General features: G+C 52.0%; 1 protein-coding gene across 1 annotated transcript; it reads left to right on the top strand.

The window, feature by feature from the left end:
• Positions 1–17,146: 17,146 nt before the first annotated feature.
• MUC5AC (mucin 5AC, oligomeric mucus/gel-forming) lies at positions 17,147–68,084 on the top strand. The gene is made up of 46 exons (XM_072637958.1): positions 17,147–17,231; positions 20,113–20,172; positions 20,666–20,915; positions 21,029–21,355; positions 21,860–21,974; positions 22,910–23,000; positions 23,315–23,424; positions 23,551–23,764; positions 23,883–24,008; positions 24,719–24,836; positions 25,439–25,577; positions 26,430–26,540; positions 26,973–27,042; positions 27,160–27,297; positions 27,386–27,550; positions 29,105–29,199; positions 29,970–30,096; positions 30,481–30,736; positions 30,822–30,874; positions 31,312–31,412; positions 32,458–32,609; positions 33,043–33,181; positions 33,720–33,833; positions 34,070–34,252; positions 34,789–35,028; positions 35,319–35,475; positions 35,800–35,928; positions 36,940–37,084; positions 37,724–37,767; positions 37,868–38,059; positions 38,635–56,688; positions 57,060–57,334; positions 58,015–58,189; positions 58,908–59,158; positions 59,670–59,853; positions 60,321–60,525; positions 61,161–61,339; positions 62,034–62,130; positions 62,363–62,463; positions 62,807–62,892; positions 64,046–64,168; positions 64,270–64,368; positions 65,287–65,406; positions 65,820–65,880; positions 66,168–66,282; positions 67,144–68,084. The coding sequence occupies exons 1-46, from the start codon at positions 17,147–17,149 to the stop codon at positions 67,442–67,444; spliced, it is 24,672 nt and encodes an 8,223-aa protein (XP_072494059.1). The 3' UTR covers positions 67,445–68,084.
• The last annotated feature ends 3,368 nt before the right edge of the window (positions 68,085–71,452 follow it).

Genomic DNA, 71,452 nt, shown 5'->3' with positions numbered 1-71,452 from the left:
CAGGATATGATGGAGGGAAATACAGTTAGTCTTACACAACATGACTATTATGGAAGTCATTTGCAAAACTACACATATATAGCCTATATTGAATTGCTTGCCTTCCCAGTGGGGATGGGTAGGGAGGGAGGAAGGAAGAGAAGTTGAAACTCAAAGTTTTAGGAACAACTGTTGAGTATTGTTCTTGCATACAACTGGGAAGCAAGAAATACAGGTAATAGAATATAGAAATTTATCTTGCCCTGCAGGACAAGAGAGAAGATGGGGATAAGGGAAGGGAGGGATGTTAGAAGGGAAGGCAGATTGGTGGTAGGGGCAATTAGAATGCTTTTCACTGTGGGGTGGGGGGAGGGGAGAGATGGGGAGAAAATTTGGAACTCAAAATTTTGTGGAAATGAATGTTGAAAACAAAATAAATAAATTTTTTTTAAAAAGAAAAAATGCTCTGCATCACTATTGATTAGAGATATGCAAACCAAAACAACTCTGAGGTACCATACCACACCTATCAGATTGGATAACATGATAAGACAGGAAAATTATAAATGTTGGAGAATATGTAGGAGAGTTGGAACACCAATTTGTTATTGGTGGGGCTGTTAGCTGATCCAACCATTCTGGAGAGAAATTTGGAACTATGCCCAAAATACTATAAAAATGTGTATGCCCTTTGACCCAGTGGTACCTCTTCTCGGGCTATATCCCAAAGAGATCATGAAAAGGGATAAGTGCTCACATGTACAAAAATATTTATAGCAGCTCTTTTGGTGGTGGCCAAGAAAAGGAAATTGAGGGGTTAGCCATCAGTTGGGGAATGGCTGAAGAAGTGGTATATGAATGTAATGGAATACTATTGTGCTGTAAGAAATGATGGACAGGAGGACTTCTGAAAAACCTGGAAAGACTTAGATGAACTGATGCTGAGTGAAGTGAGGAGAACCAGGAGGACATTATACACAGTAACAGTCACAGTGTCTGAGGATTGATTTTGATAAACTTAGCTCTTTGCAGCAATGCAAGGACCTAAAACATTTCCAGAGGACTCATGACGCAAAATGCCATCCACATCCAGAGAAAGAACTATGGAGTCAGAATGCAGAATGAAGCAGACTTTTTCTCTTTTGTTATGTTTTGTTTAGTCTGGTTTTTCTCATGGTTTCTCCCATTTGTTTTAATTTTTCTATGCAACATGACTAATATGAAAATGTGTTTAATAGAAATGTATGTGTAGAGCCCATATAAGATTGCATGTTGTCTTGGGGAGGGCGAGAAAATTTAAAACTTATGAAAGTGATCGTTGAAAACTGAAAACAAATAAATTAATTAATTTGGAAAAAATAAAAAAAATAATATTGACAACCCCCTGTCAATAATATTACAGAGAATACATTGGGTTAGATGGTCTGAGATCTCTTGAGTCTCAAGTCTATTTACTTCTTTGGGTCTCAGTTTCCCCATCTGTAAAATGAGACATTTGGGTTGGACTGTCTCCAGGGATCCCTATCTTCTTGACATCCTATTGTCTTTCCCTCCACCTCCTCCCCAAGTGTTCCATCGGCATGAGCCTGACCAGTACCAGGGTGTTCCAGAAAATGTATCTGGACACAGAGAAACTGTAGAAGAGTTCAGAGAGAAAGGCAGGTGGCCTCTTGTCCACCCCAGTCAGGGCACCCAGGGCTGCTGGGAGGGTTCCCCATCAGTGGAGTTGGATTATTGGACTGTGATCTAACCACAAGGTGACAGCTCATTTGTGCCATCATAGTGCCCCTCCCCCCATTCTCGGTTGGCCTAAGCCCTGGCTGGGATCCCTATAAGCTCACTGTACATAAGAAATATATTTTTGTTTTTTGGGTACCTGACCCTTTGCTCTCCATGGGCCTGGGGTGTCTGGAGGGGGGTCCAGCCTCCTAGATGGGTGGGCCCTGGATGCACAGATATGAGAGACAGCGCATGGACTTGAGTGACTCACCTGAGTTTGAATAGCACTCTGATCTTGGGCCAGTGAGGGGCTGGTCCTCAGTGATCTCTCGGGCTTCTCAGAGCTCTGGGTCCTGTGGTTCAGTGACTTGGGATCAGAGGTCAGATGATAAGCTTGAATAAATAGTCCATGGATTTTCCTCATTAGCTTCATTAGTCAGTGAAGAAAAAATGCTCCAGGACGGTCCAAGGGAAGCCTTCCTTGAGACCCAGGCTTTGTTAAAAATGGCAGAGACAGGAGTCACTGTGCCTTGTACCACCTCTGCCCAAAGGAGACCCTGAGGTCTTGTTGTGGGGGGACATTGGGTGGGAGGAGTCCCAGGACTGCCCCTGGACCAGACCCTCAGGGTACCTGGGTTAGTGCCTCCCAGGTCAGTAACACACCTTAAATGTGGAGGAGCTTTGTCTTCTTCAGTGTCTGACAGTCAAGGGCCTCTCCCTTTTGTCCAATCTGCTCCCTAAATGCTCCCTTCTTGTAGGAGGCTATGACTCCTCTTTTGCCTTGGCCAAATCTGCCCTGTGTAGCCAGAATCATCTTCCTGCCTAGATCCCTTCCCTGTCCCCCATCCATCACCTCTGTGAGTCTTGCCCACCATTCAAGGCTCAGGTGAAGTCACTTCCTCCTTCCCTGATGATTTCATATCAGGGTCAGTACGTCACATAAGCACTGAATTATCTTGTTATATCTTTCAGGAGGGTTAATGCTCCCTTGAGCTGTGCGCTCCCTGACAGAAGGACCTGCGTCTTCTGTTCTTGTCCCTGCCTCTCCCCCAAACCTCAGCGTTAGTCTGGGTACACAGAACGAGTGATGGTTAGCAAAGACACTTTGATTGAATGGCAAGGGAGGGAACTGATGGAAAGGGAGAGGAAGGAGCAGTTCTGGGCAGCCAGGTCGTAATGTTTTCTGCCCAGGCCAGGCCTCTGCTTCAGCCTTGGGTTGTGTTGTAGGCTGACTGTGTTTAAAAAATCATGTTGATAAGTTGAATAGTGGTGATAAGTCAATGGGGAGAATAGAGGTGAGGATAGGGATGGATGGAGGTGAAGTCAGAGATGGATGGAGGTGAGGATGAGAAGAACAGCGAGGATGGTGGGAAGATGACCCAAATCTAGTGAGATGAAATTCACTAGGGACCAATGTCAAGCCTAGTACTTAGTCAGCATCACTGTTTCAAGTTGGGGAGGTAGCACCAGGTAGCAGCATTTCTTTTGGATGAGCTCTCAGGTTTTAGTGGCTCAGTGGACTGCAAGATCCCTAGGGGTCCACATAGGGTGGAGTGGTAGCCAGAACTCAGAGGAAGGATTTCCTTCAAGCATGTCTGCTTGGCTTGACCAGGGGCGAGGTAGGGGAAGAGCAGCTATGAACAGGTTTTGGCTTGATGTGAGGAAGGACGTCCTAATGATCCTAGTCCAAAGAGGGAGGGAGGCACTGAAGGTTTCACACAGAGGCCTGGGGACCACTTGTCCAGGGTGGTATAGACAGGGCACAGGTTGCACCAAGGGGCTTCTGGTGTCCCATCCAGCTCAGAGATTCTGCTGATTTCTGAACTTTGTGTCAGCTACCCAGGCCTCTACTTCCCAGAGCTGGTTGGGCATTTAAGATTTTCCTGGGCGGTGGCCAGCTAATCTCCCCCATGGTGGGAACTGTGTAGCTAGAAGCAATGTGAGATGCTGATTGAGTGCAGGGGTGGAGTTCTAGGCCCCTTTATTTACTCACACATTCTTTCTCCAGCTTTCTCAGGGTTGTGTGTGAGAGAGTGGGATGGAGGTGGGAGGGTCTGTTTGCCAAGGAGGGGCCAAAGTCATTCACTCTTCCTTTAACACCTTGGCTTCCTGAAGCTGCTTTGCACTTACTCCCTCTCCTCACCCCCAATGGAGTCTTGGGGAAAAATGATGCGAGAAGGGCTTAGAGCAGATCGTGTCAGCTCTCAGCACCAGACTTTCAAATGGGCATTCAGGCAGGTGGGGTGCCCTGCCCTGGCAGGGGGAGGAGCATGACCACCAAGCTGGTTCAGGTTCTTAACACTTCTGCCCATTTTCCCATGACAGCCTCCCATCTGCCCTCCTGAACTCTCCAATCACAAATACTAACACTCTTTGCTTAAGGCACAGGTGTGACGGCATCACTCCCTTGCTCAAAAGCCTTTACTAACTCCCTATGATTCTAGAATAAAATTCACTATCTGCTCCTTGCCTGCCTTTCCAGGTACATTCCATAGGATTTCCTTTCATGAAAGCTACATTCCATTCCAAGTGGTTAATTTGCTTTTCTCTCATGTCAGCTTTCTAGGAGGGATTCCACCTTCCATCTCCCACCTGATCCTGTAGCTCTTACCCTGAAGTTCTACTCTCCTGATTGGAAGGAGTTCCCCATATCTAACTGGCCCTGAACCCACCAAGCTGCACGTAAACCATCTTCCTGTCCCACTGTCTCCTTCTTCCCCCTCCCATCTCTTGCTCTGAAAGCAATAATCAATCAATCACTTTTTCATGGCTCCTGGGAAAGGCATCATGATGATCAGATGCCCCTAGGCCCTACTCACATCTCAGTGATCTCCCAGACCTGACTACCCTCCCTGGCAACCCATCCATCCTTCCATCCACCCACCCATCCACCCATTCACCCACCCACCCATCTACCCACTCATCCATCCATCCATTCATCTATGCCATACATCTGTTCTTCCATCAACCCACCAATCCACCCATCCATCCACTCATACATCCATGCATCCTTCCATCCATCCAATCATCCATTCTTTTATCCATCTATCCATCCACTCATTCATCCATCCTTCTACTCACCCACCTATCTATCCATCCATCCACCCACTCATTCATCCTTACTAACTCATACACCCATTCCCTCAAGCATCCATCTGCCTACAATCCACTCATCCACCCACTCATCCATCCATCCATCCATCCACCTATCCACAATCCACTCCTATCAATCTACCTTTCCATTCCTCCACTTATCTATCCATCATCCACCCACTCACCCATCCACCCACGCATCCATCCACCCACAATTCACCCATTCATCTATCCAGCCAGTTGGCCAGACATTCTTTCTTCCACTCATCCCCACAGGCTGTCTTTTATGCTGGGAATGAGTTCTCTCTTCAACTTGACACCTCTCAGAATTCCTAGTTCCCTTCAAGCTCAGCTCACATGTCCCCTCCTCCTTGAGAGCTCCATCTCATGGTCCATATTTTACTTAAGCACTGAATTACCTTATTTATGTTTCATGAGTGTTAATCTCCCTTTCCCAACCTTGGTTGTGAGCTCATCTTCTGCCCCTGCTCCTTTCTCTCACCCAGCCCCCAGCCTGGGCATATAGGATCAGGGAAGGTCAGAAACAACACTTTGAGTGACCACTGACAAGATCTGCTTTGGGGGCAGAAGGAGCTGATCTGAGTAGCTAGGTTATAATGTTCTCTGCCCTGGACCAGTTACTGCTTTAGTCTTGAGCTCCTCTCTAGGCTGGCTGTGTTGTGATCACTCCAAGCAACTAGGGGGTCCCACAGTGCCCAGAGCAGGAGTTAGGAAGGTTTCATCACTGTCTGCCTCAATTTCCTCATCTGTGAAATGGTGATAGTAATAGGACCCACCTCCCAGGGTTGTTGTGAGGATCAAAGGAGACAAAAATTGTAAGGTAGTTAGCCCAGTGCCTGGCACATAGTAGGGGCTTCATAAATGTGTGTTCCCTTGTTCTTATTTTCATCTGCGTCATGTGAGCCCTGGATTAAACAGACTCTAGAGTTTCTTTCCACTCTGTGAGCCCATCACTGAGGGATCTAAAGAGTTCAATAAGTGAATAAATGTTCATTAGGCAGTCTACTTTGTGCCTAGAACTGGGCTAAGCACCTTGGAAAAGGACAGCAATGTACAGTCTAGTGGGATTGTGTCTTAAAGAGTTAAAAAGACACAGGAGACTTATTGGCAGAATTATGGCTCAAGACAAGTACAGATAGGGTTGGGAAGTGTTTTGGGACCAGCTATCAGTAAAGAGAATAGATTGTAAGAGTCAGAGGAGCAGTGATATGAGGAAGGACAGGTCAGTCAAGCATTGATTAAGCACCTACTGTGTTCCAAGCACTGTATTAAGTACTGATAATGCAAAAAAGACAAGAAGACAATCCCCAATCTTGAGAAGCATCCTGTCTGATGGAGAAGACAATATGCAAACAACTCACATTGACACAAGTTCTAGACAGGATACGTTGGATCTAATCAAAGGGGAAGAAAGCACTAAGATTAAGATTTTTAAGGAGAGATTTTAACTGAGAACCTGAGGAAGTCAATGAAGCTGGGAGGCAGAGATGAGGAGGGAGAGTGTTTCAGGCATGGAAGGCAGAAAATACCTTGAGTTGAAAGAGTGAGGGATGTGTTTAAGGAACAGCAAAACAGCCAGTGTCACTGGATTCTAGTGCATGTGTGGTAGCGGGGAGGCAGAATAAGATGTAAGAAGGTTGGAAACATAGGAAGAGTCAGGGGATGAAGGGCTTTAAAAAAAGGGCTTTAAATCTTCAAATAGAAGATTTTATATTTGCTTGTCACTGGAGTTTATTGAAGAAGGAGATGTTAGGAAGAGCTATTTGACAATTAAATGGAGGATGAACTGGAGGAGAGAGACTTGAGGCAGGCAGACTACCTCCCTTTCCCCCAACAGCCATTTCCATAGTCCAGGCATGAGGTGATGAGGGTCTGCACCAGGGTGGGGTCAATGTCAGAGGAGAGAAGGAGGCATATTCAAGAGATGCTGCAGAGGTGAAATGGACCAGAGGTGAAATGGAAATGGACCAGGGAAGTGACAGAGGTGAAATGGACCAGGGAAGGGACAGAGGTGAAATGGACCAGAGAGGTGACAGAGGTGAAATGGACCAGGGAAGGGACAGAGGTGAAATGGACCAGGGAAGGGACAGAGGTGAAATGGACCAGAGAGGTGACAGAGGTGAAATGGACCAGGGATGTGACAGAGGTGAAATGGACCAGGGAAGTGACAGAGGTGAAATGGACCAGAGAGGTGACAGAGGTGAAATGGACCAGGGAAGTGACAGAGGTGAAATGGACCAGGGAAGTGACAGAGGTGAAATGGACCAGGGAAGTGACAGAGGTGAAATGGACCAGGGATGTGACAGAGGTGAAATGGACCAGGGAAGTGACAGAGGTGAAATGGACCAGAGAGGTGACAGAGGTGAAATGGACCAGGGATGTGACAGAGGTGAAATGGACCAGGGAAGTGACAGAGGTGAAATGGACCAGGGAAGGGACAGAGGTGAAATGGACCAGGGATGTGACAGAGGTGAAATGGACCAGGGAAGTGACAGAGGTGAAATGGACCAGGGAAGGGACAGAGGTGAAATGGACCAGAGAGGTGACAGAGGTGAAATGGACCAGGGATGTGACAGAGGTGAAATGGACCAGAGAGGTGACAGAGGTGAAATGGACCAGGGAAGTGACAGAGGTGAAATGGACCAGAGAGGTGACAGAGGTGAAATGGACCAGGGATGTGACAGAGGTGAAATGGACCAGGGATGTGACAGAGGTGAAATAGACAGGCCTTGGCTCAATATTGGATGGGGGTGTGTGTGACAGAAAGAAAATGAAGAGTCAGTGTTGTGCCTATACCGATGTTGTGAGCTTGAGGGATTGGTAAAATGGTGATGTAAGCACAGTGGTTGGAGAATTGGAGAGACAGCTTGGGGAGGAGTCCAATTTTAGGTATGTTGTGTTTAAGATGTCTATAGGACATCCAGTTTAAGATGTCTGTTGAGACAGAAATTATTTGGGGAAGGTTTCATGTCTTGCAATTGACAGACTGGGGAAGAAAAAAGGGGGAGACATTGTAAAAGTAGGGCTTTGTGATGTAGCCCTACTTTCCAAAGGCTCATGGCCTAGTTGTAAAGGCTACATGCCCACATGAGAAAGTTGGAGGACAGCTACAAGAAGACTCTAATTAAGAACTATGTGACACGGGGAAAGGACTGGCTGAGCCTAGAGCTGGGAGCTGAGTCTGGGGAGAAAGGCAATAGAAATATGCTGGAGACAGAGAAGGCCAGCCAGACAACCAGTAGGTGGGTAGGCAGGATGAGTGGTCAATGAAGTATAGAAAGGACAGGAAGGGACATTGCCCAGGTTCTGACCAGGAGCTGCTTTATCTCCCTAGTGGAACAGAACAAGAGGGAAGCCATACACATCACAACTAATAGTCCTGGGCAATGAGGATTGTCCTGGGTAGGACCCAGGGAAAAATGGGAGCTCCCTGGCCATTTGTAAGTTTTTGATCCTCTCCCATGAAGATGGCACAGGTACCACCTTCACTGAGGGGCCCACCATTTAGTCTCTGGATAAGAGACTGACACAATCTGAGCCAGGCTCCAAAGTGATGGGGAGGCAGGCCCATCCATCCTCCTCCCAGGAAGACTCACTGAAGATGTTTCAGGAGATGGACCATCCCAGCATAACTACATAAAGAAAAGTCTTCCCTATAGAGTTTAGAGAGGAGGGGAGAGGGTTTCCAGGGTCTCGTGGCTTATGTGATGGCTTTAGGAGGTCACACCTCCAGGATCCAATTTCTGAATCCATTCCAGGCCTTGGAAGGAATTCTGTTTGCTGTATGATTCAGAGAAAATACATACGTATACAAGGGTGTTTCAAATCAGTGAGACCCCACCAGAAAGTTAAATTTACTCTCCAATTGTTCTCCCTGCACTGAAGCAAGGGGCCCAGCACTTTGGGGGATTCTGCTCTAATCACTGCACCTCTCTCCCCATAGTCCACGGATCAAGGTTCTGTCTTGTGTTGAGTAAAGTGCTCTCCTCCTCCCTGGGCCCTGACCCCTGACCCCTGATCCCTTAATGACTCTCAGTAACCCTATTGGGAACAATGGGAAATCTGAAACACCTGTGTGTTTATCAAGGAAGTGCGTGAAGTGATAAGATCCACAGGCCAGTCCTGCCCCTTCTGTCAATATTAATCTGTGATAATTCCTGTGGGGTTTGTCAGCCACAATGCTGCTGTCCTGTGGGACTTCATCTCCAGTCTCCAGCTATTTCCTTTTTCAGAGATGAGGAAGGTAGTGTGACTTCCATATGACGTTCAAATTTGCAAAAAATCACTGTTATTTTCCTAAGTGAAAACCTTGTCTTCATAAATGCTAATTGGTTAACTGATGGGTATAGGGGAGTATGCTGGTCCTTGATGGACACATGGGCAAAAGTGGGATGTTCTGGACAGAGAGGCAGTGAGTGACCTATCTCCAGCTCTCCCAGCAGAGGCCAGAGGGGCTCCTTTCCTTTGTCAAGTATAGGTTGGACTAGAGAGTCTTGTCTGATGAGTGGATCAAACCAAGCCAAGAGTTCTGTTCCTCAGAGCCCAGGACAATGGGTCAGGATGGCACTAGCCACAGCTTCCCCTTTTAAAGAAGGATGACTGGGGAACAGAGATGTGGGGGTGTGGGGGTGTGGTAGATACCTACTCTGCTCTGTCCTAGAGTTTGCCTGACAGTCATGGGCTTCCCTTGCTCTCTGGCCATAATGTCAGAGGCCCTGGATGGGGCTGGGTTTACATTGGACCAAAATTGGCACTGAGAAGTCAGACAAGAGTGGACCTTCAGAGGAGAGACATTGGGGCCAAATGGGTCTCCTTCCCAGCTGCCCACGAAATGGGATGAAACCAGGCTTGTGTGCCATCTCCAGATGCTTGCATGTACACATGCATTTTCGCCCTACCTCCTCTGGGGGATCTGGGATAAAATTGGTGACTTCACCTGGTGGGGTTTTCCTCAGTGCCAGAGGAGGAGGAGGGCATCTGATTTGCCTCACCTGGCTTTAGCTAAAGTCAGAGGCACACACTCAGGTCTCCCTCCTGATCTTCCTCAGTTACCAGATGTTCACCCAGGACCTCATCCCAGTCCTCCACAAAAGAAGAGACAGTACTATATCCTGAGATCCCTAAAGGCTGGCAGCTTTTCCCAGAGCTTCCTGGGCTGTGCCCAGAGCCAGCACTCCAAAAGATGCGTGCACTCACAACATGCTCGCACACACCATACATGCTCACAAATGCTTATACTTTTCCATACACACTCATGCAGACTCCTTCACATGTGTACACATTCATTCACTTGTATACACATGCCCTAAGCCATCCGTTAGAAGACAGGCTTTGAACAATTTGCAGAGAAAATGTAGACAAAGAAATCCCTCAGTCCCTGAGTGTAAGCAGCAGAGCAGAAGAAGGGAAAAAAACCATCAACCCCAAGGCCTGGGAACATGCCCCAGTGCATTGCTTCCTCCTTCCCCATCCTGGTATGGCCAAAGTAGGATAGATTATCTGTGACCCATAGCCCTCAGAGGGACAACTGCTTCACAAATGATCCTGGGCTAATTGGGTCTCAAGGGAGTTGTGAGGAGTCAGACCTCAAAATTTCTGCCAACCTGATCCAGAGCTCCTTCCACCTCCATGCCATCTTTCCACCCCCAACATGTTCCTATTCCTGTCCCCAGAAATAGCCCTCCACAGCCCCCATTAAGTGCTTTGGACATTAAACCCAGATCTGGAAACTGACTAAGCTCAGGAGAGGAGCCCCAGTGGGAAGAGGGTCTTGGCCTAGGGCTGGGTGCTGGCCCCAGTGGCCACACCAGCAATTGGCACTTTCTTAGATGGTTGGCCAGATTTTGAATCACTGGGAAACAGGAGAGAGGTTAGTAGGCAGCAGGGACATAGAGCCTCACTGTTGGCCTTTGGACAGATTCTCCAGTGGGTCCCACCCAGGAACATGTAGACAGTGATGTGTCCTCTCTCTGTACCATGAGGAGCCCCTCATGAATTGTGAGTCCTTTTTAGCCTTGTGCCAGTCCTAGATCCTAGATCCTGAGACATCCTTTCCTTTGTGGGTCACATTGGCAAGGAAAGCCCTGCTCGGACAAATGCCAGGCACTTGACGGGCTTTCCAGATTACCTGAATCATTACCAAGGGACAGACGTAGATGAAGGCAAACAGTAGATAAGGGGTCAGACCTGTCGGTCATTTTCAAAAGAGGAAATGCAAGCAATCCACAGCGACATGAAAGATGATTATGGCCACTAGAAACTGAAGAAATGTAAACAGAGCAGCTCTGAGGATCCACCTTGCACTCATTCAATTGGCCACAAAAGAGGAAAAGATGCACGTTGGAGAGGCTGTGGGAAGACAGGCACCTTATGGAGCTGTGGCATGTTCCAGCTACTCTAGAAAGCCATTGAAAATATGCTGTCAAAGGCATATGTTCTCTGACCCAGAAGTAACACTACTAGATGTAGCCCTACTAGGTAAAGACCCCTTGTGGGTCTTTGATGCCTGGATCAGCAATGGGAAAAAAAAATCACAGATTCTAGAGCAGAGAGATTCAGCTCAACCTCTTTCTTTTACAGAGGGGGTAACTGAGGGCAGGGAAAGGGGAAAGGCTTGCCTGGGTCATAAAGGTGATAAATATGAGGAACAATTGAAGGAACTAAAGATAGTTATGTTGGAGAAGAGGAGAGAAGAGAAGAGAAGAGAGGACGAAAAGATGGAGAGAGAGATGCAAGGACAGAGAGACAGAGGGAAGGGACAGAGACAGAGAGAGAAAGGGAGGGAGAGAGGGAGGAGAGAGAGATAGAGAGAGAGACACAGAGAGATACACAGAGAGAGAGAGACACAGAGAGAGAGGGAGGGAGGGAGAGGAGAGACAGAAACAGAGAGAGACAGAGAGACAGAGACACACACAAAGAGAGAGACAGAGAGAAACAGAGAGAGAGAGACAGAGACAGAAAGGAAGAGGAGGAGGGGATGGAGGCTCATTTTACTTGGTACTTGGAGAAGAATTAAAAGAGGTGAATCCAGATTTGACATCAGGAAACAAACTGATCCAAACGGTCACAACTAGTGCTGTCCTAGCATGGAAAGGGCCTCTGGTGGAGAGAGTGGCCACCCTTCATGGGGCTCAAGCAGAGGCTGGAGGATCACTTGTCAGGGATGCCTGTGCTCCACTCAAGGCCCCCACAGTCGTTTCCAACTCAGAGGACTCAGAAATGGCGGCAGGGCCAGTGTTGGCAACCACTATCCTTCCCTTTGCCTGCTGTCTCCTAATTTCAGGGGTAATTAGCCCAGGCAGCTCAGTCCACCCCACTGGGTACTGCAGGTGCACTAATCGTAGAACTGAGCCTGAGGGCCTGCAAGGGCTCCCTGAAGCCCACAACGCCTTCCTTTTACCATGGTGACGAAAAGGTGATCTTTGGCCTTGCAGTGTGAAAAGGGATTCTTCACATTTTTGAAGCTTCTCTCCGTTAGATTGCCAAAGGTCCCCAAAAGACCAGGGAGCCTCTGTCCCCTAGAGAAGGGACTGGGTCTGAGGCCTTGGGTTTGAATCTCCCCTTTGGCTCTGCCTGAAAGCCAAACTCTAGCCCTCGTGGCCCTGGGCGCCTGCTGACTCCACTTTCCATCTAGCTCAAGGCTGGGCCCCACCTCAGCCTTTTCCCATCTCTGGCTGCAGCAGAAGCAGCCCCACCTTGGTTTTGGATGAGTATCTCAGGTGCTTAGCACTGTGTTGAGCACATCTGTTACTGCTCAGGCATTTCAGTTACATCCAAGTCTTCATGATCCCCTTTGGGGTTTTCTTGGCAGACATACTGGGGCAGTTTGCCACTTCCTTCTCCAGTCCATTTTGTAGATGAGGAAACTGAGGCAAACAAGGTGAAGTGACTTGCCCAAGGTTATGCAGCTAGAAAGTGTCTGAGGTCAAATTTGAACTTGGGAGGATGAGTCTTCCTAACTCCAGGCCCAAAGGTGCTTTATTCACTGAGGTGCCACCTTGAAAACAACCACTGCCACCAGAATACACCCACATACACACACATACGCAAATCTAGATGTATATTTTATATGCGTATATGTACGTGTATGTATGTATGTATATATATGTACATGTGTAAATAACCAGGCACAGGGAGAAGGGCTGGGCACATAGCCCTAACTCTGGACTTTCTTTTTTCCTTAGTTACTTCATTTCTACATGTTCATGGGCATATTCTTAGGATCCAGTTGCCCTGGGAGGACCCCGCTGGCTTGGACTAGGGCAGGTCAGCCCTACCTTGGCCTTTGTTTCTGGCACCCCAAGTCCCTCAGGGCAGAGCAGAGGGAGAAGCCCCTCCTCTTAGAACGGGAAGGTCCCGGGGGCCCTCAAGGGGCCCTGGCACATGGCCGGATTCCAGGTTCTCAGCATCCAGGCTTCACTCCAGCCTGAGTAGTCAGTGTCAGCCACAAACCAGGACAAAGTTGGGCTTTCTAGAGCCGGCTCCATGGCCAGGGAAGGGTGGCTTGGCTTAAAACCCAGTAGCTTTTTTTCTGTGATGCTCTCTGACATCAAAGTAACTGGCTCTGGTCTCTCCAGCTGGTCAGCATTCTTGTCTGGCCTCCTTCAGGCTCTGCTGATGTTTCCCCCTTCCAGCATCATGCCCAGGGAGCCATTAGTGGAGAGACTGGCTATCCCTCTCCCCTGCCCCCTGCCCCCTGTCCCCTCCCACATCTTTATTTCCCACCAGGAAACTCCAGCTTTGTATCAGCCATTCGAGAATTAGTGCTGGAGCCCTCAGGGGCCTGGGGGAAGAGACACACTGAAGGAATGTGTTTCTTGGACAATAATTAGTCATTCAGTTAGTCACCAAGAACTGGTCTGTGCCAGGAATACAAAAGTGAAGTCGCCCCTGCTCATCCTGGTGTGAGGGTGGCGTCATGTCCACAGATAAGGAAACACCCAATCATTTCAGGAGAAAGAGAGTGTCCGGTTGTGGAAGAATCAGAGGTGGCTTCCTGGAGGAGGTGTTGTCTGAGGGGACAGAAGCAGGAGGGAGAAGCAGGGCTTCACTGTGGAGAGGTCTCTGATGGGAGGCCCCCAGGGAGGTGGGAGGCCTCTTGCCCAGACTGTTCCTTCACCTAAGGGAGGCTCTAATGCATTTGGAAAGTTTTTCCTACTTAGCTTCAATCTACCCGAATCTACCTTGGTCTCCCGGGTCCTCCCTTTCTCAGAGGATGAGTCTCATCCTATCCCCACCCCCCACCACCAAGTATCCTCTTTTCTGGGATAAACACTCTCAGTTCCTTCAGATGACCCTTAAGTGATGTCTCCAGACGTTTCCCCACCCTGGCCTCTGGGAACTCTTCAGAGCATCGATGTCTTTCCTAAAGGGGGTTCTCTAAAACTGAGCCTGCTCTTGAAGGAGAGACCCTTCAAAGGAGAAGGCTCATGGGGTCACGTCTCTGAGGTTTTGTAGGTTAGTTCTGCCAGTAACTTCTCTTATTGCTAAGGAAGTAGACATCCCCCAAGAAAGCTAGGGCCTTGGCCAAAGGCTCACAGGTTTTGTGACTCCTTAGCCATTTCTCTTCTCTTGGCACCATGGGTGCACAGGGTGACCTTGGGTCACTTGTTGAGCCTCCCCCAAAGTCAATTTTCCAACTCTCTATTGCCCATCCTGAAATGCCCAGTTGAAAACATCTGACCTCTGCAATCTGAAGGCTGGGAACTCCCAGACTGGGCAGGGGTCCTGCCCTTTGCAGCCTGTGGAGCACCCTGGAAGACCACCAGAAGTTTTTCTGGGTAGGAATCTGCCAAAGGGAAAGAAGTTGTCCCAAGAAATGAGGGGTATTGCCTGGAGATTATCAGTGTTACCTCAACTCTCCAGGGTATCTGCTTCCATTCAACCCAGATCAAGTGGCCCTGACAGTGACTCAAGGTCCAAACCCCTGCTCCCTAGGGTATGGGGCCATCAGGCAGCAAGTTCAGGGACACTTGACAAACCCCTCGAGTCTGTGCTGTACCTCTGCCAGGAAGTCCCAGCCACACAGCCCTAACACTCTGAGTGCAGGGATAGAAGTCCCCTTTATGAGCCTCTAGAGGGTCCTCCCAGGCCTGCCGGGTACACACTTTCCCCAGTGGAGTGGGGAGATACCCATCCCTCCATCTCCTATACCTCTCCTGGCACCCCAGAAGGAAGTGACTCTGGAGGTCCAGCTACCAATGGAACCTCATCTCTCTTGGAGGTTCTGCCCATTAGAGAAGAGTTCCACAGCCAGAGGTCAGCCCTGGAGCCAATGGTCTCAGTGTGCTTGGCTCAGGTCCAGCCCCATTTCCCAGGAGTCAGGTAAGGAGGGGGATCTACACACCATCAACAATGTCCCTCACAAAGGCTCCTCCAGGGATGGAGAACTCACTCGGTCCTGAGAGGGCGCTGCCATGGGAGGAAGTTTTTCCTAATATCCTGCTGAAGTAAGACTCTGCACCCTCCCTCATCATTCCCTGGTACTGCCTTCTGGGGTCAAGCAGAACCAGGATCACCCCTCCACTCACCACACAGCCCTCGCTCCCCTTCCTTCCTTCCACAGTTCCTTGTCTGTTCTCATCTTTAGGCCCTCCTCCCAGCCCATCTGCCCTCTTTGGGACATTCTCAAACAGATCCAATTCTTTCCTAAACTGTGGTGCCCAGAGTCTGATCCTTGAGGCTATCTCATTGGGAGCTTCCTTACTCTTTGATGTAATGCCTTTATGAACACAACCTACCACTGCATTAGTTTTCTTGGGTCTTATCACACCCCTGTTTTATCTTGAACTTATAGTGCACTACAGACCCCAGATCCTCTTCTCCAAAAGTGGTAATTTGTGCTGATTTAATTGAACCCAAAGGTGAGATTACATGTATCCCAGATTCCATTTGGTCCAATATCACATGGCCCATTGAGATAGGATTGGTTGCTTGAAGCAAGGACAATGAGGTGTCAATGGAGAATGGGATTTGGGATCAGAAAGACCCAGGTTTGAATCCTGCCCCAGAGGAAAGTTCCAAAGCCTCTCTATGCTCCAGGGTCCTCATTTGTAAAAGGAGGGGACTGGACTGGCTGACTTCATCCACTGTGCTGTGCCAGCCCGTACTGACTCGGACAAGGCATTGTCTCTGGGGTCATGGAAGCTTCTAGAAATGAACTCTATTTGGAATTTGGTTTCACCTATCTGTGGGAGAGTGTACCCTCCCTTCCCCCCCAATCTCTCTGGGGGCAAGGGAAGCCTTCACTGTCTTGGCATCCCTAGCTCTCAGCTCAGGGGCTGGCACACAGGAGATGCCATGTAAGTCTGCCTGCCCTCAAGGGGCATACAGGCTGGGACCAGAGCAGAGACTGTCCAGGAATGACTGGCCCAAGGCCAAGTTCGCCAGGTTGGTGGGAGGGGGCGGTCCTGGGCAATAATGTCCAACGGAGGCCTCTTTGGGGAAGAGTAAGGATGCTTGGCCATGCAGGAGGGTGACTGTTGAACGGGGTTGGGGGGTAACAGTGTGGTGCAGGGTGTCTTGTCTGTGGCGCTGGGCTGAGAGAGCTCCTGTGCGAAGTAGCTTTGGTCAGGCTCCAAGTCTTTGTTTCCTGGTCATGGTGCACACTTCTGCATGGTGCCTCTGATTCAAAGACAGACCTATTCGAAGGCTTTATTCATCTTGTACCTGGGTACGGCAGACACCCCGAGCCAAGCATGGAGAGAGAAGAGCAGCAGTGAAAGTAGCCCCCTGGGGACGGATGGACACAGAGATCACTGACTCCCTGCCAGGCCCTTGTCCCTCCTTGCGGCTGAGGTGCTGAAGCCAAGCCCCATTCATGGAGAGCTAGGGGCCTTGGTGTTTCACAGGTTTGCAGTGGAGCAGGCCCATGGTCTGTCTTCAGCCATTGGAGTAATGCCCGAGTCCCCAGAGGCTGGCAGGTGCTTGTGTGCAGCCAGAATGAAGACATCAGTGTCGAGTGAGGCCTCCAGGAACTGCAGGGTCAGGATGTTGGGGATGAGGATAGTTAATGCATGAGAGATGCTCTCCGGGCCCCATGATGAAGTGCTGAGAGGGAAGGGGAAGTGGAAGGGGGAGTCCCCATGGTTGGTTTGGACCCTCCTCCTTGTGTGCAAACATGCCCGGCCAGGTGCCAGGCTTCCCCCCGCCACCTGCACATCCACTGTTTGCTGGAGGGAGAGGCAGAGTGGCAGGCCCCACCCTCACCTCACCCTCCCAGCCCATGTAAGCTGGGCTGGGGCCAAAGAGAGCTCCTGGGCCTACATAAGGCTCTTCCTGGGGCAGCTGCCTTTGCAGAGGCCAGTCCTTCTCCCTGTGGTGGAGCTCAGCCACCATGGGTGCCCGCCAGTGGCAAGCCCTGCCCCTCTGGGCCCTTCTCCTACTTGCCTCTTCCTCCAGGCAGCAACAGCAGCAGCCAGGTAGGGTCCTCTCCGCCTGACTGGTCAGCCTCCCAATCTGCAGAGCCTTGTCCCCTCTGGGAGACGTCTCTGCAACCCTTGCCCTTCTCTACTTGTCAGAGTGGCAGCCATATGCTTTCAGGGCACCCTTGTCATGACCCAAGACCCCGTGGCTAGCATGGGTGCCAAGGGTGGGCATGCAGGTCTGCCAGGGCTCCTCAGATGGTCTCAGGGGGCTGGCAGGCTGCTCCTTCCCTCCACAACTCCTCAGGATGGGAAGGAGGGATGGCTGGTTCAAGATGGGATGGGAGGCCCACACTGCCATTGCCAGAGCTCCATCTCCATCCCAGTGTTTCTCGGTAGGAACCAGAGAGCGGCAGGGCTGGATATCTGGGTCCCTCTGCCCACTATTCCTGCTGATTTCTTCTGTACCTGGGAAGTGTCCACAGCCCTCTCAGACTGAGATCCAGAAGGGGCCCACGCAGCCTCTATCCAGACACCCACAGATGAGGGGGAAGGTAGATTCCCAAAGCTGATCAGGCTCTGATGTTCATACATGTGTACTTATGTGTACATGTATATGATACATATGATGTATGTGCATGCAGCCTTCACACATCAGTAGAAGGTCCCTGAGCCAGCAGACCATAGTTTGGGGGTCACTTCCCCTGTCCCCTGCCAGTGACTAAATGTGCTGGGTGCTCCTTTGGCCATCTGTCTGGGCTTGTTCTAGCCCAGCCCCTCTAGACCTCTCCCCTGTGATGGCCCAGGGTTCAGCCTCCAGACCCTGCTCTCTGCCCATCCCAAGTAACAGCTGGCCAGCCCACTCAAGTCCAGTCTTAGTGACAGTCCCCAATTTTGAATGGAACCCTTCTGGAGACATTGGCTCCACCCTCCTGAGCTAAGCCAAAGGGGTTCTCCCCAAGGATCTCAGGCCGCAAGGAGCTGAGCCCAGGGCCACAGAAGGACTTGCTGGTGTCTCTCCAATCAAACTACATAGGTGCCTACCCGCTCTTGCAGTGACATCCAACAGGCCGAAATGCTGGGCATTCCTCCCTCACTTTGGGCTCTTGGCATTCCTTCATGGACTAGCTAGTGGGGGCTTGGAGTGTCCATCCCTAGTCTTGGCATTGCCTCCCTGGGCCATGCCCTTCCTTCCTGAGTTAGAACCAGTGATGATTCAGGCCTTACAAATCCCCTGCCACCTCCAGATCATGGTAGCTAAGTGTCAGCTCTTTCCCAGGGCCCAGGCAGGTCACCAATCTTATCAGAAATGGGGTGGGACTGCACCAATGGGATGGAAAGAGAAAGGCTGGGAGGGAGGGGTGTCACGTCTGCCCGGCTCTTAAAGGCCCCTGAGAAGCAAGGCTCAACTTCCCTTCCTCAAACTGAGAGGGTCTCTCTACTCGGTGGGAGAGCAAGGATGGGAGCAATAGTGGTACAGTGCTGAATGGGGGAGAAGCTGCAAAGTCAGGCTGTCTTGGTCTGTTTAGGTAGTGAGTTCCCCATCCCTGGGGAATCTCCAAGCAGTGGTTGCATGGCCACTCATCAGGGATGTGGAGGTACCTGGGTTTGAATCCCTCTCTCTCATTATGCTTGGACTCTGCCACATTTTGTCTCAGTTTCCTTCTCTGAAAAGTGGTGGGTCGCCCTAGATGCCCTCTGCTCTCTCTGGCCTCCAAGGTCACCTCCTTGGCCCATGTGGGCTCCACCATGGCAGGAGAGGCTATGAGCCACTGCCTCTGGTCAGCACAGGCATGTCTGCAGGGCTTCCAGGATTGCAAAGCAGGGAAGAGAAGGCAAAGCGAATACGCAATTATGAAGTGCCTACTGTGTGCCAGGTACTCTGCTAAGCACTTTGCAAATAGTGTATTCATTTGACCTTACTCTAAGGAAGGACTTTTGAACATAGGACACAGAAGAGTCAGAGCTGGGAGGGACCTCAGAACGTGGAACATGAAATGTCAGAGCTGTGCAGAACCCTAAAACACAGAGTATGGACTGTCAGAGTTGGGAGGCACCTCAGAATGTGGAACATGAAATGTCAGAGCTGTGCAGAACCCTAGAACACACAGCATGGAATGTCACAGCTGGGAGGGACCTTAGAACATGGAACATGGAATATCAGAGCTGTGAAGAACCCTAGAACACAGAGTATGGACTGTCAGAGTTGGGAGGGACCTCAGAACGTGGAACATGAAATATCAGAGCTGTGCAGAACCCTAGAACATGCAGCATGGAATGTCACAGCTGGGAGGGACCTTAGAACATGGAACATGGAATATCAGAGCTGTGAAGAACCCTAGAACACAGAGTATGGACTGTCAGAGCTGGGAGGGACCTTAGAACATAGAACCTAGGGAGAGGAAGGCTGGTCCAAGGAGAAGCAGGAAGTCTGGCTGAGCTGGGATCCAACCCTACATCAGCTCATTATGGGGTGCCAGCTCATGTGTTTCTGGGGCCTCATTTTTCCCAGGCCCAGTGGCTCATGCCTTCTGCTGCAGCAGCAAGGTTGGATGGGCCAGGCTGGCACTGAGCAGCCTCTGCCCTTGTGGGGGGTAGGGAGGAGAAGCTGGCCTTTCTTGCCTCCTTGTGATTCTCACTGCATGTTTCCATGTGTATCCTGGCCCGGGGGTTGAGGGGAGGGATCAATGCCGTGCCCTCTCTGAGCCAATCCAACGATGCCTGTTCAGGCTGAGTCTGAGGCAGGCTGGGTGGCCCAGGGAAGGAATCTCATACTCACGTGAGAAGACAAGATCTTCTGGATGTTCACGGCATAGGCAGCCTTGGCCTCTTGAGCCACAGCTTCCCCTCCATCTGAAGAGGGCATTGGGTTGGATGATGCCTGAGGTCCCCACTGGGTCCCCACTGAGAGAAGGTCCCTTGTCTCTTTGGGCTTCAGGGCAGGCTCAGCACGATGCGTCGGACCTCATGTATGACCATCATGCCATACTTCAGGATGGTGAGTGATCAGAAGACCTTTCCAGACTGGGTCCACTCTGTGGGGCCCAGCTCTCCTCCCTCCACTGCATGCTCCCTGGGGGTGGGGGAGGGAGGCTGGGGGAAGACAGTGGAGCCCCAGCTGCCCCATATGGGGAGACACAGTCAGAGAATGACTGCAGACAGCATTGGAGCCAACCCCCTCTAAACTGCCTTCAGGCCAGTAGCCTTGGCCCAGTCTCTTAACCCAGATCGGGAGACCCTTAAAGCAATTTCAGGCCAGCTGAATGTATGCAAACAAGGGTCCAGGATGAGCTGAAGGTGCCTGTGTAGACACATCAGCTTCCAGAAATGTCAGCAGGAGGCCTGTGGGAGGAGGAGGTTGTGGGAGCAAACCCCGCTAGAGAATTCCCATCCTCACATGTAGCACTCATGTTTGATGTGTATGCATGTGCATGCATGTGTCCATGGTTGAGCCTATGGTGCCCAGGCAGACAGGGGCTCTCTCTCTCCAGCTTCCTCAGTTAGCCTGCTTGGAATCACCGTGCCTGTGATGACCACCATCCCTCCCATAAAGGGTGAGTATGGACCCTGGGGGCAGGGTCTGGTTGGTGTGCTGGTTCCTGGGAGAGGCTCAGGGCTACACCCAGGGTGTCTCAGTGGACAAGGCCCCTGCAGCCCCAAATCCAGAGGCTGGGGCCCAGGCTCCCTGGGGCTGTGCTTACACTTCTGCCTTATGGGGCTCCTGGAGCATGAGACAGTCCCGTCTGGGCTGAGGGCAGGAGGAAGTCGGAGGCCTGGCCCAGATCTGACACAGAGTTGCTGAGAGACCCTGGGGAGGTCTCTGTCCTGTCCTTCACCTCCTTCCCCACATAAAGGGGGCAGCTGCTCCTGTGGTGGGTGTGGGGGCCAGGTCCTCACACCTGTGTGGTCCCCACAGCTTACAGCCCTTCACACAATCACCGAGTGTGTAGCACATGGGGCAGCTTTCATTACAAGACTTTCGATGGGGTCGTCTTCCGCTTCCCCGGCCTCTGCAACTACGTCTTCTCCTCCCACTGCAAGTCTGCCTATGAGGACTTCAACATCCAAATGCGGCGCTCACCTGGGCCCAATGCCACCACGGTGGTGAGCCACGTCACCCTGAAGGTGGAAGGGACCGTGGTAGAAATGAGCCCGGGCACCATCCTGGTCAACAACAAGCTGTGAGTGTGGGCCGGTGCCGGGCCAGAGGGATGGGCGCCCCTCACCCTGACAAAGGGCAGAGGGACGGGTGCCCCTCACCCTGACAAAGGGCAGAGGGACCCCCTGGGCTGAGTTCCCTCCCAGCAGAGGGCAGAGGGTCATCCCCAGATCCCCCTGGGCAGAGACCCGGCTCCATCACCACCTTGGAATTCTGTGGCTTTGGGCAAGCCCCCTCCTACTTCCCAGCCTTGGTGCCTGGTCAGACCAGATGACCTCTAGGCTCTCATGCCCCTTCTCCTCACTAGACCTTGGTTTCTTCATCTGTAAAATAACGAATCTCCAAGACATGAGGTGGAGGTGGGGTGGGAAGTGTCCCTCCTCTCCATGTCTGGCCAGGCCATAGGGCAGAGGGACCCCCTTCCCAGGACAGCTCCTGAGAAGGCTTAGTCTGGGCTACTGTTCCTGGGGAGTCTAGCCCGTCCCCTCCCCTTCCCTGCCTCCTGAAGACCCTGCTTTCTCCACAGGGTTCAGCTGCCTTTCAGCCAATCTGGCATCCTGATTGAAAACAGCGGCACCTACGTGAAGGTCCTGGCCAAGCTGGGCCTCACATTTATGTGGAGCCAAGATGACGGGATCCTGGTAAGGGTAGCCTCCTGCATCCCTGCACTGTTGATCCCCAGGACTCTTCTCACTGGGTGGGGAGGGACCCTCCTCATGGGCAGGGGCTACTCTTTTCTGGACCCCCCTTGTTTATAGAACAACTGTTTACTAACAATGGCCCGCACCATGGCGGGGGGGGGGGGGTATCAGGAAGGGATGAAAGGAGGCCCATTGTCCAGAGATGGGTGGCTCTGTGCTGGGGAAGGTCTGGACATGGCACTTCTGGGGTGCAGGTCAGAGAACGTGGGGAGGCTGAGCCTGGGATGGAGCAGAGCAGCCTTCAGGAGTGTGAGAGGCTGCCAGGGTTAGGGATTAGCCTTGTTCTGCTGGACCCAGAGGCAGAACCAAGGCCATGCTGCAAAGGACCCAAGGCCTGGATCTAGGCTGGCCAGAAGGCAAACCTCTCAGCCACCATCCCTAGGAGGGAGGGTGAGGCAAGGGAGGGGCAGCTCCTCCCCTTTGAAGGCCTTCCTGCAGAGGGGGCAGATGTCCACTTGTCAGGGAGAGTGTGGAGGGCTGCTTGAGCAGCTAAACTTAGCTGAAGGTCACCAGGCACCCTGTGGCTCATCCATGTGTCTAGCCTAGAGACAGAACCCTGGGGTGCTTGTCTGGGGAACTTGATTTGGAGGCTGATGAAGGCTGAACTCCTACCCAGAGGATTTTGGGGGCAAAGCCCACCCATTCTTGGAGGTTCCAGCCCTGAATCTGGTCCTGATGCCCACGGGGAAGCCACACCTCATTCCTGCCCTCTGGCTTGTCTGGTCCAGTCCCTTGGGGTCTCAGGCTCCCTCCCCAGAATGGGTTTCTTGTCCAGCCTCTCTTCCCTCTACGGCTCACCTGTAAGGGCTGCCAGGCCACAGCAAGATGCCGCAGGGCCTTAGCCCTGCCAACATCTTCCTACCACTTTGTTGTAGCTGGAACTGGATGACAAGTACGCCAATCAGACCTGTGGCCTCTGTGGGGACTTCAACGGCATCCCCACCTACAATGAGTTCTTCTCCAACAGTAAGGAAGCCTTCAGGACCCAAGGCCTTTGGGGCTGAGGCTCCAGGGAGGGCTGGGGAGGAGGGAGGATCACATCTTTTCTCACCCTCCTCCTAAGTGCAGGGAGAGCAGGTGTGTGTGTGTATGTGTGTATATGTGTGTATGTGTATGTGTGGTGTGTGTGTATAGCAGTGGGCAGACAGAACCCTATACTCTCTGGCAGACGCCATATGTGGCCATTTTGGCTTGGGGAGTGCCCAGATGGTTCACACCACTGCAGTGCTCAGGGATGCCTGCTGTGGAAATTGAGGCTGATCTTTGCTTGCTTCCTACAGATGTCAGGCTGAGTGCAGTCCAGTTTGGGAATATGCAGAAGATGGATGGACCCATGGAACAGTGCCAAGACCCCCTGCCAACAGCCCTGCACAACTGCACAGCTGTCTCTGTAAGCCCACCTTAGTCGGAGGGACAGGCCCTCTCCTGGTCCCTCCAGGGGTTCCTTTGGGACAGATGAGGGAGGGTAGAGAAGGGTAGGCCTCTCACCAACAGGGCTGCCTTCCTGTTTCCCCAGGATGTCTGTGAGACCATCCTCAACAGTGCCCCCTTCTTCGCCTGCCACGCCCTGGTAGATGTCAGCAGCTACGTGGAGGCCTGCCGACAGGACGTGTGCCTCTGTGAGGAAGGCCACCACACCTCCTGTATCTGCAGCACCCTCACTGAGTACTCCCGGCAGTGTGCCCACGCTGGTGGGCTGCCCATGAACTGGAGGGCCCCCAATCTGTGCCGTGAGTAGCTCTGCCCCTCAGCCCCTAGACCCAGAAGTTCTTGAGTCCAATTGTCCCTGGTTGCTCAGGATGGACATTAAGCTGGGGACCTTCTGTCTCTCCTTCTATCTTGTTTCAGCCAAGACCTGTTCGCTGAATATGCAATACCATGAATGTCGGTCCCCATGCATGGATACCTGCTCCAACCCTGAGCAGTCAGCATTCTGTGAAGAACACTGCATGGACGGCTGCTTCTGTCCCCCAGGTGAGTGCCCGTCACCTCCACACAGACAGCACCGAGGATCTCCTTGTCCTGCCTGGGTCTGCTCATGCAGCACCCACAGGGCCCAACCTGGGAGTCGTCTCTGGCCCATGCTCAGGTGAGGGGGGGCATCCTGCCCCGAGACCATTGTCCCTTCAGAAAGAATCCCTAGTCCAGCCTGTGCCTGACCAAGAATTTCCTCTCCAATGCTCCTGATAAATGCTTCTGCAACTTATGCTCTGAGCTCTCCTAGGTGGGAGCCCCCCGCCCCCAGCACCTTGTGAGGAAGCCCCTCCTATGCTGGGGCAACTCTCTGTGTGGAGTCATTTCCCCTGACGTTTGCTGCACTTTCACTTTGCTTAGGAGACACACACACACACACACAGATAGAGACAGACGGATAATGCATTGATGGAGTGCTCACATACGGTATTAATGACGCTGTGGTCAGTGGCAGTTCCATAGAACTGAGTCACAAAAGGTGTCTAAGGGGCAATGCCCACCAACTCCCACCCCCCACCAGCCCTGAGTTAGTGAGCTGGATGGGGCTTGGCCTCAAGGAAAGGACGTAGAGTGGGTGTGTCTGGAAGCCCATCAGGAGCCTGAAGGTCGGTCCTGATGATGGCCCTTTCGTCCCTGCTGAGGGACAAGACCAAGGTCTGGGCAGCAGGGTACGAGGGCTCCAAAGCAGTCACTCTCTTGGCTTCTTTTAGGAACTGTCTTGGACGATATCAGCAGCCAAGGCTGCATCCCAGTGAATCAGTGCTTCTGCACACGCAATGGACAATCCTACTCCCCTGGAACCTTCTACTCCACCAAATGCACCAACTGGTGAGTGAGTGAGTAGGTTCATTCCAGGCAGTGGCTGCCCATGACCATGGGGAAGTGAGTTGAAGGGGGAGTCTGGACACGGGTTCAAATTTTACTACTGACATTGACTAGCCTTGTGACCATGGGCAAGTCCCTCCACCTGTCAGCATCTCCTTGGACTGAGAGAGGGTGGGGCCTCTAGTCCAGAGTCATCATTTTACAGAGAAGGGCCATAGACACACAGCCAGCAACTCCCAGAGGCAAGGTTGGAACTGGGACCCTCTGATTCTAAACCCAACCCTCTTCTTTGCCTGTCTTACCTCTGCTTCTCCAGCTATAAAATGAGGACAGCCAGGCTTGCCCCAGTCCCTCAAAGGGTCCTGGAGAGGCACATGCTTATCGAGCTTTTGAGGACTTTAGAACTGGGTGGCTCCCTGTGATCAGTGTGAGCCCAGAGCTGGTGGTTCTTGGCTTTCCCAGAGCTGTGACTATCTGCTCTGAACTCCCCAAAGGCTGCACATCTCCACTGAGAAGGTCCCTGGGGATGGCCCTTTGTGGGGAGCTGGCAATGCTGCCTCCCATCAGGGTGCACTGGGCTCCTGAAAGTCTCCCTTGTCCACTAGCACCTGCTCTGGAGGCCAGTGGAACTGCCAGGATCTCCCCTGCCCTGGAACCTGCTCCGTGACTGGCGGCTCTCACTTCTCCACCTTTGATGAGAAACACTACACTGTCCATGGGGACTGCAGCTATGTCTTGGTCAAGGTAAAGGCCCTCAGGTGCCAGGAGCCCCTTCAGAAGAGGGGTTCCAGTGGGGCAAAACAGGGCAGAGGAAGCACCTTGGTACCAGCCAGAGGCCTGGGGGTGGGGGGAGCCCTGCCTCTTGAAACATAGAAAGGTGAGCTCTTCCCATTGTATGAATTCCCTGGTCTCTCAGAGACTCAATTTCCCTCAGTGCCAAAATGAAGGGCTTGTATCCTGGGCTGCTGCGAGGAAGCAGCATTAGGAAGGACAGCCAGCCTGTCAAAATTGCCAATGACACTGAGCTGGGAGGAGCTAAAATGCTGGGGACTAAGTCAGGGCCCCCAGAAATCCAGGCTGAATCTAGAAGGGGAAATTCATGAAAGGGAAATGTAAAGTCTGACACAAAGTCAAGTAACAAACCTCCCAAGCATGAGATGGGGGTGCACATACCACTAGATAGCAACTTATCTGAAGAGTGTCTGAGGCACAGGTGAATTCCTTAGAGCTTCACTCCTCCACCCACACTGGGACAAAACCACAGGAAGTGTCCCACAGCACATGGGAAGCTCTCCCTACCTCCTGCCCCATCTCCACTTGGAGCCCACATCAGCTGTTCCCAAGAAGCCCCTCTTCTCTCCTGCTGCTTTATTTCTAGGCAAGTTGAGGTCTGCCTTATCTAAGGCATAAGCATTGGAAGCACCTGCTCAGAAACCTCCTGAGATGGTGCTAATTTGGGACAGGATTGTTCCAGGTTGTTCAGGAAAGTGGGAATCAGAGGCCAGCCAGGTGGCCCTCTCTAGCCCAGCCTTGCTGCCCAGGGCCTGTGTACAAAGGGGTTTTCACAGGTTGTCTGGGGGCTTTTCCACTCTGTAGCCCTGTGATGACAAGGCCTTTACTGTCCTGACGGAGCTTCGAAAGTGTGGACTGACTGACAGTGAGACCTGCCTCAAAAGTGTGTCCCTCAGTGTTGGTGATGGGCAGACCGTAAGTACACCCTACATGAGGAGATGAGAGGATGAGGATGAGGAAGGAGGCACTCCTGCTCTGGGGAAGTGAGGGGATCCAGGATGAGGAGGGAGGCCCAGGCATACCACTCTGGGAAGTGAGGCCCCCAAGTCTGCTCTCATGGAGCAGAGGCTGGGCCCTGGATATCTTTACCAAACATTACTATGGCCTCCAGGGGTTTCAGTGACTTCCCCAAGTTTACCACAGTCAGTTTAGTCAATCAATCAGCCATTGGCATTTCTTGTGCACCTTGCCCCTCCAACCAATGTGTGGGGAAGCTGACTGGCATCCTCTGGAGAGGGCAGGCCATGTTGGTCTAGGGAGGTTCCCCTCTGGAGGGTTCTCTCCGGAAGCCCAGGCAGGGAGAGGGCCATCCCTCACCACCTGCTCTCTGCTCCCTCTCCTGTGCAGGTGATCGTGGTCAAGTCCACCGGGGAGGTGTTTGTGAATTCTATTTACACCCAGCTTCCTGTCTCAGTAGGTGAGTGGAACTTCCATCCCTTAGTAATCAGGAGAGCAGGGCCATGACTGGTATGGCATGGGAGGGTGTGACAGGGGCTTCCCCCCATCCCATGCTAACCGTGCTCTCTGTCCGCAGGCAATGCCACCCTCTTCAGGCCTTCGTCCTCCTTCATCATTGTTCAGACCAACCTGGGGCTCCAGCTGACCATCCAGCTTGTTCCCATCATGCAAGTCTTTGTAAGACTGGAGCCGTCCCTGCGGGGGCTGACCTGCGGTATGTGGAGGATGCCCATCCTCTAGCCCTTCCTGAGGGCTCTGGCAGATGGATGGCCTTATGCTCACTGGACTCTTGCTTCCTCCAGGTCTCTGTGGGAATTTCAACAGCATCCAGGCTGATGATTTCAAGACCATGAGTGGGGTGGTAGAAGGCACAGCTGCTGCCTTTGTCAACACCTACAAGACGCAAGCCGATTGCCCCAACGTCAAGAATCACTTTGAAGACCCGTGCTCACTCAGTGTGGAGAATGGTAAGAAGGCTGTGTAGTGGTGGGGGTGGGATGGGGGAACCTGTATTCCGCAACACAGAGACTGGGGAACAGCTGGGGGATGGGGAAAGGGGCCCCTGACTGGCCCCTGACCAAGGGGCCAGTTCTTCGTTGGTATTGGGAGCTCCCAGGTGATGAAACTGCCCCCATCAATGCAGGTCGGCTTCTTCTCAGAGAGCCTTGCCCAGGATAATACAGTCAGTGTGGGTCAGAGGCAGGGCATCAACCTTGCGTCCCTGCACTAGGCTGTCCATTGTCCCCACATCAAGACCTGGGGGGCTGGTTATTTCACTGAACCACAAACTCTCAGGGTTAGCAGGGTCTTCATAGATGTCAGGGTCCAACACCCTCCTTGCCCCCTGTCTGAGAGAGCAGGACCCTGAGGGAGCCCAAAGAGGGAAGAGACTGGGTTAGGGTCACACAGTGAATCAGCGGGGAGGTGAGATAAGAGACAAACCCAGAGCCTTCTCCTCTTAGACCGCCCTCCCCAGTCTAGCTGGTTTGTAAGACTAGGGTCCTGTTTGTTGGGCATGTGATGTCAACATTAGGGCTTCCCAGAACTTAGCATGTGCACAGAAAATTACCAGTGATAGGAGAGGAAAGAATCCAGGGACTGGGAAGAAAGATTTCTTTAAAGATTATAAAAATTGAATAAGGAAAAATGTAATGTCTTACACTTGGCTAAAAATTTTGTTTTTACAAATATAAGACTAGAAGAGAGTAGATAGCAGCTCATCTGACAAAGGTCTAGTAGACAGTGGACTCCAAGCTCAACAAATGGACCCCGCAGCAGCATGATACAAACCTCTTGGGCTATGCCCAGAGGCAGAGCTTCTGGGAATTGGGAGGCATCAGGTCCTCTCTTCCCTGCCAGGGTCAGACCCAGAGCTAGCTTTTAAACCCAGCTGAGAGGACCTACACTTCTAATGCCAAGTTTGTGATTTTCAAGTTATCTCTCTGCCTACTGTCTGAATTCACACCTGTTCACATCAGCCCCTCCTCTGGAGGCCTGGACCCTGCTCTGAGAGCTGTGGTTTAGGAAGCACACTCGATGAGCTGGGCAATATCTGGGGCAGGGAACAGGCTGGGGAGAGGCCTCAAGCTCGTGGAATGTCAGGATCACTTAAAGGGACTGGGGGCATTGAGGCTGTGGAACAGAAAAGCCAGGGTATGCGTGAGTGCCATCTGAATGTGTATGAAAGACTGTCTTGTGGGGGAGGCATCAGTCTTACTCTGCTCAGCCCCAGAGGGGCTGTGCCACCAAGAGCCACCCAAGAGTGACGGGGGGAAGTCGTAAGATGGACTCAGAATGAACTGCCCAAATGGGAGAGCGGCCCCAGCATGGAAGGGGCTTCCTGGGGAGGGCTCTCATAGGAGCCTGTGTTGGCGATAGTGTTCAGGAATTCTCAGGCAGGCACAGACTGCCTATGGGATGGATCCTGGGATCATAGTCCACATGAGCACAGATCCTGGGGAGACTTGCAGCCTGTGAGTCTCAGCTCCCAACAAAAAGTCCCCTGTCCTTTTTGTCTGCAGAGAAGTATGCACAGCGCTGGTGTGGATTGCTTACTGACCCTCAGGGACTCTTTGCCAAGTGCCACACAGTGGTCAGCCCTGACCTTTACCACTCGGTAATTAGCTACCAGTCATCTTTGGGCAAAGCCAAGTGGCTGAGGCTCTCACAGGGTTCAGAGAAAAAGGAGGGCAGGGAGGGAGGGCTGGGCACAAAGAGAGGAACCAGCATCCTTCCCTCCCCTCCTGCAGAGCTCCTCAACATTCCCCAAATCCCCTCATTGCTCACACCAGCCTGGTGAGGCAGGGGTCTGGGTCCTTGTGTCCTCTGATTATGTTTGAGGTGGTGGGGAGAATGGCACCAGAGGTAGAGGCACCTGTTCAAGGTCCTACAGCTGCAAAGGGCTTAAGATGAGTCTCCAGGCCCCAAACTCAGAACTTCCCATTGGATCAGATGAGTGGTACAAGTACAAAGCAGGCTCCTGAGGGCAGGTCACCACTCCTGGATAGGTGTGCTTTGTGCAGACCCCGAGCATGGTGTCTTTCCTCTGGGATTAGACTGCTCTGACTCTCCTCTCCCCACCCTCTAACATGGTCCTGGCCCCTACCCTAGATGGGAGACCAGACCCTGGAGTACCCTCACCGCCTCCTAGGGTTGGTAATAAGGAACCCACGGGTTTGGAATCCAATGGAATAATGAGGAACATGCCTCTCAGTGGTGAAGGATAATGGGAGTTCCTTCCGTCCCCATCAAGCCTCCGAATGGGGAACTTTGGCTTGGCTCCCGGGCCAGTCTCAGGTCTCTGGCTGGAGAAACCTGGGCTTGAGGAATTCCTGGGATCCCTGAGGGCAGTATGGGGAGCCACTGAGGGCCTTTTCTGCTCCCCAGAATTGCATGTTTGACACGTGCAACTGTGAGAAGAGTGAAGACTGTCTGTGTGCGGCACTCTCCTCCTATGTTCAAGCCTGTGCTGCCCAAGGAGTGCTGCTGAGCGGTTGGAGAGATGGGGTCTGCAGTAAGTGTGCAGGGGACTTGACCTGGGCAACACAGAGAGGGAATGATAGAGGGAATGGGATGATCATGTGATGGAGAGGCTGTTATTATTCCCATTTCACAGTTGAGGAGGTTGAGTCAGAAAGAGGTTAAGTGACTTGTCCAAGGTAACCCAGCTAGTATGTGTCTGAGGCTGGATTTGGATTCGGGTTCTCCTGACTTGGACCCAGTGCTCTCTCCACTGTGCCCCCAGCTGGCTCTGTATGAAGAAATGGTCAGGAATTCCAGAGAACTGGTGGGGAGGGGAGGTGCTTTACCCAAGGCAGTCCCCACAGTCTCAAGAGCTTTGGGAGGACCAGCACATGGCCTGCATTCTGACTAACTCCAGTGCCTTTCTCATCTGCAGCCAAACCCATGACCTCCTGCCCCAAGTCCCTGACTTACCGCTATAACATCACCACCTGCCAGCCAACCTGCCGCTCGCTCAGTGAGCCCGACGTCACCTGCAGTATCAAGTTCAGCCCTGTGGATGGCTGTGCCTGCCAGGAAGGCACATTCCTGGATGACACTGGCAAATGTGTGCCCGCAGCCAGCTGCCCGTGCTACTATCACGGATCTACTGTTCCCAACGGAGAGTCTGTCCATGAAAATGGGGCCATGTGGTAAGAAGCCTGCCCCTTCCTGTGCCCTGCAGCATCGAGAGAGGGGAGGCCCCCAAAAAGGCTCAGTCTGCTTCTTTCTTTCCAGCACTTGTACCCAGGGCAGACTGACCTGCATCGGAGGCCAGGTCTCAAAGCCAGGTAAGTGCTTGGTATTATGGTCTGCCCCACTGAGGGCCATGCCTTGGCCCTTTGGTCAAGTGGCCAGGCTGCCATCAGGGGCCTGCTAAAAGCCCAAGCCCAGAAGAGCAAGCACCCATCAGGAAGGATCCCAGATCAGGGGCGTGGGCTGACACAGGCACTCTAAGGGGCCCTGGAGGCCCCCAAGGGCCATCTCCTCATTTTCCAGAGCTCCATGAATGACTTGCAGCCTGGCAACCTTTGCACATCTGCCCCATTCCTGCACCTCAATCAGCCTGCCTGTGTGGAAGCTGAGGCAAGATAGCTGAACTATGAGCTGAGAGCAAGGGTCCTCATGGCAGCCTGACTCCTGTCCCTGCCCCAGCCCATGAGAATGAATTCTACAGGCCCATAGCTCCCAGACAGGCTCACAACATGCCTTTCCCCTTCTATTCCAGCCTGCACTGCTCCCATGGTCTACTTTGACTGCAACAAGGCCTCTGCAGGACAGACAGGGGCTGAGTGTCAAAAAAGCTGCCACACCCTGGACATGGCCTGTGTGAGTGTCCCATGAAGCTTTGGCCCCCCTTCTCTCAGGGAGCTTCTCCCAGGGAGCACCCAGCCCTGCCCAGGCCTATTCCAACACAGGGCCCTACATTACTCACTCTACCGCCCCTGCACTGTACATGCACACAGGAGTGAGAAGTAGGATCAAGGGGTCAGGCAAAAGGTTTTGTGCCCCTGTACCCTAACACAGGCATGTACACACTCACATCCACTTACATTTACTATTACATGCGCACGCGCACACACACAGACACACACACACACACACACACACACACACACACACAGAACCTGCCTGGTCATGCAACCAGTCCACCCCCATTCTCACTCCTTGCCTGCTCAGGACAGGTCTGGCACACTTCCTCATGACAGAGTCATGAATAAGCAGGGCAGATTGGTCCTCCTCTGCCCACATCTTTGCTGCTGGCCATTTCCTGCCTGGTGGCATCTGGACCATCTGGAGAGCCTTAGAGCAGGACAGAGGCCTGAGCCTCTGGGAAATGACCTCCCATTTCCTTCACACTACCTCAAGGCTGCCCAGCACAGGCAGGGAGGGGAAGCCCATGGGGCACAGAGTCCGGGCCTCTGTTGCCAAAGGCAGTGAACTCACTGGAAGTCTTTACTGAGGGTCTTTTCAACACCTTATTTTACCTCTAGCTTACAGTGCTTTCAGCTTTCTGTCTGAGCAGTGTATGTCCTCACGGGGCTGATGGGCAAGTCAGCAATCTGTCTGCCTATCTGCCTGCCTCTCTGTCACTATCTGTCTGCCTCTGTGTTGGTCTGCCTGTCAGTCAGTCTGTCTGCCTCTCTATCTGTTAGTCGGTCTGCCTGTCTGCCTACCTCTTTGTCTATCAGTGTGTCTGTCTGCCTGTCAGTCTGTCTACCTGTCTCTCTGTCAGCCTGTCTATCTGTTTGCCTGCCTCTTTCTGTCTGTCTACCTCTGTTTGTTAGTCTGTCTGCCTTTGTCTGTCAGTCTGTCTGTCTGCCTCTCTGGATCTGTCAGGCTTTTGATGTGAGTCTTTTCTCACACACAACAGTATAGCAGCCAGTGTGTCTCTGGTTGCATGTGTCCGGCTGGGCTGGTGTCTGATGGCGAAGGAGGCTGCATCCACAAGGATCAGTGCCCGTGTGTCCACAATGAAGCCAGCTACCAGGCTGGTGAGACCATTCAGGTGGAGTGCAACATCTGGTAGGTGCCCTTAGCTTCCAGGGGGACTTGCCCTCGCCCTCCACACAGCTGTTCAAAGATACCTTGTAGGTGAGGTATCCCAGTCAAAGGCCAGGGAGTGCTTTTTCCAGAAGAGGGGTACAGCCCAGCTTTCCAAACACACACCTCCCAGGACTCTCTGGTGCTTTGCCATTCCCCAAAGAGTTTTCCTGCTGACCACTAGAGGAGGCAGAAAAAGTGTGGGTTTGAGCTGGGCCTCCCCTGACTCCAAAGCCAACTCTCTGACAGCTGCCCAACCTCCCCAAGGAAGAAGCCAGTCCTGGCAGCATATAGCCCAGGAGGGAGGAGGCTCTGGCCAGCTCTCCCTCCCCCAGCCCATTCTCACCATCAGGCAGCCTGGCCCACATAGGTCTGAAGGACATCTCTGACCCCCTTTCTTCCTTTTTCCTCTCAGCACCTGCAAGAATCGAATGTGGCAATGTACTAATGAGCCCTGCATGGGCACATGTGCTGTATATGGTGATGGTCACTACATCACCTTTGACAGTCAGCGCTACACCTTCAGTGGGGCCTGCGAGTACACACTGGCCCAGGTGAGAGGGCGCACCTTGCTGACCATGTCTTTCTCCCTCCCTGACTTCCTTCACCTCTCTCTCAGAACATTCATGGACCTTCTCCTTCTGGAGGTTCCCTCTGATGTTTCCCTACCTGTGCAGTTGACCCCAAGGGCAGAATGGAAGGGAGACTCTGGCCACTCCTATTAATGGGGTTGGGGGTTGGGAATTGCCTAGGGTCCTGACCTAGGCTGTTGTCCAACAGCCAGCCTACTCCATTCAGAGGCCTGCCCCAGGTTAGCTCCAGTGTGGGGAGGCAGGCCATTTTTGAAGTGCTAGGGGACACTGTCTGGGTCGGAGATTTTGGGAGCCACCACGTAGGCAGAAGCCCAGAACACACTCTGTGAGATTTCATGGAAGATCAGAAAGGCAACCTTAGTCACTCTATCTGTCACTTCCCAGACAGGGAAAATGTGAGGGAATCACTGGCTCAAGGACCCAGGTTCTTGGCAGTGGGTGTCCCCTGGTCCTGGAGCCCCTGGAGTTCCCTTCACTGATAGAGCCCTTCCCTTGGCAGGACCACTGTGGGACAAACAGCAGCGCCAAGGGGACTTTCCGAGTCACCACGGAGAACATTCCCTGCGGGACCACAGGCACCACTTGCTCCAAGGCCATCAAGATCTTTCTGGGGGTGGGTCTCTACTTGGGAAAGAACTCGAGAACAAAGCTGCCCAAGGAGAGTCTTGGGCAGGGTCTGGGGCCAGCCTTGGCTAGGCATGACTTCCCAACAAAGTAAGAAGGAGAAGGGGGCACACCCCTGGGAGGCACTGGTCCTGTGCCCTGAATGTGGTCCCCATCACGTCCATCCCTGATGCTTCTGTGGGTCTGAGTGCAGGCCCTGAGCAGCCTTTGGTCTTTTTTATCCAGAGTTATGAGCTGAAACTCAGCAATGGGAAGGTGGAAGTGACAGAGAAGATAGGGGCCAAGGGGAAACTGCCTTACAGCATCCGCCAGATGGGCATCTACCTGATTGTAGACACCAATAGTGGGCTGGTGCTGTTGTGGGACAAGAAGACCAGCATCTTCATCCAACTCAGCCCAGACTTCAAGGTATTGTGGCTGTGAAGCCAACTCCATGTCCTTGTAGATGCAGGCTGCCCTGGAGAGGGCTTGATGGAGGCCAAGGAAATCAAATGCCTCTGTGTGTGCATGTATGTGCATGCGTGCACACAGGTATTCATGTACATTGTGAGCATGTGTTCAGTGCGCTGCATCCACACAAGTGTGCATGTGTGCACTGTGCGTGCATGCATAGGTATGCACATGCACGTGTGTGCATGAATGTACACAGGTATGCATGCTCATTGTGTGCATGTGTTCAGTGCACTGTGCTCACACATGTGAGTGCATACATGGGCATGTGTGTGTTGGTTCCCATGTATGTGCACATTTCTATGTCATCCAGAGGCTAAGGGCAGGACTCACACACTGAAATGCATAGAGTGCCAGGCACTGAGGGATTGGCTAAACTCACCCCAGGGGATGGGTGGGGAGTGAGGCAGTGCTCTTCTCCAGGCTACCATGGGTACACGGGCAGACGGGGGCCTGTGTTATTCCTTCCTGACCTTGTCTTTCCCTCTGGGCAGGGGAAGGTCTGCGGTCTCTGTGGGAACTATGATGGCAGCAGTGCCAATGACTTCACCACCAGGAGCCTCTCGGTGGTGGGCGACGTGCGGGAGTTTGGTAACAGCTGGAAGGTCTCTCCCTCCTGCCCGGACGCCATCCCTGCCAGGGACCCCTGCACCACCAACCCTTACCGCAAGGCCTGGGCCCAGAAGCAGTGCAGCATCATCAACAGTGTTGTCTTTGCCACCTGCCATCCTCACGTAAGGCAGAACTCCAGGGGCTGTGACGATTTCTGTCCTGAGACATGGGTATCCCCCCTGTGTCTCCTGAGCATCCCTGGCACACAAGAACCTCAATCTATTCTTGGGAAGGATGTGGCTTCTCTGTCAGCTAAAGAACTTAAGTCAGTCTTGGGGTCACTCTTTACCCCACCCCCATAATCTTCCTATTGTAAATAGAAGGCAGGAGATGAAGTCCTGGCTGACTTTGGGGTTCACCACTGCTCCTTCTGGGGAGCAAGAAACACCAATATCAACTTTTCTCTTCGTAGGTTGAACCCACCAAATACTATGAGGCTTGTGTGTCAGATGCTTGTGCCTGCGACACGGGGGGAGATTGTGAATGCTTCTGCACAGCTGTGGCTGCTTATGCCCAAGCCTGCAATGAGATCAACGTCTGCATCTCCTGGAGGACGCCTAGTATCTGTCGTGAGTCTCTGAGCCCCCCATAGGACCCAAGCAGGCTTGGCCTGTAGACCTGCTCCCCTGCAAAGCTCTACACAGCAAGGGGGGAGAAGCCAATGGCTGGGGCTTCACAATTAAGGCCATGCCAGGCTACACCTTGAGGCACAGTGAGATGTGGGAGAAAGAAACTTCAAGTGGCCCACCATCCTAGCTCTGCTCTCTGCATTGTTGTTCTGCCTTTGAGGTCTGCTCAAGAATCACCCCTGAGGTCAAGCGGGAAGAGGAGGAGGGCTGATGCCCAACTGCCCTCACTGCTGCCTCAGCACACACTCGGGCTCTCCCTTTCAGCTCTGTTCTGTGACTACTACAACTCCAATGGCTCCTGTGAATGGCACTACCAACCCTGTGGTGCCCCCTGCATGAAGACCTGTCACAACCCAAGTGGCAAATGCATCCATAACATCCGGGGACTGGAAGGTAAAACAGTGGAACCCCACCCCCCAGGGAACTCAAAGAGTTCCCAAGACCTTAGGTGACTTGTCATGCCCCTGGTATGGCCTAATAACACTTTCTGCCTTTAGCCACCACCAAAGAATAAGAGCCAAGTGCTTTGTCTGAGATCAAATGGAGGAGGAGGAGAGAAGGGTGAAGAGGAGGAAGAGGAAAGTGGGGAGGAAGGAGAGGAGGATGGGAAGGAGGGAGAGGAGGGAAAGTGGAGAAGGAGAAGATGGAAAAGAGAATGGGGAAGGAAGAAGGGAGCTCCCAAAGTCTCTGGGGTCTAATACCTGCCAGGGCCCCTTACCTTATCTTCCCTTGCCTCCACTTCACGCAGTCCTTTCCCTAGGAAGCTAGGAGGAGCTCAGGATCCCATGACTCAGATATATGGAATAAGACTGACTCTGACATTCCTGACAATTTGCACATCATCTCTCCCTCATCCACTGCATATGTATGCTACCTAGGAGGCCTCTGTTATCCAGGGGGCTACGGGGTTCCTGGGCTCCTCATTTACGCTTGCACATAGAGTCACCCATGTAATCCTAACCAGGAGGAGTCCCCCCTTAAACATCTGCCTCTTTCTATGTGATCCATTCCCAGAGCAGACTCATTGCATTCACTCATCCTCCTTCCAGGACAGTGATCCATTTCCCAGACCACAGGGAACCCTGGAAGCACTCCACCTCACCCTAAGCCCAGGGACTTCTAGGCACCTGCTTCGCCTAGCAGCCTCCTGGCACACAGAGATCCTGTACCCCCAGCCCCACCCCAAGTTCCACAGCCACCCCAGCTCTAGACAATAGCTTTCCAAGCAGTCCCTGGGCAGGATTCACCTGTCAAATTCTATTGCTCAAGTCACAAATTCTGTTGCTACAAAAACCACCAAGAAGGTGTAGTCATTTGGCCATGAACTTTGGTCAGAGGTGAGGCTTGAGGAGAGCCAGGCAGTCCAACAAAATTTGAGAGCAATTCCTCTTCTTGGCCCTGCAGGTTGCTACCCTAAATGTCCTCCAAAGACCCCCATCTTTGATGAGGATAAGATGGCATGCGTCCAGAGTTGTGCTCCCTGCTACATCGAAGGAAGGTACTACCCACCAGGCTCCCCAGTACCCTTGGACAAGAACTGCCACTCATGGTAAGAGCCCATGTACTCAGGGTGGTGAGTGAATAATATCTGCCTCACCCAGTTCTGCTATGATTGGGATTGTCTGGGACCCTGAAAATCTGACAACCTCATACCCTCCACCCTGACTTGTTCCATGAGATCTTAATGATCTCCAACCAATGCCCGTTGGACAGAGGCAAATGTGTCCCTCATAATGGAGGTGCCAGTAGTTTGGAGCCTTTCACCTAAAATTCATGGAAAGGAGATCAAGGGGGAACCTTATTCATCAGTGGGGTGGGAATTCCATCCCTAGAGGAGGTCTCATGAAGACTGCAGTAGAGATACCAGGAACAGGTGACTGCTCCTACAGATATCCACCCTTTTTTTCTCTGGCATAGTGACTGGCATCCTATCTGTGCCTGTTCTTGGCAAACCCAAGTCTTTTCCTGAGGCAATGATTCCTGGCTGTGTGGTGGGGATGCAGGTGGGGTCTGGAGGAAGGGAATGCTATCTTTTAATACAAAACGTGAAGCAAATGGACAGCAGAGCTGGTGATGGATGACCCAAATGACACTGGTGATGGTGGCTGCCTCCCTTGAGAGAAACTCAGGAGATAGCATCGGATCAGCCACCTCTGCCTCCCTTTCCCATTTTTCTCTCTTTTCTTAGCTCATGCACTGAGGCGGGCATCAAGTGCACTTATGACTCAAAGGGTAAGAGATGGACTGGTCTTTGTGGGCATCTTCCTGGGTTGGGACTGACTGAATGTCATGGCAGATGTTTGATGAGGTCCCTGTCTCTTCTGGTTGCCAGCGTGTACCTGCACTTACAAAGGAAAGCACTTCCACCCTGGGGATATAATTTACAACACCACAGATGGCACCGGGGGCTGCATCATTGCCAGTTGCAGTGCCAATGGCACTATCGAGGGCAAGGTGTATGACTGTGACCTCACCACCCCAGCCCCTTCCACCACCTTCTCCTTCTCTGACACCACTGAACGGGGTAAGGCCACACCCTGAGTCTGCATTGAATTCATCAGCAGTTGTAAACATGAAGGCTGTTGTGCAACACACTGAACACAGACAGAAAGGAGGTTGTCTCTGCAACCAAGGACCTTCCTCTCTGCCGACCATAGAAGCAGACACAAAGGCAATTCAGGGCAGGGACAGCACTCTTGGGCCAAGGGACCAGAAAAATCCTCTGGGTCATAGGCTCTAGGGAAAATACCTGGCTTCTTTTTGCTAGTTCCAGTATTCTACAAGGCTCTGAATTGAGTGATATTAGCAGCAGGCTTTCTACTGCTGTCTTCTCATACATTGCCCTTTTCCCACATGAGGGAGCTCCCTTAGCTTCCTTTACTAACTTGAGGACATCAATGGACAACCCTGGGAGTGAATATCTAGGATGTTCCCCTGGCCACAGACAGACCGGACCAAAAACTGAGGCTTTCTTACAATTCCAGCCTCATGGCAAACATGCTTCTTTCCTCTGCAAAACTAATGTCACATTAATTGGGGGGGGGGGGGGGTAGTAGATATCCTCATTATTCAACCCTCCATTTTCTTCTAAAATCCCAGGTAGTTACTCTACATCTCAAGGACACAAAGTTACAACAACAGTCCCACCTGGGAACAGTTTCACTACAGAAACTTTCACGACTTCTTCGCCTATGACAATCACAACGGTAACCTGGGTGAACACAACATCGTTCACTACTCCTACTACTGACACAGGTGTTACAACAAGAACTCCCTTTGACAGTGTCAGTATAACTGGTATGATATCTGAAACCACAAAGTGTGTTGAAGACATTTGTACTTGGTCTCCTTGGCTGGATGTCAGCCACCCAGGCACAGGACCCAACAGTGGTGATTTTGATACCCTGGAGAATATCAGAGCAAAGGGCTACAGAGTGTGCAGATCTCCCAAGGAGGTAGAATGCAGGGCTGCTGAGTTCCCTGCTATGCCATGGCAGGACCTCAACCAAACTGTTGAGTGCAGCAGAACCCAAGGTATGATCTGTCACAATAAGGACCAGGCATCTGGAAAATGCGAAAACTACCAGATCAGAATTCTGTGCTGCTTTCTTCAAGAGTGTCAATTAACTACTACAACAGAACCACATACCACAAGCATGGTTACTCATGGTATATCTACAACAACAGAACACAAAACAATCTCAGAGAGTCACACAACCAAATTCACATCCTTTCCATCAACAAAAGAAAGTGGAACAAGCACAGGACCCTCTCCTTCCACGGAGACACCTGAAACAAACAGTCACTCTACTGATGTGACATGGACAGGGCTGACAACATCAGTGACAAATTCATGTCAACAAGTAGTCTGTGAATGGACGAGGTGGATAGATGGGAGTTATCCTAAATCAGACATAAATGGGGGAGATTTTGATACCTTTGAGAATTTAAGAGCAGAAGGATACAAATTTTGTGATGTCCCTACAGAAGTGGAATGCAGAGCTGAGAGATTCCCCAACACACCGTTGAAAGAGCTGGAGCAGAATGTAACTTGTAGCAAGACAGAGGGTCTGCTATGCCTGAACAAATATCAGTTCCCACCCATATGCTACAACTATGAGATTCGAATACAATGTTGTTCAAAGAAAAATGTCTGTATTACGACCAGACAGACGACACACACAAGTGAAAGACTTACAACATCAACTGCAAGACCCAGTAGAGGACATACATCTACCACAGAAGACAAGTCGACAATGAGTGCAAGCACTCCCAAAACCACATCAGTCACCACAGAGACAACGTCGGAGACCACCTCCTCTGTTGTGACCACCACAATCAGCTCAGTTCCATCTTCCACTACAAGCACAATAACATCCGTTTCCACTTCACCTGAAACAACGACAACATCGTCAACTCATGAAAACACAACTTCTAGCACATCTACCCCCACAGCGCCTACCCCCTGCCAGCCACGGTGCTCATGGACCAAGTGGTTTGATGTGGATTTCCCATCATCCTCCCCCAACGGTGGAGACATCGAAAGCTACAACAACATCCTCAGAAGCGGGGAGAAAATCTGCCATAAGCCCGAGTACATCACGCGGCTTGAATGTCGAGCACAGAACTATCCTGATGTTGACATCGACAAAGTAGGGCAGGTGGTAGAGTGCAACCCTGATTATGGACTCATCTGCAGAAACCACGATCAGAAGGGCACATTCAAGATGTGTTTCAACTATGAGATCCGTGTCCTGTGCTGCGAGCCCATGAAGGAGTGCCACACCACCACGACTACATCTCCAAGCACTCCCACAACCACATCAGTCAGCACAGAGACAACGTCTGGGCCCACCTCCTCTCTTGTGACCACCACAATCAGCTCAGTTCCATCTTCCACTACAAGCACAATAACATCCGTTTCCACTTCACCTGAAACAACGACAACATCGTCAACTCATGAAACCACAACCTCCAGCACATCTACCCCGACACCAACTCCCACCTGCCAGCCACGGTGCTCATGGACCAAGTGGTTTGATGTGGATTTCCCATCATCCTCCCCCAACGGTGGAGACATCGAAAGCTACAACAACATCCTCAGAAGCGGGGAGAAAATCTGCCATAAGCCCGAGTACATCACGCGGCTTGAATGTCGAGCACAGAACTATCCTGATGTTGACATCGACAAAGTAGGGCAGGTGGTAGAGTGCAACCCTGATTATGGACTCATCTGCAGAAACCACGATCAGAAGGGCACATTCAAGATGTGTTTCAACTATGAGATCCGTGTCCTGTGCTGCGAGCCCATGAAGGAGTGCCACACCACCACGACTACATCTCCAAGCACTCCCACAACCACATCAGTCAGCACAGAGACAACGTCTGGGCCCACCTCCTCTCTTGTGACCACCACAATCAGCTCAGTTCCATCTTCCACTACAAGCACAATAACATCCGTTTCCACTTCACCTGAAACAACGACAACATCGTCAACTCATGAAACCACAACCTCTAGCACATCTACCCCGACACCAACTCCCCCCTGCCAGCCACGGTGCTCATGGACCAAGTGGTTTGATGTGGATTTCCCATCATCCTCCCCCAACGGTGGAGACATCGAAAGCTACAACAACATCCTCAGAAGCGGGGAGAAAATCTGCCATAAGCCCGAGTACATCACGCGGCTTGAATGTCGAGCACAGAACTATCCTGATGTTGACATCGACAAAGTAGGGCAGGTGGTAGAGTGCAACCCTGATTATGGACTCATCTGCAGAAACCACGATCAGAAGGGCACATTCAAGATGTGTTTCAACTATGAGATCCGTGTCCTGTGCTGCGAGCCCATGAAGGAGTGCCACACCACCACGACTACATCTCCAAGCACTCCCACAACCACATCAGTCAGCACAGAGACAACGTCGGAGACCACCTCCTCTCTTGTGACCACCACAATCAGCTCAGTTCCATCTTCCACTACAAGCACAATAACATCCGTTTCCACTTCACCTGAAACAAAGACAACATCGTCAACTCATGAAACCACAACCTCCAGCACATCTACCCCCACAGCGCCTCCCCCCTGCCAGCCACGGTGCTCATGGACCAAGTGGTTTGATGTGGATTTCCCATCATCCTCCCCCAACGGTGGAGACATCGAAAGCTACAACAACATCCTCAGAAGCGGGGAGAAAATCTGCCATAAGCCCGAGTACATCACGCGGCTTGAATGTCGAGCACAGAACTATCCTGATGTTGACATCGACAAAGTAGGGCAGGTGGTAGAGTGCAACCCTGATTATGGACTCATCTGCAGAAACCACGATCAGAAGGGCACATTCAAGATGTGTTTCAACTATGAGATCCGTGTCCTGTGCTGCGAGCCCATGAAGGAGTGCCACACCACCACGACTACATCTCCAAGCACTCCCACAACCACATCAGTCAGCACAGAGACAACGTCTGGGCCCACCTCCTCTCTTGTGACCACCACAATCAGCTCAGTTCCATCTTCCACTACAAGCACAATAACATCCGTTTCCACTTCACCTGAAACAACGACAACATCGTCAACTCATGAAACCACAACCTCCAGCACATCTACCCCGACACCAACTCCCACCTGCCAGCCACGGTGCTCATGGACCAAGTGGTTTGATGTGGATTTCCCATCATCCTCCCCCAACGGTGGAGACATCGAAAGCTACAACAACATCCTCAGAAGCGGGGAGAAAATCTGCCATAAGCCCGAGTACATCACGCGGCTTGAATGTCGAGCACAGAACTATCCTGATGTTGACATCGACAAAGTAGGGCAGGTGGTAGAGTGCAACCCTGATTATGGACTCATCTGCAGAAACCACGATCAGAAGGGCACATTCAAGATGTGTTTCAACTATGAGATCCGTGTCCTGTGCTGCGAGCCCATGAAAGAGTGCCACACCACCACGACTACATCTCCAAGCACTCCCAAAACCACATCAGTCAGCACAGAGACAACGTCTGGGCCCACCTCCTCTCTTGTGACCACCACAATCAGCTCAGTTCCATCTTCCACTACAAGCACAATAACATCCGTTTCCACTTCACCTGAAACAACGACAACATCGTCAACTCATGAAACCACAACCTCCAGCACATCTACCCCGACACCAACTCCCACCTGCCAGCCACGGTGCTCATGGACCAAGTGGTTTGATGTGGATTTCCCATCATCCTCCCCCAACGGTGGAGACATCGAAAGCTACAACAACATCCTCAGAAGCGGGGAGAAAATCTGCCATAAGCCCGAGTACATCACGCGGCTTGAATGTCGAGCACAGAACTATCCTGATGTTGACATCGACAAAGTAGGGCAGGTGGTAGAGTGCAACCCTGATTATGGACTCATCTGCAGAAACCACGATCAGAAGGGCACATTCAAGATGTGTTTCAACTATGAGATCCGTGTCCTGTGCTGCGAGCCCATGAAGGAGTGCCACACCACCACGACTACATCTCCAAGCACTCCCACAACCACATCAGTCAGCACAGAGACAACGTCTGGGCCCACCTCCTCTCTTGTGACCACCACAATCAGCTCAGTTCCATCTTCCACTACAAGCACAATAACATCCGTTTCCACTTCACCTGAAACAACGACAACATCGTCAACTCATGAAACCACAACCTCCAGCACATCTACCCCGACACCAACTCCCACCTGCCAGCCACGGTGCTCATGGACCAAGTGGTTTGATGTGGATTTCCCATCATCCTCCCCCAACGGTGGAGACATCGAAAGCTACAACAACATCCTCAGAAGCGGGGAGAAAATCTGCCATAAGCCCGAGTACATCACGCGGCTTGAATGTCGAGCACAGAACTATCCTGATGTTGACATCGACAAAGTAGGGCAGGTGGTAGAGTGCAACCCTGATTATGGACTCATCTGCAGAAACCACGATCAGAAGGGCACATTCAAGATGTGTTTCAACTATGAGATCCGTGTCCTGTGCTGCGAGCCCATGAAGGAGTGCCACACCACCACGACTACATCTCCAAGCACTCCCACAACCACATCAGTCAGCACAGAGACAACGTCTGGGCCCACCTCCTCTCTTGTGACCACCACAATCAGCTCAGTTCCATCTTCCACTACAAGCACAATAACATCCGTTTCCACTTCACCTGAAACAACGACAACATCGTCAACTCATGAAACCACAACCTCCAGCACATCTACCCCGACACCAACTCCCACCTGCCAGCCACGGTGCTCATGGACCAAGTGGTTTGATGTGGATTTCCCATCATCCTCCCCCAACGGTGGAGACATCGAAAGCTACAACAACATCCTCAGAAGCGGGGAGAAAATCTGCCATAAGCCCGAGTACATCACGCGGCTTGAATGTCGAGCACAGAACTATCCTGATGTTGACATCGACAAAGTAGGGCAGGTGGTAGAGTGCAACCCTGATTATGGACTCATCTGCAGAAACCACGATCAGAAGGGCACATTCAAGATGTGTTTCAACTATGAGATCCGTGTCCTGTGCTGCGAGCCCATGAAGGAGTGCCACACCACCACGACTACATCTCCAAGCACTCCCACAACCACATCAGTCAGCACAGAGACAACGTCTGGGCCCACCTCCTCTCTTGTGACCACCACAATCAGCTCAGTTCCATCTTCCACTACAAGCACAATAACATCCGTTTCCACTTCACCTGAAACAACGACAACATCGTCAACTCATGAAACCACAACCTCCAGCACATCTACCCCGACACCAACTCCCACCTGCCAGCCACGGTGCTCATGGACCAAGTGGTTTGATGTGGATTTCCCATCATCCTCCCCCAACGGTGGAGACATCGAAAGCTACAACAACATCCTCAGAAGCGGGGAGAAAATCTGCCATAAGCCCGAGTACATCACGCGGCTTGAATGTCGAGCACAGAACTATCCTGATGTTGACATCGACAAAGTAGGGCAGGTGGTAGAGTGCAACCCTGATTATGGACTCATCTGCAGAAACCACGATCAGAAGGGCACATTCAAGATGTGTTTCAACTATGAGATCCGTGTCCTGTGCTGCGAGCCCATGAAAGAGTGCCACACCACCACGACTACATCTCCAAGCACTCCCACAACCACATCAGTCAGCACAGAGACAACGTCTGGGCCCACCTCCTCTCTTGTGACCACCACAATCAGCTCAGTTCCATCTTCCACTACAAGCACAATAACATCCGTTTCCACTTCACCTGAAACAACGACAACATCGTCAACTCATGAAACCACAACCTCCAGCACATCTACCCCGACACCAACTCCCACCTGCCAGCCACGGTGCTCATGGACCAAGTGGTTTGATGTGGATTTCCCATCATCCTCCCCCAACGGTGGAGACATCGAAAGCTACAACAACATCCTCAGAAGCGGGGAGAAAATCTGCCATAAGCCCGAGTACATCACGCGGCTTGAATGTCGAGCACAGAACTATCCTGATGTTGACATCGACAAAGTAGGGCAGGTGGTAGAGTGCAACCCTGATTATGGACTCATCTGCAGAAACCACGATCAGAAGGGCACATTCAAGATGTGTTTCAACTATGAGATCCGTGTCCTGTGCTGCGAGCCCATGAAGGAGTGCCACACCACCACGACTACATCTCCAAGCACTCCCACAACCACATCAGTCAGCACAGAGACAACGTCTGGGCCCACCTCCTCTCTTGTGACCACCACAATCAGCTCAGTTCCATCTTCCACTACAAGCACAATAACATCCGTTTCCACTTCACCTGAAACAACGACAACATCGTCAACTCATGAAACCACAACCTCCAGCACATCTACCCCGACACCAACTCCCACCTGCCAGCCACGGTGCTCATGGACCAAGTGGTTTGATGTGGATTTCCCATCATCCTCCCCCAACGGTGGAGACATCGAAAGCTACAACAACATCCTCAGAAGCGGGGAGAAAATCTGCCATAAGCCCGAGTACATCACGCGGCTTGAATGTCGAGCACAGAACTATCCTGATGTTGACATCGACAAAGTAGGGCAGGTGGTAGAGTGCAACCCTGATTATGGACTCATCTGCAGAAACCACGATCAGAAGGGCACATTCAAGATGTGTTTCAACTATGAGATCCGTGTCCTGTGCTGCGAGCCCATGAAGGAGTGCCACACCACCACGACTACATCTCCAAGCACTCCCACAACCACATCAGTCAGCACAGAGACAACGTCTGGGCCCACCTCCTCTCTTGTGACCACCACAATCAGCTCAGTTCCATCTTCCACTACAAGCACAATAACATCCGTTTCCACTTCACCTGAAACAACGACAACATCGTCAACTCATGAAACCACAACCTCCAGCACATCTACCCCGACACCAACTCCCACCTGCCAGCCACGGTGCTCATGGACCAAGTGGTTTGATGTGGATTTCCCATCATCCTCCCCCAACGGTGGAGACATCGAAAGCTACAACAACATCCTCAGAAGCGGGGAGAAAATCTGCCATAAGCCCGAGTACATCACGCGGCTTGAATGTCGAGCACAGAACTATCCTGATGTTGACATCGACAAAGTAGGGCAGGTGGTAGAGTGCAACCCTGATTATGGACTCATCTGCAGAAACCACGATCAGAAGGGCACATTCAAGATGTGTTTCAACTATGAGATCCGTGTCCTGTGCTGCGAGCCCATGAAGGAGTGCCACACCACCACGACTACATCTCCAAGCACTCCCACAACCACATCAGTCAGCACAGAGACAACGTCTGGGCCCACCTCCTCTCTTGTGACCACCACAATCAGCTCAGTTCCATCTTCCACTACAAGCACAATAACATCCGTTTCCACTTCACCTGAAACAACGACAACATCGTCAACTCATGAAACCACAACCTCTAGCACATCTACCCCCACAGCGCCTCCCCCCTGCCAGCCACGGTGCTCATGGACCAAGTGGTTTGATGTGGATTTCCCATCATCCTCCCCCAACGGTGGAGACATCGAAAGCTACAACAACATCCTCAGAAGCGGGGAGAAAATCTGCCATAAGCCCGAGTACATCACGCGGCTTGAATGTCGAGCACAGAACTATCCTGATGTTGACATCGACAAAGTAGGGCAGGTGGTAGAGTGCAACCCTGATTATGGACTCATCTGCAGAAACCACGATCAGAAGGGCACATTCAAGATGTGTTTCAACTATGAGATCCGTGTCCTGTGCTGCGAGCCCATGAAGGAGTGCCACACCACCACGACTACATCTCCAAGCACTCCCACAACCACATCAGTCAGCACAGAGACAACGTCTGGGCCCACCTCCTCTCTTGTGACCACCACAATCAGCTCAGTTCCATCTTCCACTACAAGCACAATAACATCCGTTTCCACTTCACCTGAAACAACGACAACATCGTCAACTCATGAAACCACAACCTCCAGCACATCTACCCCGACACCAACTCCCACCTGCCAGCCACGGTGCTCATGGACCAAGTGGTTTGATGTGGATTTCCCATCATCCTCCCCCAACGGTGGAGACATCGAAAGCTACAACAACATCCTCAGAAGCGGGGAGAAAATCTGCCATAAGCCCGAGTACATCACGCGGCTTGAATGTCGAGCACAGAACTATCCTGATGTTGACATCGACAAAGTAGGGCAGGTGGTAGAGTGCAACCCTGATTATGGACTCATCTGCAGAAACCACGATCAGAAGGGCACATTCAAGATGTGTTTCAACTATGAGATCCGTGTCCTGTGCTGCGAGCCCATGAAAGAGTGCCACACCACCACGACTACATCTCCAAGCACTCCCACAACCACATCAGTCAGCACAGAGACAACGTCTGGGCCCACCTCCTCTCTTGTGACCACCACAATCAGCTCAGTTCCATCTTCCACTACAAGCACAATAACATCCGTTTCCACTTCACCTGAAACAACGACAACATCGTCAACTCATGAAACCACAACCTCCAGCACATCTACCCCGACACCAACTCCCACCTGCCAGCCACGGTGCTCATGGACCAAGTGGTTTGATGTGGATTTCCCATCATCCTCCCCCAACGGTGGAGACATCGAAAGCTACAACAACATCCTCAGAAGCGGGGAGAAAATCTGCCATAAGCCCGAGTACATCACGCGGCTTGAATGTCGAGCACAGAACTATCCTGATGTTGACATCGACAAAGTAGGGCAGGTGGTAGAGTGCAACCCTGATTATGGACTCATCTGCAGAAACCACGATCAGAAGGGCACATTCAAGATGTGTTTCAACTATGAGATCCGTGTCCTGTGCTGCGAGCCCATGAAGGAGTGCCACACCACCACGACTACATCTCCAAGCACTCCCACAACCACATCAGTCAGCACAGAGACAACGTCTGGGCCCACCTCCTCTCTTGTGACCACCACAATCAGCTCAGTTCCATCTTCCACTACAAGCACAATAACATCCGTTTCCACTTCACCTGAAACAACGACAACATCGTCAACTCATGAAACCACAACCTCCAGCACATCTACCCCGACACCAACTCCCACCTGCCAGCCACGGTGCTCATGGACCAAGTGGTTTGATGTGGATTTCCCATCATCCTCCCCCAACGGTGGAGACATCGAAAGCTACAACAACATCCTCAGAAGCGGGGAGAAAATCTGCCATAAGCCCGAGTACATCACGCGGCTTGAATGTCGAGCACAGAACTATCCTGATGTTGACATCGACAAAGTAGGGCAGGTGGTAGAGTGCAACCCTGATTATGGACTCATCTGCAGAAACCACGATCAGAAGGGCACATTCAAGATGTGTTTCAACTATGAGATCCGTGTCCTGTGCTGCGAGCCCATGAAGGAGTGCCACACCACCACGACTACATCTCCAAGCACTCCCACAACCACATCAGTCAGCACAGAGACAACGTCTGGGCCCACCTCCTCTCTTGTGACCACCACAATCAGCTCAGTTCCATCTTCCACTACAAGCACAATAACATCCGTTTCCACTTCACCTGAAACAACGACAACATCGTCAACTCATGAAACCACAACCTCCAGCACATCTACCCCGACACCAACTCCCACCTGCCAGCCACGGTGCTCATGGACCAAGTGGTTTGATGTGGATTTCCCATCATCCTCCCCCAACGGTGGAGACATCGAAAGCTACAACAACATCCTCAGAAGCGGGGAGAAAATCTGCCATAAGCCCGAGTACATCACGCGGCTTGAATGTCGAGCACAGAACTATCCTGATGTTGACATCGACAAAGTAGGGCAGGTGGTAGAGTGCAACCCTGATTATGGACTCATCTGCAGAAACCACGATCAGAAGGGCACATTCAAGATGTGTTTCAACTATGAGATCCGTGTCCTGTGCTGCGAGCCCATGAAAGAGTGCCACACCACCACGACTACATCTCCAAGCACTCCCACAACCACATCAGTCAGCACAGAGACAACGTCTGGGCCCACCTCCTCTCTTGTGACCACCACAATCAGCTCAGTTCCATCTTCCACTACAAGCACAATAACATCCGTTTCCACTTCACCTGAAACAACGACAACATCGTCAACTCATGAAACCACAACCTCCAGCACATCTACCCCGACACCAACTCCCACCTGCCAGCCACGGTGCTCATGGACCAAGTGGTTTGATGTGGATTTCCCATCATCCTCCCCCAACGGTGGAGACATCGAAAGCTACAACAACATCCTCAGAAGCGGGGAGAAAATCTGCCATAAGCCCGAGTACATCACGCGGCTTGAATGTCGAGCACAGAACTATCCTGATGTTGACATCGACAAAGTAGGGCAGGTGGTAGAGTGCAACCCTGATTATGGACTCATCTGCAGAAACCACGATCAGAAGGGCACATTCAAGATGTGTTTCAACTATGAGATCCGTGTCCTGTGCTGCGAGCCCATGAAGGAGTGCCACACCACCACGACTACATCTCCAAGCACTCCCACAACCACATCAGTCAGCACAGAGACAACGTCTGGGCCCACCTCCTCTCTTGTGACCACCACAATCAGCTCAGTTCCATCTTCCACTACAAGCACAATAACATCCGTTTCCACTTCACCTGAAACAACGACAACATCGTCAACTCATGAAACCACAACCTCCAGCACATCTACCCCGACACCAACTCCCACCTGCCAGCCACGGTGCTCATGGACCAAGTGGTTTGATGTGGATTTCCCATCATCCTCCCCCAACGGTGGAGACATCGAAAGCTACAACAACATCCTCAGAAGCGGGGAGAAAATCTGCCATAAGCCCGAGTACATCACGCGGCTTGAATGTCGAGCACAGAACTATCCTGATGTTGACATCGACAAAGTAGGGCAGGTGGTAGAGTGCAACCCTGATTATGGACTCATCTGCAGAAACCACGATCAGAAGGGCACATTCAAGATGTGTTTCAACTATGAGATCCGTGTCCTGTGCTGCGAGCCCATGAAGGAGTGCCACACCACCACGACTACATCTCCAAGCACTCCCACAACCACATCAGTCAGCACAGAGACAACGTCTGGGCCCACCTCCTCTCTTGTGACCACCACAATCAGCTCAGTTCCATCTTCCACTACAAGCACAATAACATCCGTTTCCACTTCACCTGAAACAACGACAACATCGTCAACTCATGAAACCACAACCTCCAGCACATCTACCCCGACACCAACTCCCACCTGCCAGCCACGGTGCTCATGGACCAAGTGGTTTGATGTGGATTTCCCATCATCCTCCCCCAACGGTGGAGACATCGAAAGCTACAACAACATCCTCAGAAGCGGGGAGAAAATCTGCCATAAGCCCGAGTACATCACGCGGCTTGAATGTCGAGCACAGAACTATCCTGATGTTGACATCGACAAAGTAGGGCAGGTGGTAGAGTGCAACCCTGATTATGGACTCATCTGCAGAAACCACGATCAGAAGGGCACATTCAAGATGTGTTTCAACTATGAGATCCGTGTCCTGTGCTGCGAGCCCATGAAGGAGTGCCACACCACCACGACTACATCTCCAAGCACTCCCACAACCACATCAGTCAGCACAGAGACAACGTCTGGGCCCACCTCCTCTCTTGTGACCACCACAATCAGCTCAGTTCCATCTTCCACTACAAGCACAATAACATCCGTTTCCACTTCACCTGAAACAACGACAACATCGTCAACTCATGAAACCACAACCTCTAGCACATCTACCCCCACAGCGCCTCCCCCCTGCCAGCCACGGTGCTCATGGACCAAGTGGTTTGATGTGGATTTCCCATCATCCTCCCCCAACGGTGGAGACATCGAAAGCTACAACAACATCCTCAGAAGCGGGGAGAAAATCTGCCATAAGCCCGAGTACATCACGCGGCTTGAATGTCGAGCACAGAACTATCCTGATGTTGACATCGACAAAGTAGGGCAGGTGGTAGAGTGCAACCCTGATTATGGACTCATCTGCAGAAACCACGATCAGAAGGGCACATTCAAGATGTGTTTCAACTATGAGATCCGTGTCCTGTGCTGCGAGCCCATGAAGGAGTGCCACACCACCACGACTACATCTCCAAGCACTCCCACAACCACATCAGTCAGCACAGAGACAACGTCTGGGCCCACCTCCTCTCTTGTGACCACCACAATCAGCTCAGTTCCATCTTCCACTACAAGCACAATAACATCCGTTTCCACTTCACCTGAAACAACGACAACATCGTCAACTCATGAAACCACAACCTCCAGCACATCTACCCCGACACCAACTCCCACCTGCCAGCCACGGTGCTCATGGACCAAGTGGTTTGATGTGGATTTCCCATCATCCTCCCCCAACGGTGGAGACATCGAAAGCTACAACAACATCCTCAGAAGCGGGGAGAAAATCTGCCATAAGCCCGAGTACATCACGCGGCTTGAATGTCGAGCACAGAACTATCCTGATGTTGACATCGACAAAGTAGGGCAGGTGGTAGAGTGCAACCCTGATTATGGACTCATCTGCAGAAACCACGATCAGAAGGGCACATTCAAGATGTGTTTCAACTATGAGATCCGTGTCCTGTGCTGCGAGCCCATGAAGGAGTGCCACACCACCACGACTACATCTCCAAGCACTCCCACAACCACATCAGTCAGCACAGAGACAACGTCTGGGCCCACCTCCTCTCTTGTGACCACCACAATCAGCTCAGTTCCATCTTCCACTACAAGCACAATAACATCCGTTTCCACTTCACCTGAAACAACGACAACATCGTCAACTCATGAAACCACAACCTCCAGCACATCTACCCCGACACCAACTCCCCCCTGCCAGCCACGGTGCTCATGGACCAAGTGGTTTGATGTGGATTTCCCATCATCCTCCCCCAACGGTGGAGACATCGAAAGCTACAACAACATCCTCAGAAGCGGGGAGAAAATCTGCCATAAGCCCGAGTACATCACGCGGCTTGAATGTCGAGCACAGAACTATCCTGATGTTGACATCGACAAAGTAGGGCAGGTGGTAGAGTGCAACCCTGATTATGGACTCATCTGCAGAAACCACGATCAGAAGGGCACATTCAAGATGTGTTTCAACTATGAGATCCGTGTCCTGTGCTGCGAGCCCATGAAGGAGTGCCACACCACCACGACTACATCTCCAAGCACTCCCACAACCACATCAGTCAGCACAGAGACAACGTCTGGGCCCACCTCCTCTCTTGTGACCACCACAATCAGCTCAGTTCCATCTTCCACTACAAGCACAATAACATCCGTTTCCACTTCACCTGAAACAACGACAACATCGTCAACTCATGAAACCACAACCTCCAGCACATCTACCCCGACACCAACTCCCACCTGCCAGCCACGGTGCTCATGGACCAAGTGGTTTGATGTGGATTTCCCATCATCCTCCCCCAACGGTGGAGACATCGAAAGCTACAACAACATCCTCAGAAGCGGGGAGAAAATCTGCCATAAGCCCGAGTACATCACGCGGCTTGAATGTCGAGCACAGAACTATCCTGATGTTGACATCGACAAAGTAGGGCAGGTGGTAGAGTGCAACCCTGATTATGGACTCATCTGCAGAAACCACGATCAGAAGGGCACATTCAAGATGTGTTTCAACTATGAGATCCGTGTCCTGTGCTGCGAGCCCATGAAGGAGTGCCACACCACCACGACTACATCTCCAAGCACTCCCACAACCACATCAGTCAGCACAGAGACAACGTCTGGGCCCACCTCCTCTCTTGTGACCACCACAATCAGCTCAGTTCCATCTTCCACTACAAGCACAATAACATCCGTTTCCACTTCACCTGAAACAACGACAACATCGTCAACTCATGAAACCACAACCTCCAGCACATCTACCCCGACACCAACTCCCCCCTGCCAGCCACGGTGCTCATGGACCAAGTGGTTTGATGTGGATTTCCCATCATCCTCCCCCAACGGTGGAGACATCGAAAGCTACAACAACATCCTCAGAAGCGGGGAGAAAATCTGCCATAAGCCCGAGTACATCACGCGGCTTGAATGTCGAGCACAGAACTATCCTGATGTTGACATCGACAAAGTAGGGCAGGTGGTAGAGTGCAACCCTGATTATGGACTCATCTGCAGAAACCACGATCAGAAGGGCACATTCAAGATGTGTTTCAACTATGAGATCCGTGTCCTGTGCTGCGAGCCCATGAAGGAGTGCCACACCACCACGACTACATCTCCAAGCACTCCCACAACCACATCAGTCAGCACAGAGACAACGTCTGGGCCCACCTCCTCTCTTGTGACCACCACAATCAGCTCAGTTCCATCTTCCACTACAAGCACAATAACATCCGTTTCCACTTCACCTGAAACAACGACAACATCGTCAACTCATGAAACCACAACCTCCAGCACATCTACCCCGACACCAACTCCCACCTGCCAGCCACGGTGCTCATGGACCAAGTGGTTTGATGTGGATTTCCCATCATCCTCCCCCAACGGTGGAGACATCGAAAGCTACAACAACATCCTCAGAAGCGGGGAGAAAATCTGCCATAAGCCCGAGTACATCACGCGGCTTGAATGTCGAGCACAGAACTATCCTGATGTTGACATCGACAAAGTAGGGCAGGTGGTAGAGTGCAACCCTGATTATGGACTCATCTGCAGAAACCACGATCAGAAGGGCACATTCAAGATGTGTTTCAACTATGAGATCCGTGTCCTGTGCTGCGAGCCCATGAAGGAGTGCCACACCACCACGACTACATCTCCAAGCACTCCCACAACCACATCAGTCAGCACAGAGACAACGTCTGGGCCCACCTCCTCTCTTGTGACCACCACAATCAGCTCAGTTCCATCTTCCACTACAAGCACAATAACATCCGTTTCCACTTCACCTGAAACAACGACAACATCGTCAACTCATGAAACCACAACCTCCAGCACATCTACCCCGACACCAACTCCCACCTGCCAGCCACGGTGCTCATGGACCAAGTGGTTTGATGTGGATTTCCCATCATCCTCCCCCAACGGTGGAGACATCGAAAGCTACAACAACATCCTCAGAAGCGGGGAGAAAATCTGCCATAAGCCCGAGTACATCACGCGGCTTGAATGTCGAGCACAGAACTATCCTGATGTTGACATCGACAAAGTAGGGCAGGTGGTAGAGTGCAACCCTGATTATGGACTCATCTGCAGAAACCACGATCAGAAGGGCACATTCAAGATGTGTTTCAACTATGAGATCCGTGTCCTGTGCTGCGAGCCCATGAAGGAGTGCCACACCACCACGACTACATCTCCAAGCACTCCCACAACCACATCAGTCAGCACAGAGACAACGTCTGGGCCCACCTCCTCTCTTGTGACCACCACAATCAGCTCAGTTCCATCTTCCACTACAAGCACAATAACATCCGTTTCCACTTCACCTGAAACAACGACAACATCGTCAACTCATGAAACCACAACCTCCAGCACATCTACCCCGACACCAACTCCCACCTGCCAGCCACGGTGCTCATGGACCAAGTGGTTTGATGTGGATTTCCCATCATCCTCCCCCAACGGTGGAGACATCGAAAGCTACAACAACATCCTCAGAAGCGGGGAGAAAATCTGCCATAAGCCCGAGTACATCACGCGGCTTGAATGTCGAGCACAGAACTATCCTGATGTTGACATCGACAAAGTAGGGCAGGTGGTAGAGTGCAACCCTGATTATGGACTCATCTGCAGAAACCACGATCAGAAGGGCACATTCAAGATGTGTTTCAACTATGAGATCCGTGTCCTGTGCTGCGAGCCCATGAAGGAGTGCCACACCACCACGACTACATCTCCAAGCACTCCCACAACCACATCAGTCAGCACAGAGACAACGTCTGGGCCCACCTCCTCTCTTGTGACCACCACAATCAGCTCAGTTCCATCTTCCACTACAAGCACAATAACATCCGTTTCCACTTCACCTGAAACAACGACAACATCGTCAACTCATGAAACCACAACCTCCAGCACATCTACCCCGACACCAACTCCCACCTGCCAGCCACGGTGCTCATGGACCAAGTGGTTTGATGTGGATTTCCCATCATCCTCCCCCAACGGTGGAGACATCGAAAGCTACAACAACATCCTCAGAAGCGGGGAGAAAATCTGCCATAAGCCCGAGTACATCACGCGGCTTGAATGTCGAGCACAGAACTATCCTGATGTTGACATCGACAAAGTAGGGCAGGTGGTAGAGTGCAACCCTGATTATGGACTCATCTGCAGAAACCACGATCAGAAGGGCACATTCAAGATGTGTTTCAACTATGAGATCCGTGTCCTGTGCTGCGAGCCCATGAAGGAGTGCCACACCACCACGACTACATCTCCAAGCACTCCCACAACCACATCAGTCAGCACAGAGACAACGTCTGGGCCCACCTCCTCTCTTGTGACCACCACAATCAGCTCAGTTCCATCTTCCACTACAAGCACAATAACATCCGTTTCCACTTCACCTGAAACAACGACAACATCGTCAACTCATGAAACCACAACCTCCAGCACATCTACCCCGACACCAACTCCCACCTGCCAGCCACGGTGCTCATGGACCAAGTGGTTTGATGTGGATTTCCCATCATCCTCCCCCAACGGTGGAGACATCGAAAGCTACAACAACATCCTCAGAAGCGGGGAGAAAATCTGCCATAAGCCCGAGTACATCACGCGGCTTGAATGTCGAGCACAGAACTATCCTGATGTTGACATCGACAAAGTAGGGCAGGTGGTAGAGTGCAACCCTGATTATGGACTCATCTGCAGAAACCACGATCAGAAGGGCACATTCAAGATGTGTTTCAACTATGAGATCCGTGTCCTGTGCTGCGAGCCCATGAAGGAGTGCCACACCACCACGACTACATCTCCAAGCACTCCCACAACCACATCAGTCAGCACAGAGACAACGTCTGGGCCCACCTCCTCTCTTGTGACCACCACAATCAGCTCAGTTCCATCTTCCACTACAAGCACAATAACATCCGTTTCCACTTCACCTGAAACAACGACAACATCGTCAACTCATGAAACCACAACCTCCAGCACATCTACCCCGACACCAACTCCCACCTGCCAGCCACGGTGCTCATGGACCAAGTGGTTTGATGTGGATTTCCCATCATCCTCCCCCAACGGTGGAGACATCGAAAGCTACAACAACATCCTCAGAAGCGGGGAGAAAATCTGCCATAAGCCCGAGTACATCACGCGGCTTGAATGTCGAGCACAGAACTATCCTGATGTTGACATCGACAAAGTAGGGCAGGTGGTAGAGTGCAACCCTGATTATGGACTCATCTGCAGAAACCACGATCAGAAGGGCAAATTCAAGATGTGTTTCAACTATGAGATCCGTGTTCTCTGCTGTGAGCCAATGGATTCCTGTCCTTTAGTCGGGCCCAGCTCAACCTCTCCATCAACCGCATTCCTGAATACATCAGCCACAACCTCTTCTTCATCTACTACATTCCCACCAATTTCTACAACCTTCACCACCTTTTCTGTCCATTCGACTTCCTCTTGTTATTGTTTCTTGTCTGGCAAATTTTATCCGTCTGGTAAGTACCTTTTAAAAGAATCTTCTTTCCGCAGTTCTTTTTCCTTGTGATACTCCATCCTTTTTTGTCCTTTCCTCTTATACTGTATGCTCCGTAATGTCATCGTCCTTCTTCTTGCCCTACTGTCCTTCTATGGTTTATCCTGAAACCTGCAATATATGGTGAATTGACTATATAACCTTCTACTATCTTATCACATCACTTATCACCATCTTCTTTCCTGTCTTTATTAGTCTCTTTGATTTGCCAGTGTTATCCTCACAAAGCAAGTATTTGTCCAACCAATGGCAACAAAACCAGTCATCATTATCCCTTAATTACAGGTCATTTCCAACTATGCATTCATTTAACCGTTTAATTTTGTCTCATAGGAACTGTCATATACAACCAGACAGACCATGCAGGGAATTGCTACTCTGCCACTTGCAACAAAACCTGTAGTGTGATAAGAATAGCAGAAACATGTCCCACTTCACCTCCTGCTCCAATTCCATCCACATCAGCATCCACACCTGCATCGGCCTCCACAACCACAGCCTTAGTCACATCACCATCCATCCCCTTATCGTCATCAGCTTCTTCATCACTTCCTTCAATGACACCAACAAAATCTAGAGATTGTCTGAATGCAGTACCACCAAGAAAAGTTAGTTGGATGTCTTCTGCCTTTTTCACTTTTAGTATAGCAGGGACTGATCTTTTGGGGAATGTTTTTGTGAGCTGAATGGAGAAATTTTCCAAGGTTTTCTTAAATTACTCAAGAATTTCTAGTTGGAGTGTCTGGGAAGATCATTACTAGAAATAGAGAAGTGGAGAGGGTAATTTGACTTTGAGGAAAATGATATTTGTTCAGTATTCTGAGTTCGAAATAATGGGTGAACACTGGAGCAGGAAAAGTTATATCAGGAGGGAGTCCAGAGTCAGAGATACAGGTGTGGGAATCGTCCCACCAGGGTAATTTGGAACGGAAAGGGTCTCAGGCATAACTTGGAGCCAAACAAAGTTAACAGCAAATACTAGAGGTATTTGTTCTGATCCACATGAAGGGCTCTGCTCCTCTACTGGAATACAAGAGATGCTTTACTAGTGGGACTTGTGACTAGATTTCTAGAGGCCTCTCAGAACTTGGTGACTCCCTTATGTGCCTTTTCTGAAAGAGAAACATGAGGAAAGGTTTATTGCCTTCCTTTCTGAACAGCAGATTAGAGAAGAGTCCTGAAGTTGATCACTTCAGGAAATCACAAGAGTTACTCCCTCCCACCCTCTTCTGGGTCTTCACTTGAACTTCAATACACTTGTTCCAAATCTGCATCCTTTCTTTCACAGAAAGGAGAGACCTGGTCCATACATAAGTGCAAGATAGCCACCTGTATGGGTGACGATGTGATCACACTAACACCTGTGATGTGCCCTGCAGTAAAGGCATTGTCCTGTGCTAATGGCTACCCTCCCGTGAAGGTCTATGATCCTGATCACTGCTGCTACCACTATGAGTGTCAATGTGAGTGAGTGAGTATGAGCATGGAATCCAAGCTGATGGTTCCACAGTAAATTGGGATCAATAGAGGAAGTGTCCAGGGTGCTGAATTGAGGGGGCTACCGGTTTTTTTTTCAGCAGTATGCAGACAGCAGAGTTTAGCATCTAATTAGCCAGAATAACTAATTAAAGTGGAAGCTACTCTCTCCTTCCACACCCTGCCACCCTTCCCCTCATAGCACCCACCACTGGCAGCTCCTCCCCACTCTTCCCTCAAATAGAAGGTCCCTGGTATCGTTTGTGTCAAAAGCAGGTTCTGGGTTCAAAAGTCGCAGTTATTGCTCTGGCTGATGACAAGAGCATTGAAGCAAGCAAGGTCTCTGAATCTTTGAAGGATTCAAGGAAAGGGGATTTGCTGCTTGTTTCCAGCTGTACCAAGGGTGGGGCACACAGGCACTCTCCACAATTTTAGATGCTAAAGGACCTGTGAGTCAGGACAGAGCTTGGCCAATGGCTAGGAGATGGGTTTGGTGCAGTCCACTTGCCTGGACCATGAGTTTCTCACTGTGTACGCCAGAACAAATGCTAGTCAACAGAGACAGAAAGCAGAATTGTCTTCCTTCCCCATCCTTCATGCCCATGAAGTACTGCGCAATTTGGTCATGGCCCCTCAACACGAAGGGTCACTCATGAGGGCTTACATGCTGTTCATTGGCCTCCTTCCCCCTACTCCTCTTGCCAGGTGTGTGCAGTGGCTGGGGAGATCCTCACTACATCACCTTTGATGGGATCTACTACACTTTCTTGGACAACTGCACCTATGTGTTAGTGCAGCAAATCCACTCCGTCTACGACCACTTCCGGGTACTCATCGACAATTACTTCTGTGATGCCGAGGATGGCCTGTCCTGCCCTCGGTCGATCATTGTCGAGTATAAAGGCAATCGCATTGTGCTCATCCGGACGTCGGTCCATGGAGTGATGGAGAATGAGGTGAGAAGGGCTTCTTTCACTTGGGTAGGTCCCACCCAAGCAAGAGGACCTGTTGCTGCCTGTTCATTTGAGCCACTTCTTGGTGCTCTGGACTCCAGATGGGAGGCAGGAAGGGGACCCAGATCACAACACAGAATGAGGGCATAACTCTGCCCAGCAAGGTGCATGTCTGGCAACACGGCAGAAACAACCTAGGGCAGAGCAAGAAACAAATGGCAGTTTACTCTTCCCCTCCTCCTCCCTCTCCTTGAAGGCAGAGCTGAGCCTGGGCCCCTGAAGGCTCTTCCTAACTCAGGAAGGCTCCCTGTGAGAATGTGCTGCAGAGAGGGCCTGCACACATTCCTTTGCCCAAGGCTGGGAAGAGTGCAGAACCAGGTGGTTCATGTCCTTTCCCCTGAAGGTGTTGGGGGAGTAGCCCTGTCCAGAGGAGAGTAGTCCAGAGGTGGGGAAGCTGCACTCGAGTCCAGTCCCTCTGACTTATTATTTGTCATTAACCATGCCCTGTCTGCAGATTATCTTCAACAACCAGACTGTCAGTGCAGGGTTCAAGAAAGATGGCATTGAAATCTCCACCCTGGGCATTAAGATGTTTGTCACCATCCCGGAGATTGGTGTTCAGGTCATGTTCAGTGGGATGGTCTTCTCAGTTGAGGTACCTTTCACCAAATTTGCCAATAACACAGAAGGACAGTGTGGTAAGTGCCCAGGCTCTTCTGGTCTCACCCATGCACCTGTCCCCAAAGGAAGAAAAAGTCATGGGGCATTTCTACTGATGAGGGATCTGACTGCGTTTGGGCATCCAGGCTGGCTAGAGTACCTGCAGGGGTTTGGGCCCAACACCTGTTTGAAGCTAAGTTTGAGAGAAGGCCCTGATTCCTCATGCCCTCCCCTTCCCAAGAAAGTTTCAGGGAATTAGCAGCTGAAGCCCTCGTGAGAATGTTATCCTGATTTTGTTTCTAGGGTCAGAGATAAAACAGGGTAACTGAGGCAAGGTGACTTACTTAAGGCCTGTGGTGATATTGAGTCAGGACCTGGGCTTCCATCACAGGACTCCCTTCAGGCCCTACTACCTCCAGATAACCAGACTAGATCTCATAAAAGTGCTTGGCCATCTCTGAGTAGGTTTCTCTTGGGCTCTAAATGACACTGAACTCTCTTGCAGGGACATGCACCAATGACAAGAAGGATGAGTGCCGCTTGCCTGATGGGAAGATTGTGTCCTCCTGCTCTAAAATGGCTGGTTTCTGGAATGTGCCCAACCAGCCTTACTGCAATGGGTTGCCCCCCACCCCCACCCCCATGATACCTTCCCGTACACCACCCACAGCGTGCCAGCCTTCTCTACTCTGCCTGCTGATTATGAGCGAGTAAGAAACCAAATAGCACAGGAGGAAACTTGGGGACCAAAATGTTGAGTGTATGCTCAGGCAGAGAGGGGAGCAGGTCCTATTTCAGCTACCCTTGGGAAAGAGCCCTCTAAAACCTGGGGCTCTCCAACTGGAGGGATTTGACTGGTGAGGGAGTGAACCCTCTGTTAGTAACCGTAACCCTGTGACCTGCAGTCTCCAACATGAAGTCTGTGAACGTTGCAGAGGGTAGCTGGGCGCTGGGTGGGAGTGATGGGTGGATGTGGACCTCACAGTCTCAGAGATACCTCCACTAGGTGTTAGTGTGAGGTTTGAAAGGGTTTATTGAGACTGAAGGGAGCCAGTGAGGGGATGAATCAGGGCCGTGCAATCCTGAGGAGATGCTTAGAACAGGGCAAGTAGGAGGGAAAATGTGCTGCTGGACAGTCCTATAGTTCTAGCCCTGAAGTTAGTCTGACACATGTGGACTGAGGCAAAGAGGCATTTGGTCCCAGTGGCTCAGCTCCATTGGTTGCAGGAAGGCTTGGCTAACCAGGTTCCCGTGGCTTAGCCTGGTCCAGGGCCAGAGGATTCCAGGCTGCCTGGACACCTCTGTGACACCATCAACTGCTGATTTGTGGCTCTTCTTTTTAAAGGGTCTTTGAATCATGTCATCATGTCATACCACCAGAGCCCTTCTTTGAGGGTTGTGTCTTTGATCAATGCCACGTCCCTGACAGCAAGATCTGGTGCTCAGCCTTGGAGATCTATGCATCTCTCTGTGCAGCACAAGGCGTGTGTATTGACTGGAGGCACGAGACCCATGGTCAATGTTGTGAGTAATCCTGCTTTTTTCCTTTGGCCAGGCACAGGAAATGGGGACCCAAGGAGAGGTGGGAGGCTTGGGAAGTTCATCCCATCACTGGAGACAAAAGGGAAAGGAGCTCTAATGGCTAGTGGGTCCAATCCCCTCCACTTAGAGATAAAGGAAGGGGCTTGTCTAAGGTCACAAAGTCATAGATGGTCAAGTCAGGCTCAAACTCAGACTCCAAGGCCAGTTGTCTGTCCCACACCAGCAGTCTCTCTGTCTCTCGCTCAGTCCTTCAGGACATTTACCAAGGACATGCATCTAATACACAAAGATGTGTGAGAGATAGCTGCTACCACATATCATGTGGCGATAAGATCAAAACCAGAAATTAGAGTCCAACCCCCTCATTTTATAGATGGGGAAAATAAATGACCAAGATCTTCTGGCTAGGAAGGGCCAAAGCCAATACTTTTCTGACTGAGCAAGGTCAGGGAGAGGAAAATGAGGTGTGAATTCTAGCTGTGGCAGAAGTTTGGGATTGAAAGCTCTGGAGCTGGGCTTGGCATGATGAACAGAAAGAGCACAGAATGGGTAGAGGGCACTAGGCTGGTGCTCCAAGTGTAGGGCATGGGCTTGGAAGGAGTCCGGGTTCAGCTTTTGAGGGAGTGAGTACTCCAAGGCTTTGCCTCTTCACTGAAGTCTCCCCCATCTCCTATAGCTCTTACCTGTCCTGGTGACACAGTATACCAGCCGTGTGGTTCAATCTATCAACACACCTGCCAGGATCCTCAGGGAAGCTTCAACACCAGCCTGATGTGAGTAGCTGAATTAGGTCCACAGACACCTGACTTGACCCTGGTTCTCCTGCTTCCTGTTGGTGGCATTTCCCAGGCCTGGTTCCCATTTTGAGTTTGTCATAAGATGGTCAGCCTTGCCACCCCCTCCCACCTGAGACAATACAGACAGGCTGTTGGCTTTCCGGTTGGCCCTGGGACAGAACCAGGACTGAGCGGAATTGAGCCAAGATTGGATTCTCTTTTCCCCCAGAGCTGTGGATGACTTCAGCCTAGTAACAGAAGGATGCTTCTGTCCTAGTGGCACCACTCTCTTCAGCTCTAGCTTCGACATCTGTGTACCTGAGTGTTTCTGTGAGTCAAGTGCTTGCACCCCCATGGCATCATCCTGGAACCCTAACTAGATGGGGTTCAAGAGGGCATCTAGACCAGCTTTCAAGCTAGTGACCTTCAGAGAGGGTGGCTGGTCCCTGGAAGGGGGGGTTTGGGTGCATGAAAGTGCCAACAAACTCATCCTTGGCCAGGGGCTGCATCCAGTCAGCCCTGAGGTTTGTCCTACTCAGCCCCATTGGGGTGCTTCTGTGAAGTTCTCTGCTAAGCACCACAACCTAGTAGACATTTGGAAGTCCTGGAGGGTCGAGACTGCCCTGTGAAAACAGAGATCCTACCCACAGAACACCTCTCTTCTTTCTTTCAGTGTGGTGCAAGGGCCCCCATGGAGAGCCTGTGGGGGTAAGTATTTCTGTGGCAGGCAGAGGCCCTGCTTCAGGCGGAGAGCCCAAGGTAGGAAGGTCCTTCTGCTTGGAGCTGCTGGGTGCCAGCGCTCACAATCCTTCTTAGCCATGCTCTGTCCCAACCTCCTGCTCTACTCTGATAAGTGGAAAGTTGAGGGACCATCACAGCCTGCAGATTACCTAGGCTCCTTTCCCAGGCCATGCCTGGGCCAGCCCTTCCCATTGTCCTTGCTATGGGCTTGGTGCCCTCTGAGGTAATGTCGATGGCATTTCTCAGGGTCTGTGGCATGTGCAGAAGAGGTCTAGTTCCCCTTCCTCAGTCTGTTCCTAGGATTTGTATAGCAGTAGTACAGAAGGTGCAGGCCTATGGGGCTACTGTGGCAGGCAGCCTGCGTGACCCATGGGCTCTTTTCTTCCTGGGCCACAGCATATCTCTGAGTCAAGTCATGTCTTCCTACATGCCAGGCATTAGACTGAGTTTGAGGGATAAAAAGACAAACAAGCAGAAGCCTGCCTGCCCTCAGGGAGTCTGAAAAGGAGGGAGGGTGAGGTGTCTGTGTGGGAAAATGGGAACTGAACCCCGAGAGCCAAGTGGAGCATGGGATGATGACTGGCCTGGGTCCTTTCCAGAATGGAGGTTCTGGGAGGATCAGCCATGCACAAGGGGCCGTAGGGTGGGAAGATGTTCTGGGGAGACCCCAGAGAACATAAGCCTGGGCAACGGTGGAGAGGGAGAGCTGTCCCAGCATGGGAAGGGCTGCCTCAGGAGGCAGTGGGCTCCCTTCGCTGGAGGCCTGCAGGCAAAGGCTGCACATTCATTCCTTGGACAGGACCCAGAGCTGGGGCTGGCTCAGAGTCTTCTGAGATTCCTTGAGAAAGGTCTGGAAAAAGGCAGAGAACCACCACTGGGCTGCTCTTGATCCTTGTGCAGGGCAGATAATCAACGTTCCTTTAATTCCTTTAATTGATTTGGGCCATAGAGTGGCCCTCTGAGGAAGGAAGAAGGCTGCCTTCTGCCAAGGTGGTCTTTCAGACTGGCCTGGAGGCCACTGACCACCTCTACTTGCTCTCCCCAAGGACGGCCTTGCCATCCTCCAGGATGGCTCGGCACCCCAGGCAAGCTGCAGACCTTCACAGCTGACCATGCCAGCTCAGTGTCCACTGGCAATAACCCTGGCTCTTCTTCTTGCCTGCCTTCCTAGCCTGGAGCTGTGGTGTCCTCAGGTCCCTGTGAGACATGTAGGTGTGTCCCTGATGGTAACCCAGAGAGCAAAACCAATGTCATCAAATGTGAAACCAAAGTGTGTGACACCCACTGTCCAGTGGTGAGTCTCCTGTTTCCCAGGTGTCTCCTGTGGGGGGTCAGAGGGCCTGGCCCTGGCTTAGGGAGCCTCACCCTGGATTTCCTCCACCCCTTGTGCCATAGGGCTCCCAGTACCGAGAGGAGCCGGGTCAGTGCTGTGGCAAATGTGTGCAGGTGGCCTGCGTAGTGCAGACTGACAACAGCTCAGTACATCTGGTCCAGGTAAGTAAGCCAGGCCCTCTGGACTCCCTTCCTCTCTCCTCCTGGCTACAGACTCAGCAAAGCTCTTCTCTGTGGGCAAAAGTACCCTCCCTTGCCCGGGCTCCACAGATGGGAATATTTAGATCATAGGGCACTTGTCAGAGCTCAGAGGCAGAAGCCGACCTGCCGGTTAGTTAGGGAGCAGATACTCATTCTAGGTATGGGGGCCAGCCATGAAGTCCTTATCCTCAGGGAGATTCCAGTCTCAGGGGAGAGGGCTGTGATACCTCACACCCCACAATAAAGGCCTGAAAGGCCAAGGGCTCTGATGCAGGGCGGTAGGAGGACCACCTTTGTCATCACTCATAGGGAGACTTTCCCAAACTGTGGACACCAGGAGTGTGGCCATGGAAAGTGGAGCAGGCAATGGTCTCTATGCAGGCTACCCCACCCAGAAACTACCAGACTATGACTCCTCTCCTGTAGTGGGAGAGACAGGGCTGGCTGAGGCTGAGGGCTGAGCTATCCATGCTCTGCCCCTGGGGCTCTCTACAGCTGTGGTCCTATAAAGCCAGTCTTGGTCAGAGCCCTCAGCCTTGGCATTGGCTCCTACTTTTGAACCTGAAGTCAGGGCACATATCTGACTGTCCCCTCAATCTCCCCCTACCATGCTGTGCCAACCAGTCAGGTGTCTTACACACAGTTGGAGCTCAGTTAAGGGATGATGAATGAAGAGGTCCATGCCCTAGAGGGCTGCCCAAGGGAAGAGGGGAGGGTCAAGTCAGTCTTGTCCAGTGCTGCTGTCCACATGGGGAAAGCCCTGGACCCAGGACTGGGCACAGAGGAGGTGCTTCATAGATAAATGCTTACTGACTGGGTGACTATGAACATGGACAAGTCTGGGTTGTCATTCCCTGCCCCTTTTCTTTTCCCTTTCAGCCAGGGAAAACCTGGTCTAGTCCTGGGAATAAATGTGTTCAGTATGAGTGTGAAGATGTCAATGGCCAGCTCATTGGGGTGACCATGAAGAAGGCCTGTGCCCCTACCAACTGCTCTCAGGTAAGCTGAGAGGGGGAGGAGTTTGGGAGAGGGCTCACTTCCTTTCCCCCCCAGGGAGCAAAAGAGCCTGTAGACAAGTGTCCAGCAGCCCTGCCCCTCACCCTCCATGGCCCTGGACCCATGTCATGTCATGGCTGAGAGGGGAGGGGGTGTCCAGGGCTGGATGCTGGGAGAGGCCTCCTCCTTCTCTTGGGTTTCCTAGTCTGCCCTACTCTGTCTCCTCCTGGAGGCTGGTGGGGTCTCCCCTCTTCTCCTCACTCTGAATCTCTAGAGAGCCAAAGGAAGCCCCATTAGGATCAAGGCTCTGGGTAAGAGGAAGGCAGGGGAAGCTGAGCAGAGGGCAAGACCAGTGCTCTCCTGCCCGGTATCTTGGGGCATGGCTGTGCATGACTTTGGTCTCCCCACATGCACAGGACCAACTCATCTGGAGCAAAGATGGCTGCTGCCGAGAGTGTCTACAACCACTAGCACCCCGTAAGTGAGCCCCCATACTCTCTTCTCGAATGCCCATCCTGTCTGGAATTCTAGCTTTCTCTAGGAAAGGCTGAGGTGGGGGTGGGAAGGGAAGGCAGAGGGGGCAAAAGTCACCCCAGAGAAGAGAGCCGCACAGACCTGGGACAAGGCCCCGCCCACCCCAGGCCCAGAGGAGCACGCTCCCCCCACCCAGGTCAGGTCCCTCTGTCTACCTGGACGTAGCCCCTTGCCTGGCCCGACCTTCCCTGAAAGGTTGTGACCTTGAATGTTCTGTCTCTGATTTAAAGAGAAAAAATGTGCCGTGCATAATTATACCCAAGTCATCTGGAAGGGCAACTGCAGCTCTCCCACCCCGCTGGAAGTCACCTACTGCCAAGGAAACTGTGGTGACACAATGTCCATGTGAGTGCCCCTCCCCCACCCACTCCCCTTCCCTTCCACATTCTGCAGACAATGAGGGAAGGTCCATTGAATCCGCTGGGTTCTGCCGTCATCAGGAACCTCAGTGCAGACCACCCAGGGAATGAGATCGGCTCAGCACTGCAGGGTGCTCACTGGGCTGGACAAGTAGGGCCTGGGCAGAAGATTGGATTTAAAAGGCAGTGAGAAGCCTGGAAATGAGAGTGGAAGGGGTAGGGGAGTAGGGCTGAGGACAGATGGCCCCCTGGGCAGATCAAAGCCCACAGGCTAAAGGCAGGGGGGCGTCAGAAGAGTTTCATGACCCTAGTCAAGTCCTTTCACTCTCCAGATCTGTTTTATTCTTGGCACAAGGAGGAGGCTAGCCTAGGTGGTCTCCCAGGTCACTTCTAGCTTGCGCTGCTTGATGGATGGGCTAGCGCAGTAGTACGGCATTGAGGGCACGGAGAGAAGCAGGGGGACACAGTGTGCCTAGACGTGGCTGTAGTGATAGGGGTCATTGCTGGCACTTTGAGAGTGCTTTATGGAACCCCACAAAACCCTGTGAAGAAGTCCCTACTGCAGTTCTCATGCCTGTTTTACTGAGGCTGAGAGAAAGGGTTGGACGTCACACAGCTAGTAGGGGTGTCAGTGATGGAGTTGAACCCAGGACTTTCCCGATTCCAAGGAACATGCCTTTCCTTGTATCCCACCTTGACTAGACTGTGTGCCTCTGCATGTGTGTGAGTATGTGTGTGTGAGAAGGCAGAGGTGCACAGACACCTCTGAGAAGGTTCCACTGATGGCCCTCCTGGGGACCTGAGACCCCCGCTTCATCCTTCCCCCACCCCCGGTTCTCCCCTGTAGCTTTTCCTTCGAGGCCAACGTGATGGAACATCAGTGCCAGTGCTGCCGGGAGCTGAGGACCAGTCAGAGGAACGTGTCGCTGAGCTGCCCAGATGGTTCCAGCCTGGCCTTGGCCTTCACCCAGGTGGAGGAGTGTGGTTGCCAGAGCTTGCAATGTGACAGCCTGGCTGTGGAGAGTAGCAGAGACAGAGAGAGTGAGGACGAGTCAGTGCCGAGCCAGGAGGAGGGAGCCCCAGCTCACCACCAGGAGCAGACTCTGCGTTGGAGAAGAGCTGTACCGGGTTCCCAGCCCTGGAGATAAAAGGACCCCAGAACTGCTTTGGGCGAGGGCTGGGGCCAAAACCCCCACAACCCTAAGCCCAGCCTCCCAGATATCTCTGTCCCCTCCCCACTTCAACCTCCCTTACTGATCCACCTTAAAGTCCCATGCTTCAGGGTTACGGCAGCTGCCTCTGGTCCTGTGTGGCCAGCTTGCCAGTGCAGGTGGGTGGCTAGCAGGATGAGGCACTTCAGTTCTCCCGGCAGTGGGGAACCTGATCAACACCAGCCCCAGTGGGGCTGCACTGACTGTCACAAGCACTGACCAATTCCCTCTGGAGCCCCTAAGACCTTGCCCAGCAGCTGCTGCACATCTGCTGTGTTTTCGCTGGTCCCTACCACTGGTTCCCACCACCACTATGGGCCAGCCTTGCTTTTTGAGGTGCTGACTGGTGTTTGTGTGGCCAAAAGCTTCAAGTGAAAGATTTTTTGAGACCTGTTTGAAGTCAGGCAGCAGAAGGGTCTCTTAACAGGATTTGGGAGGCTTGAGCTGTATCTGACTCTCGACTCTTTCCTCTAGGGAGTGGGGGTGCGAGGCATGGCTCTGCTCCTGCCCTCGATCCCTTCTCCTCATCCAAAAATGTTCACCTGATTGATTAGAAATAAACCTTCAGCATTTTGCAGCCTGGGTCGTGTCCTAATCTATCCAGCTCCAGTGGGAGTGCGCGGACTCCCTGGGATGCTCCTCCCCACTCTGCCCCATCTCTCCCTGGGGAGCCATAGGGAGAAACTCGGGGCATCATTTATACCCAGGACAACACTGAAGTGTCTGGAAACAGTTGGGGGTGGGGCAAGCTTACCCCGGGCTGAGAAGGCTGAGGACACGCTTCTGGAGTGAACCGGGTCATGCCTGAGTCCCTGCTCCAGGACAGTTGTCAGCCCTGGGCACCATGGGGGAGTGGGCTTCTGAAGCCCACTGAAACCCAGAGTGAAAACAACTACCCCAGGCCTCACAGTCAGCCAGTGGCTGCATAGGGATAGGGAGCTGGGAAAAACTGGGCCTGGTTTAGCAGCAGGGGCTTGGAACAAACAGAGCCATGAACTTTCAAGAAGGGGAAGGTAGGTGAGCAGGAGACTCTCCCTTGAACGAGTGATCTGGAAAGGCTGGGGGGCCCTCAGTGCCCGCTTCCTTCTCAGACTCTGTCTGAACATTGTGAGGATCACCAAATAGCTTATACAGGGAGTGCTCTAAGTGGGGATGGGATCTCTGGAACCAAAGAGGAAACTGAGGCTCAGGAAAGAGGAAGGGGCTTGCCCTGGGTCACCCAGCAGCTTGTGGCAGACTCTTGAGTGGACTCCCTGTTGGATGACTCCACCCCAATATCCTTTTCTCTCCCTGTGCCCCGCTGACTATCCCCTGCTGGTGCCAGTTCTACTCTCTGTCACTCCCTGGCCCTCAGAAGGCTGCCCTGTTCTTTGAGTCTGGGAAGGCAGTGGTCCCACTCTTCGTCGGGGGACAAACCTTTCCAATCTTTAAATGCACAGTCCCATAGGGATGGGAAAGGGGCAGGGGCAGAGTTGGGGAGAACCAGGGGGAAAGTCTGGAAAAGTTCTCTGGTCAGCTCCTTTGCAGAAAGGGGCTTGGTCACTGGGAGGCTGTGACAGCCTGGGATGTCTGCAGGGGCCCCACTGGCCCCTAGAGGGCAATGAGCCCTTAGTTAACCAGTGGACCATAAGGCCTGGGCAGGCTGGGCTTCCTAGCCTTTGTTAATTAGAGTTGCTCTGTCGCTTAGCCCTCCCTGGGGGCATAAATGTCCAGCGAAGTCACATTGGCACCCATCAGAATGACGGTTTGGGACCTGGAATGGGGTTATAGGTTGGGACCAGAGCAGGAGGGGCAGCTGCAATACCCCCTCCTTGTCATACCCCCTGCCCTGGCCTCCAGAGCTGGACTTTAGAACCTCTCATTGTTTTTGGAGGAGGAATATCAGAACTCAGAATTCACATTGGGCCACAGGACAGGGGGAACCAATATGACCCATTGACATTGAGTCTGCCCTCCTGCCAGCTCCGTGAGTCCTCCCTCAGTGATTCCTGGAGGGGCATTTGGTGGGGGCCCTGATGGGAAGACCAGGAGGCAGCTCTCTTCCTACAGGTCACTGGCCTATCCCAGTGGTGGTGGGGGCTGGTGGGAGAGCATCGGTCTAAAGTGTAAAGCAGAGCCAGCCCAGGCCTCACAAAGTGCTCCATCTGAGATGGGAAAGGACACAGATATTTGCCTGCATCTGCCTGGGACAAATGCTGAGCCCAGGGCCAGGATCAGGGTGGGGGCCTCAGCAGAGGTTTCTAGGGTACTTCCCCTGCTCCCCACACCCCTTCTTTCAGGTTAAACAGTTAAGGACTCGGGGCACGACCGTGCAGCCATGAATGAATGAATGCCTGGTTGAAGGAGTTCTGTGGCTGGAATTCCCAAGCCTGGGGCAGGTTCCCCCCTTTAGGCACCAAAGGGTTTATGTTAATTATTTGGTTGGAAATCCTTCTCAAAAGAGTTGGAGGGTTTATGATAAGGAGGAAAGGTCTATCACTCCTAGGAGGAGCTGGGCTCAAATGCAGGTGAGCTGGGGCTTCCTCAGTTTCCCTGTTCTGTAAAATGAGGAGTTGGGCTTGGTGAGCACTGAGGTTCCCTTCAGTTCTGCCTTCCCAAGCAGAGGAGACTGAGCATAACCTCAGGGTCACCACAGGAAATAGCAGCTACTCCAGGGCTGTCTCAGCAAAGAGGGGAGCAGGCTGCTATGTTCTGAGTGTGTGTGAGCTGATTTTTGTAGTATGTCACCTGGGGCTTCCCCGACCATCCCGAGCTGATCTGTAGCTGTCCAGCTGCTGGCCATTTCGGATCTGTCATTGATAGCCAGGCTGGTTTGCATTATATGAAAGGCTCTATGTAAAGGCTCACAGCCTTCTGTCCTCAGAACATCCTGAATCATGAGTGGTTCTTTGTGGAGTCTATGCCTTTTCCCATTGTCCTCTCCCCTCCAGCCCCAGGATGAAAGGCAGAAGGGGCCCTGACCAGATGTGTGTACTTGGGCAAGTCTTTTCCTCACTTCAGAACTCAACTTCCTTATCTGCAAGCTAAGAGGAGTGGACTCAAGGAGCCCTGAAGCCCATGGAATCTGGAGACCCCCACTGGCCACTAGAGGCACCAATTCTTGTCTCCTGGGTGCCAAGGGGGCTCAGGCAATGTTTGTTGAATGAACAACTCAGACTCCCTAGGCTGGGGCCGCCTGTTGCACCTAGGCCTGGCCCCAGAAGAGCCGAAACTCTGCTAGCCCAGCCAGTGAGGGACTGTGGGCTTGAGCCCCAGTGTTTGATGTCTGCCCAAGGGCAGTGATCTTCACCTGTAGGCGGGAAGGCTTGACTGCCTCCCATATCTCAGGAAAGAGATAGCTGAAGCTTAGCCCAGGGCAATAGAGACTGCCTGCATCTTCAGGGTCCTGTGGTCCCAGGGAGGAGTCATGCCTCTCCTTAGTCAGGCAGCCTACAATTGATTAGGACAGGAGGCCTCTGGGCGATTAGCAACTCATGACAGGGGCTGGTTGGAGGACACAGGTAATCTCCCTCCTCCCTGCTCCAAGCTTGGCCCCAAGAAGAGGTGATCCAGTGTTGGCCCTCCCTGGGGCCATGAGATGCTGCTGCCTCTTCTGTCTCCACAGACCATGAGCAGAGGGGGGACTGTGAATCGACAGTAGGATGTGCCAAAGGGCCTGTGCCAAGGCGGTGCCCACCCATGGCAGGGAGGTGAAGGGGAGGGGCTGTCTCTGGATGGCCAGAGGCCTGGGCCCCCTCTGTTATTTGTATTGGCCTCTTGTCAGCTGGGCAGAGCTGGGCCCAGCTTGGGGCCCACACAAAGACCTGATTGATCAGGGTGTAACTAGATCAAGGTAATTCCTTCAGAGAGCCCTTGTAGGCCCCCAGCTCACCTCTGGCTGCCAGCTGAGGTTATGCAAGTCAGACTTTCGGGAACAGAGACAAATCTGGTGCCCCCCCTCCCCGA

This window comes from Notamacropus eugenii, chromosome 2, assembly GCF_028372415.1.
Source record: "Notamacropus eugenii isolate mMacEug1 chromosome 2, mMacEug1.pri_v2, whole genome shotgun sequence".
NCBI lineage: Eukaryota > Metazoa > Chordata > Mammalia > Diprotodontia > Macropodidae > Notamacropus > Notamacropus eugenii.
The sequence above is the reverse complement of the archived record's forward strand: the minus strand, read 5'-3'. Positions and strand labels throughout refer to the sequence as shown.

Coding starts and splice junctions, on each gene's coding strand:
- MUC5AC (XM_072637958.1), top strand. CDS start 17,147: ATGGGTGCCCGCCAGTGGCAAGCCCTGCCCCTCTGGGCCCTTCTCCTA. Junction 35,029..35,318: donor TTGCCACCTGCCATCCTCAC/GTAAGGCAGAAC, acceptor TTCTCTTCGTAG/GTTGAACCCACCAAATACTA. Junction 59,159..59,669: donor ATGGAGTGATGGAGAATGAG/GTGAGAAGGGCT, acceptor CCCTGTCTGCAG/ATTATCTTCAACAACCAGAC.